General features: G+C 38.0%; 2 protein-coding genes across 3 annotated transcripts in view; one reads left to right on the forward strand and one right to left on the reverse strand.

Annotated features, from left to right (window-relative positions):
- LOC140340469 (BAR/IMD domain-containing adapter protein 2-like) overlaps window positions 1–4,214 on the reverse strand; it is a 73,112-nt gene extending 68,898 nt beyond the window's left edge. Inside the window, exon 1 of the mRNA XM_072425697.1 lies at window positions 4,022–4,214. Coding sequence (XP_072281798.1) covers window positions 4,022–4,069 — 48 coding nt within the window. The 5' untranslated portion in view covers window positions 4,070–4,214. The remainder of the gene's footprint in view (window positions 1–4,021) is intronic.
- Window positions 4,215–41,398: 37,184 nt separating this feature from the next.
- LOC140340876 (uncharacterized) lies at window positions 41,399–57,511 on the forward strand. Of its 2 annotated transcripts, none has more exons than XM_072426309.1 (3): window positions 41,399–41,540; window positions 50,817–53,550; window positions 56,953–57,511. In XM_072426309.1, exons 2-3 carry the CDS (start codon window positions 50,867–50,869, stop codon window positions 57,113–57,115), a joined length of 2,847 nt encoding a protein of 948 aa, XP_072282410.1. In that variant the 5' UTR covers window positions 41,399–41,540; window positions 50,817–50,866; the 3' UTR covers window positions 57,116–57,511. The 2 variants fall into 2 exon arrangements, with proteins under 2 accessions (XP_072282410.1, XP_072282412.1); XM_072426311.1 differs by lacking the exon at window positions 41,399–41,540 and adding an exon at window positions 48,650–48,799.
- The last annotated feature ends 14,578 nt before the right edge of the window (window positions 57,512–72,089 follow it).

Below are 72,089 nucleotides of genomic sequence, written 5' to 3' on the forward strand. Positions count from 1 at the left end.
ATAACTTGCCCATCTCACTCCACATGCGTGAGGTCGTCAATTTTTTTTCCTTTTGACAAAAGGGCTCCTTCTGCGCATGCCTGAGATGTGCCTGACAGGTATAGGTATCCCTGGAGGCTCCCTGGTATCTCGATTCTCGATCGCTTATGGGGCGGTGCTGCAACTGTTTTTTTTTTTTTGTTTTTTTTTTTTAAAAGGATGTTGTTTTTAAAAAAGAAACAAACAGAATTTTTTCTCTACATAAAAGGGTTGTCTATTTCTGAGTTTAGGTATGCTTTAAGGATCCCCTTGCAACCTCCGGAGGAATGTTGGTTGAGAATCCCCGTTCTTGATTCAGATGAAATCTAATGTCTACGGGAATTATCCTTGAACCACTTTCCGAGACTCATAGCAATCAAACAGGTAAAAAGAAAAGGAATAAAAAACATATTCAATACATACGGTCTTTAACAAGTCAGAGGTTTCTGCAGGAGCCCCATATCCTGCCCCCCTCTCGTGTAGCCTAAATAAAGTCAGCTGATGGGACTAATCATGTCCAGGGACGTTGTGACCGTGCTTGCATGTCCCACCACCCTCAAGTGCCTACAGCCAGCTTAACACAGACCGTTCTTTCAGAGGTTTTCACACAAGGCCCAGTTTTCTTTACTCACCTCTTGAAAGCAAACTTTCGAAAGAAATATTTATGGCTTAATCTTAACATAATGTTTGTCTGGTTACCACTGTGAGGAAACTTGAAAGAGAATCATTTGGCTGATATTTATGAAATTATTTGAAGAGAGAGTTAATTTTAAACAGCTCTTTTCACATCTGCTATTTGTGGGAACGTTTTGCTTTGGCTGGCCCAACCATTAAATACAGCAAACACCCAGAGATGAAGTAGCCAAGAAGAGGCCCTGTAAGAAAGAACATTTTCAGACACTTCCCAGACAACAATTAACACTGCTGTGGCTGAATCCATGTGGTCAGAGCCTAAAAACATTGTCAGCAACTTAGTAAGTCACACCATTAATCAGCTGTCACTAATTATAAAATATATAAGGTCTCTATTATAAATAGTCTCTATTATTAATATTATTTACCAGTATTTATAAAGCACCAACATATTACACAGCGCTGCACAATAAATAGGGATAGGCAAATACAGACAGTGACACAGGAGGAGCAGAGGACCCTGCCCAGAAGAGCTTACAATCTATGAGTCTATAAATAGAAAATAAAGCAACTTTATCAAGTAAGTTCACACGTCATAGGTTACTAGTTCATGGTTTAGGTTTTTCAGTCCTAGCCTTCGTGAATGACCCCTTAAACTAACCATGCAAACAGTGATGTCTGTAAAGGATGTGCCCACTTTAGCCCTCCCAACTGCCTTCCGACAGCAAAAAATCTACATAACTTGTTGACCCCCTAGAGTTTACCAGTTACCCTCAGACTATTCTGATTCAATCATAGCTCATAGGATTAATATTATTATTATTACTAATAAACAGGATTTTTATAGCGCCAAAATATTACGCAGTGCTAACATAAATAATTTTGCATTTGCAGGTGTTTCAGGTAGACCTTACCTTTAAAAGGTGTACCCTGCATCCTATAGTGCCTGGGGAATTGGAGACCAGCACATTAATACATAGGTTCCACGGAGCATCAGTGTTCAACCCAGAATTTGTTTAAAGCCAGGTGATAGGGAATTGTAGGTAGGTGACAGCCCCTGTATTGTGACCCAACTCATCAGTAACCACCCAAAAACAGTGGTCAAGTGGTCACCGAGAAGTGCCGAGTGGTGCGCCCAGCTAAAAGGGGCTGGGGAGAAAATAAACAACGTTTTTATTTCTATGATCCATTCCTTTCATACACTTTAGCAGAGAAATGTTAGGAAAAATCGATTGGATTCTTTCATTAAAAATACACAGTGTAACAACATGAGATAAACATATCATTATCATAATTGAATGCAAAAAGTATTTTAACCTAAGCCTACAATCTCCTGCTCCATCTGGATCTAAGAATGTTGATGGCCTTGAGTACTTCCTTTGCAAGTCATATCAGCAAATGCCAAGGCATTGATTGTATGGTCTCAACAGATGAGCAAACTGTGGTTGTGTTTGGAAAGATACAGCAATCAATCAGAAATAATTTACTAAATATTCTAAACAATTTTACTCCAGTTATATCACCATTTATGGCAAACGAAGAAGTGCAAAGACCAGCAACAACATTCAATCACTCAATAGTTATCCTATAATATTGTTAATTGAGAGGACTGCCATATTACTGTCAATTCTGAAAAATGCTTTATTCTTTCAAACATATATTAATCCCACATGATATTGATTGTTTATGTTTAATGACAGACTCAAACCATCAACTAAGCTTTGTAAACTGTAGACACATTGAATTTCTCTTGCAATCAATCATTCAGAATCATACAATGAAGTAGATGAATACACCGATCATCTGATGAACACAAATGCTAATCTCTCTGTTCATGGAAAAAGTAACAACATGTAGCAGCTTCAACGTATAATATGTCATACATGTGATCTATTTGCTAGCAATCAAAAAAGTTTCAACCCATCCAATTCTTCTTCTCCTTTAATCCCACAATTTAGGTCCAATGCAATCAGAAATAGTAATGAAAAGAGAATAAACAACTGGAATATCATCAGTGATCATTTGCTAAACATCGCTAAACATTCAGATCAATAAGTGCCAGCATATAACACTCCGCCCATCAATAAAATATATCAATTAAGTAATTGAACACAAAGCCTCATTCAGGAAAATATGAGCCAAACGTGATACAAATATTTTTGCAAAATAGTTTAAATCGAGACTGTTTTTGTTTTGCTTGTTTGTTGCTGTTGTGTCAACTTTGCTACATCATTTATTCACAATAGACAGACAGAGGATCAGACTCTGAGGTCATCTCACAGTCAGCAGTGGTGAGCGGTGATACATTCACCAATCAGATTTATACATTCACGCTACAAAGTTAAACCAGCAAATGTGTTAAGTGGCTAAAAGAATCCAGCAAAGAAATATTAAGCTGGAATGGTATTTAATTTACTTCCATTAGACAAATAAACATATAAGAGTGAATGCAGAAAAAGGCTCGATATACACTATGGGCTCTATTTATAAAGCTGGGAATCTGACGTTCCTCAAACATTCCCCGGTGGAGAATTTACCATGATTGGCAGTAATTGATTTTCCACCGGGGAATGTTTAAGGAAATGTCAGATTCCCAGCTTTATAAATAGAGCCCTATGAGATATTTTTGGTGTAATAGAAGAAAACATAAATTGAATGAAATGGTTGTATTTTTGTTTCATAGTTGGGCGGAATATCAACTGAAAATTGAATAATTTGGTGATTGATTAACCAACGTTATCTGAATTAAAACCATATTCATTATTACCACAATTAATCGCATAATGATCAATAGGTATACCCCTCTGACTACAGATCTATGTTTGTCCCAAGCCAGAATCTGGCTGTATTGGTGGCTATACATGTATCAATCAAATTGGATGTACATTTACACCACAAAGCTTTACCAGCAATACATGAAATGGTTAAAGAGTGGACAGGCATTTACATACAATGCTGCTCATCTCTTACTCTTAGCCTCCAATAAGGCATTTCCTGGTGTTATTTGTGATCAATCACTAAAGTAAGAATCAGCTACATTGTATCTGTTTGTTGGATCACTTGTTAACCATTACATCTAATTCAAATATCAATCACAAAACACAGAAAATGATTTCAATATGATGGTTATCCAATCACCGGATTCATTTTTGACTGACACTACAGATACGATTGCAATTACAATCATTTTCATTGATTCGCCGCTTTCGCCTATCACAGGGCGTATGGTTAGGACTTAGGCTAGGTACACACGTGCAATAATTGTCATTGGAAAACGAACGACTAACCACAGATCAACGATTATTTTGAACGAGAGCTCACAAGAGCTGTACGGAACATTGAGTGAATGCCATCCAAGTGAAATACTCACTCTGTACACATTCTCTGTCAGTCTGTTCACCTCATCGGACCTGGACATGGCTTGGCTTGTCTGGTGGCTGCTGCTTACATGGAACTGGGATGGCTGGCACTAAGAATCCAGCTCTGGGGGATGGATCTCTCCCTAGAGATGTGCAGGCAGAAGGTGTCCCTCTGATGGTGACCACTGACTGCTGCTCAGACTTGGAGGGGGGGAGAGAGAGAGGTAGCCTGGGGAGGAAACAGGATGGGAGGGAGAACACTCAGACAAAAGTTCTGTGCACAGAGTAAAAAACTTCCAGCCAATCAGATTTGCCTTCTCCTGTCACCCAGCTAACATGCCCTATATAAAGGGAGGATTCTGCTTGACAGTATGGGAGGGGTGTACAGCTAGACATCTGGGAGACACTAAAAAGGCTCTCTTTAACCTTTTTTCTCTTTCATCTTCCCCAATGAGTGACTGGTAGACAGGACCCTGTAAATAGTTTAATCCTGTAACCTGCCTTTTCACCCACAAGCTGCACAGTGCAGGGATGAATGGAGCTGTGTTCCAGGGGATGGCTTCTCATTACTGTGAATGGTCTGATTTACAAGAGATTTCCTGTCCTGTCACATAGGGATTGGGTTGATATGTGTATATAGGGGGCTCTTAACTCTACTTATTTTTTACAAGGACAAGTGATATTTATTCAGTAAACTGTTCCTCTTGGATCGCAGGAAATATTTCACTAATAAGCCCTCAAACCCACTCTTGATCGGGGAAGATCCACTTCCGCTATACAAACAGCCACCATATATTTTGTGCAGTGCAGCCTGGACACTTTTATAATAAGAAGTCATTGATCCCTATGCTTGGCTATAGAAGATCTTCGGGGCAGGGTCCTCTCCTATTCCTGTAACACTGTCTGTATCATTTGTAACACTGTGTCATTTTCTATTATTATCACTATTATCATTAATATTAATAAACAGTATTTATATAGCACCAACGTATTACACAGCACTGTACATTAAATAGGGGTTGCAAATGACAGACAGTGACACAGGAGGAGGAGAAGACCCTGCCCTGAAGAGCTTATTTGGAACCCCTATTTAATGTAAAGCGCTATGTAATATGTTGGCGCTATATAAATATTATATATGAATAATAATGTAAACCCTAGCTGGATGATTGTATTTATACGACTCCAATATATTATGCAGCACTATTCAAAGTCCATTGTCATATCACTAACTGTTCTGCAAGAAGCTCACAATCTAAAGTTCTTTTAGTTTGCTAAAACTTTAAAAGTGCAATGCATACATAAAATACGGTTCTCACTTTTCTTTTAGACCTCAGTGCTGCTCCCCTCCAGCTTCTTTCAGCCACTTTCTGATTGCATGCCCTCACTGCACATTATTGCTAAGCATTGATAACAGTGGCATCACCATGTGCATCTTGGCACAGCTGCCCGTAGCTTTCAACAGGGGTGCCCGTTATGGTGTGACAATGTTTTAATGGAAGTGGTTAGATCTGCACTATACATTATTCAGTGAATGTTAGATTCACCGATAACATTTAAACACAATCACTAAAATCTCAAAAAAAGATTTAGCATGTTAGTGTTAAAAGTTCTTTTTCATACCTAAAATCTGCAGCTTTTAGTAAACTAAATACCTGGTGATCCTGCCACGAAGGTCCTTGATCAAAAACTTCTTGTGACAATTTAGATGACAACTGTCTTTTATTCACATTCCTGCATTGGTACCGTGTTAATTGTACCTAAAGCTGGTCCAATACCTTGTTAAGCTGGTCCAAAGAAATGAAGTGCAGCAAACACTGGAGTGTATGCATCTAGACAGGAAGAATGTGCTGGGAAACAAAAAAATTAATAAAAAAGGGAAAGTCTCCTTTTATTGAAAAATATGGCATCAGTTTTTAAAATCCAATATCATCCAGTTAGAGTTTATATGGCGAGCCATGAATAACATAGTCAATATATTACTGGCATCATATATAAAAAGACCACAGGAGCCATATAGCCAACCAGGTTGGCCAACAGGACCATACAGATCACTGTTTGGAGCAGAACCATAGAGGCTACTGTATACAGAAGGACCAAGGGGGCTACAATCAAACAGCAGGACCACAAGGGCCACCATAGAGAGCAGGTCCATAGTGGCACCATATAAAGAAGGACCACAAGAGGATACCATATACAGCTATACAACAGGACCACAGGGGACACATTATGGGGCAGGGTCATAGAGGCTTCCATATACAGCTAGACAATAGGACCACGGGGCTCACAATATAGAGCAGGACATGGGGGAGACCATACACAGCAGGACCATAGAGGCCACCATATACTGTACAGCTAAAGAACGGGACCATGGGAGCCACCGTATAGAGCAGGACCATGGGGGCATCATATAAAGCAGGACCACAGAGGCTACCATATATAGTTATATAACAGAACTACAGGGGACACATTATGCGGCAGGACCATAGAGGCTTTTATACACAGCTATACAATAGGACCACCGTATACAGCAGGACCCCAGGAGCCACCATATACAGCAGGACCACAGGGGCCACAGTATACAGCAGGACCACAGGGGCCACCCTATACAGCAGGACCACAGGGGCCACCAGTGTGCATAGAGGGCTATTCTATAATGCAATGATAGAGAAAAAATAATGACAGAGGTAGTGGGGTGCAGGCCAATCCTGCATTGTACTTTATGACTGCCAATACAGAAGATTCCGACCCTTTAAATACAGATAACATGTCTTTCTTCTTTGGGCTTGCACAGTTTGCACTATTTTTAGTCAGGCTATGTAATTCAAACATTATGGCAAAAAGGACAGATTGCTCTATTTTGGGTTTTCTTTGAAAATATTATAACAGGAGAGCCCTTTGTACTTCTGAGCATTTCCTTTCTGTAAGTAATAAATCTCCATCCAGTACATATAGTCTTTTAGAAATATGTGTATGTATTTATTTAGAACTGGGACTTTTTTTATATATTCTGAAAATTTTTGGTATACTCCAGGCCGGCATGGATCCTTTATGTTAAATTTCACACTAGAAGAAAATGTCTCATGGTGAAAAAGCAGGAGAAACATTGGGAGACAGAAACAGGGACAGAACATTGTAACAAATATCTGATGATGGAAGAATTTGTGGGGATCAATTTAAGAAAACCTGTAAATTTAAGAAAGTTGAATTATATTTGAGAATTACAATTTAAAATGAAATTAACATATTGAGATTTATATGAGATTCATAAAGCTGCTGTTTTTATTTAAATATATATGCGGTACACTCTTTATAATATATTCTTCCATGCACTATCATTTAGTATACTAGTGTTCTCCACTGCGTGAGAATTTTAATTGACCGTGCATTGAATGATTGCATACTACTTTAATTGTTCTAAGGGAGGTCTTTGTTCATGTAGACATGTGTTTCCTGCCCCCAGCCAGCCACCCAAAATAAGAAATTAGCTCACTGATAATAATTTACACAAAGGTAATTTGTGCAATATTTATATCTAATCAGCCTCATAATTAATACAAAGAATATTTCAGTAAGCAATGAGAGATATTCCATATGGCATCTGACTTCACATGAATTAGTTTTGAAAAAAAAAAAAAAACGATATAATGGAAAACTATGACATTAACTTTAAAGTGAGGTGCTGTTAGGGGACAGTTCTGCTCTTTCTGATTTTTATTCAGATTTTCACGTGAAAGTCATTCACTGAACCACTTACTAAAGTTGTGAACAGCCAAAGAACAAGTTTACTTCAGTTCAAGTAAGGAGCTCAGAAAAAGCCATTTATGTACATGGCAAGCAAGATGTAGAATCTTTATGCAAAATAATAATGTGATTTATGCCTCCACTCGTCGCAATGATCTGTGGGAAGTGTGAATTTTAATAAAAGTTCTGATATTGAAACAGTGGCCTGCATTGTGTGGCTTATTTAGAAACAGGTCATGTTGCTTTGACAGGTCACAAACTCAACTCTCCGACTGACACTTTTATTTATTTAAAAACTACAACTGATGAGAGTGCAAGGCAAATTTTTGAAGAACTCCGCAGCAGAGTTGATTGTTCATTGATTCTTTTTTGGTAAGCAGCACTATGGTTGTGGTACAGCCATACTGCTACTTTTTAAAGTGGACTTATCACCACATTTTTTATCATTAAAGAAACCTGCAGCCTCCAGGAATACTTGATTTACATATCACAGGAGGACCTTTTGCCCGGGAACTGGCAAGCATAATCAATCTTTCTCAATAATATATTATATATATATATATATATATATATATATATATATATATATATAGTCAAAAAAAAAAGGGGAAAAGAAGCTGAGACAGAGTGGGACCGGAGTGTTTGTGGAGTTATTTAAAGTTTTGATTTAAACAGATACTTAAAGGTTGTAAACAAACATATCCTCGCAAATAGAAGCACAGAAAATGTGCATGGCCAGGGCCAAAGACCCTTGTAAAGCGCAGTCCAATAGTTACATATGATTGAAATCAAACATGAAGTCTTGCTGGCAAAGGCACGGTGATTAAAACAAAGGGTGGATTTGTTTACTAAGAAAAAGTACCTAAAAAAACAGCATAGGTGGTCATATGTGTTAGTGCAAAACAGCCACCAGCTGGGTTTGTGCCCAACAAGCATTGAACAGTTTGACACCAGATTGAGATCAAGACTTCGAGACTTTTGTGATCATTTAGAATTTTTGGCAGGTTCTTCCAGGCTGTATCACAATTTAAATATCTGCACTACAAAATCTGGAGACACTAAAAATAGTTCATGACATAATGCAACTTTACCTGCTTAAGAAGTATTTTTGCTTCTGGGGTCCATTTGAACATTATGGACACTTTTTCATAAAATCTGTTATGGGGGTTCTATCTTCTACAGTAAACACTTGGACCTAGGAAGGTTTGCACCTACTTTTTGGTTGGTGGCTGCGATAGTATCGTCCTTATAAACTGGGGTTTATTCATGCCTCTATTAATGATATATACCCCAAATATCAGGCTTCTACTATGCCAATGGCAGATTTTTGGGGGGTTTACAGCCAACCCCGACTTCTGTATAGCATGCCCCAGTGCCTGGACCCTGAGTAGATTACTTTCTCCAGTCGGTACTGAAAATGACTACATCATCCAGGTAGGCAAGCTACAGTTGAGCTCTTTCTAACCTGCAATGGACTTGCTTCAAACTGGTTGTTTATTCTCATTTATTTGTATAGGGAAGCAAAACCAACTTCATAGAGGTATTAAAGCTCATCTGACATCAAGCTCACAAAAAAATATATTTTTTTTGGCTTGGCCAAGAACTCTTTTTTTTGCAAGAGAAGCATAAAAGTGGGCGGGTGGACATTTCGGACCAGGCACTACTTAGTGGGGAACAATAAGAATGGTAAAAATTTTCCAACCTGTCTTGTCTTCTAAACGTGTCAATAAGTGTTGTTATAGTGTATTTTATAGGGAGTTTTCATGCCTACTTTTACTTAACTGTAGTTTAGTTCCATTATAATTGTAACTTTTAGGTAAGTCCCATAAAAAAGCATTTCTCTAAACATGCACAAGATCTAAGCAGCCATGAAATAAAAGATTTATTTATTTGACACAGTTGCTGCATTTCCCAGTTCTGCTTTGCTCTACCAGGTTATTCAAATCTTGTGAAAAATGTGCACTTTATTCAGAGGGCATTAACCGCACATTACTTCTTTCTTTCTTGTAGGGACCGTGTCAAAGTAATTTATCCCACTTGTAAATGCAGCATTAGTTGTTGGAATGAAATTCTCAGACAAAAGGAACACTGTGCAACAGCTAAAGTTTAGAGAAAAAAAATCAAGAAAAGGATGTCTGTGGTTTGTATGAAGCAGGGAACAAGCACTAATAAATGGTTTATGGCAATATCATATCGGTCACTACAAACTGATGTGGTGTTAAAAGGTAAGTGAAGCCGATGTGCACAGTCATGGACATATCTAATGAATATTTATGTGTTATATTACTATATTTAAATCCTATAGTCATCAGAGCAATTCTTCAAGGTCCAAGGACCAAGGTCCCAGCTCCACCTCTGCAGATTATGTGTTGGTGCATTCTAATTACACACACCCCCATTGTTTAAAATGTTGTCCATGTCCCTCCAGTCTATAGGACCTGGTGTGCCAATAAAGATGTTGATCTGAGGGGGTCAGAACTTTAAAGTCATGGCTATTTAGCCACACCCAGAGGATCAGATTGTTTTAATTTTACAGCACATTCAACTCTTGTATGCATTCATTTCAGGCTTATTCCTGACCCTGGTAGGATAGTTTTTTAAATAGACCCTTTTCCTTTGTTTGGCATAGGAGAAGGGAAAAAAAGGAGCAAAGAGGGGAAAACACCTAAAAAACCCATAAACATGCATAAACACCTCCACAGGTGTATCCCATCTCTTTTTCTGCATTTAAAGTGCCCAAACAGCACATAATGCATTGTTTAGCACTTAAAACGCTTCTCCTGTGAACTGGTAAAATACGATAAATGAATATTTCACACAGGTTTTTGTACTGCCATGGATCATAAAAACACTTATTAGGGATTGGGTGACTAGGTGACGGTAGGTGGCGAATGCGTTCTGACAGATTGGTTTACCTAGGCATTAAACATGCCCATTCAGTTCAAATTTTTCGATAGCTATGCAAGTGTGAAATGTATGTGGAAAACGCAGATCAGCTGTTGCCAACCGGTGGTGAGAAAATTTTGGTGGTCGGCGGCTCCGGCTGGTGCGCCACTGAGCAGGGTCAGGAGGAGAACCCCACTGGGGGGCGTACAGACCAGAGCCGCGGACCATGTCCCCCGTACGGTTAGCAGGCTCAGGGCAGTGGGTGGGTTGTGTCTCTGCACCTATGATTGGAGAGTGGAGATTCTGGCATCATGACATCACTCTGGGGGAAGTTTCTTCCCTTTTGAGTGACACCCGACCTAAATAACTTAACACTTTTACAGGGACATGTAGGGGTTTTAGTTGGTACAATGATTCAATAAATCGGGCTCTGATTGTAGGCTGACAAACAGATGAAAAATATTTGAAAAAAGTACCAAATTTAGCACATTTAATCTGCTTAACATTCAGGCCTACCACAGATCTCAGCATTCTTTTTTCAGATTCCATCCACAATTTTATGTTACCCATGTGGTGTTTCTTCTGCATACAGTTAGCTGCTTTGGCTTTAGTTTGGGCTCCTATTCACAGATCTACCAATTGGCTCCTTCTCCTGAGGAAGTAGTGACTTATACTGTAAAATGCGTGGAATTAAATCCCACAACAAAAACTATTGATTATTAGGAATAAATGAAATGGTGACATAATAATCTATTTCGGCCATTTATCATCCTGATCCACTATACTCCCATGGTTTTTTGTTTGGTTTTGGAGGTCCTTTGAACAATGATTATCATGCTGTAAATTTGATACTATTGTTCAGTAAAAACTCTTTGTACTATTTGTTATTTCTTTTATAATACTTTTTTTTTAGTTATATTGCCATTTTTTTCTAAATTATAGTTTTTTTTTTATACATTTTAATTTTGTTTCTACAGGCTCTACCCTTTTTCATTGCCGAACTCACATTTATTAGAGATGTGGCTTTGTGCAACAATACACTTTCTCCTATGCCACTGCTTATACTGTGCATTTCCATTAGCACTTGATTTTAAACCAGTTCCACTGGTTCTTCAACACTTTCAACCAGTCCTCAACTGCCCCACTATTAAAACAGATTGGAGTGATTGAAATCCCCTTTTTTACAGGACTTTGACTGCCGTTTGGTTTTTGGGACACTTCATGCAATATCTAAGAAAAATCTGCCACTCAAACTGCATCCATAAACCTTAAAATGTTTTTCATAGGCAGTTTAAAACAGTTTTCCAACATTTTAAAAGACAGAAAACTGCAACACTCAAAAAATGCATCTTAAAGCATCTACTAAAAGTCTACAAAAACCCTTCCCACACCACCCATGAGGACCTTTGGATGCCAAGCAGTTTAAAATAGACACCTGGGAACGTTTAACCTTAAGAATCACAAACACCTGTCCTAACTAGCATTAGGAAAAATCTTTCCATCACTGTGCATTAGAAATACTCTGTCCGCTGTCACTTGCTTTTACCATATTTACAAACAAAGCCATGTGGCAACCATGCTATCAGTTATGGTGCAGGCACAGAATCTGTTGGATGCATGAGTTGGCCCAGCTCATTCCAATGTATAACATATCTTTATGTTCCCTCTACAAATGTGAGGGGGTTAAAAAGGAACCCGTCAGGAGATATATTTGGGAGCTGCCATTATGAATTAGGATCCAGGTCTGAAATCCCTGACACAGAACAAGGACCTACATTTCAGGGGTCAAAACACCTGATTTATAAATTCTTGATCTGAGTCAATGACTTACCAAGCAGTGAAGCAAGAAAAGACGAGAAACCTAGAACTTGTACCTTTAAAAGCAAGTCAGCAAGGACAATTTATATATTGCCATGGCATTACATTCAATCTAAAATCAAGCAGAATACCAATAATACTGTGAGCTCACTTAACCATTGGTTCTGATTTATAAAGATTGTTAAAATGTAGATACAATCTGAAAGGTTGCTATTGGCCAAACATATTAACCCCATCTGGCATGGTTTGTTATACTTCTAATTATACTTTCCCAGGGATAATTATTGAATCTTATTGCATAGGGCAGAGCATACAGTTTTCATTTCATATGAAATAGGGCCAATTATGCAGACAAGCCCCCCTGCATCTCGTAGGTTAATATTGTGCCTTGCCCCTTCCCTCCTCACACCGGGTTCTCCCAACTTCCCCATCTATCATTATAATCTGCCACGTGGGGTCATTTATTGTAGTAATATAAAATATATAGAGAGAAAAATGGCCAAAGAGTATCAAGAATAAAAAAAAAAAAAAATCTTGCAGAATAAACCACATCATAGCGTCGTAATTCCGGATTCTGTTTTTCCTGTATAAAAAAAATAATAAATATGCAATATTGTATTTCATTCATGCTTCTACAAATACACCTGTCCTGTATTTGATGAATCATATCTAAACACAGAAAATCATGTGTTATTTGGGATTTTACAAAATGTTCCCATGCACTGCACAGATGATTGTGATAAAGCCATGATTTGCTTCATGCACCTATGTTTAGGTTAGCAGTATTTTATGAGCGTGTGTTTCCGTATGATAAGGAATGAATGGATTACTTACCTCTGTACAGGGTATCCCTCTAGAAGCCTGCAGGCCTGGGCTAAGCTTCCTTTGTAAGGGTCTGATTCAGTATAGTCTCTGGCAGCTCACAACAGTACTGCAGTGTGATCATCTGAACTGAAGTATATTAATTCAGGACAGTATTATGTGTGAATGCATGTGTGCACATGTTTTACTGAGCCAAAAAGGTCCAGTTTACATGTTTTCTTACATCTGATGCTGTGCTTGTTTATAATGCTGATGCCGTATCATTGCCAATGGCAGGAGTTCTACTCATGAGGTTATATAGCCATCTTAAAGGGTCTGTCCACCTACAGTTGCTATTCAGATTCTAGAAGAAGCTGGTGTACTAGAATTCCCAGGTTTCCACACCTGCGTGAGTCTCATTCTTCCTTTTACTTATAATATATATTTAAATTTATTTATTACACAGACAGGGTGTTCAAATGACACTGCAGCAATTTGTTTGCTACTGTAGGATAAAGAGGGGGAAACAATAGAATGCATGTCAGTTTAATATTGCTTCATTTTGGGTATACCACAAATGAAGGTGTGCTGAAACAAAAACAAACATGTTTCATCAAAAGCACAAAACTTTACAGTTAATTCAAAATATATATCTATCCTAACCTAGGGGTCCACAAACCGTGCCATCTGGGCTGGATGCTTTGGCCATTTTGGTAATGGGCTGCAAAGAAAATGCACCCTACATTGTTTAGATAGCATTACAACTCCCTGAAACACCTGCAAATGCTTAAAGACGCATGTAAAAGCCTACAAATACTTAAAATGCCCAAAATGAAATTAAATGAAGGGGGCATTTTTAAGCGTTTATGGGCATCTGTGGGTTTTTTTCGTGTTTATGAGCATTGACTCCTATTCTCCCCCTTTTCTTGGTCACATAACTTGGTTAGGAATGCCTTTATAAATGATTATAACTTTATACAAAAGTGTATGGGTATTTAGAGGTGTTTTAAAATAACCTCAGTTTAGACCTAAAGTATCAAAATTCATGGTTGTTAATCTTATGTACATATGTAGGATACATTTTTACCTTGATATGCTTTGCTTTACCCCGATGCCTTTGGCTACAAAACATGCTCTGTTCAGAATGTCTTCATCTGTAGCCCCATTGTACTAAAAAGACCTCAGATTACAGGGGTACATAGCAATCAAGATACAAAATGTGGGGATACATGGGACACAGTTTTCTTTAATACTTCCCCACCTCTTAGATTGTAAGCTCTTCTGGGCAGGGTCATCTGCTCCTCCTGTGTCACTGCCTGTATCTGTCCGTCATTTGCAACCCCTATTTAATATACAGCTCTGCGTAATATGTTGGTGCTATATAAATACTGAATAATAATAATGGTAGTGGCCCATGTCTTCTGCACCTTGTTCTGGGGACCACCAGTATAGATTTTGCCACATACTTTTGAACTGTTTTATTTATTTATTTTTATGATTAGCAAATGTATATAATTTTGACTAGTACCTTAATACATTTTGGTTAAGGGAGCAATATTTGGTTTCTTGTTTGATAAGGTTTGTATTGATGTGTTGCAATTCTACACCTCACTACCTACCATAATGACTGTGGTGCTTTAAAAAGAAGGTGAGAAAAGATCCACAATGTCCTAGAGTTTGCTAGTGGTAAATCTCCCCAAAAGGAACAAATGTTGTGGCTCATGGTCAAGAAGTAAGGGACAATCCCTTTAACAGGGACATAGGCAAAAGCCCGCAGTCCCTTTGATGGGGTGCTTACAATCTTCTTCATGCAGCAATCAGAAAATTTTTCAATCAGCTACAAGGAAAGAAGTCCTAAAAGGAATATTTTAACAAAATTGGCTTTAATAGATTTTAAACCAAGTGGAAATGCCACCGAATTGAGTAGTAACTGTAGTTCAAAATGATGAACACTGGAGAATGGAGAAGATATAGGAAAACATAAAAAACAGGAGGAAGGCTTCTACTTTAAAGCATATGTAGACCCGAGAACACAGATCTAATTACTGTGTAATAGAAAAAATGAGAGGATATGATGGAGGAGAGCAGTAAGTGGCAATATATAAAATTCATTTTGAAACAAACATGAATTACAAAGCAATTGCCAGCCTATAGTTGCAACTCTAGATTCAGGTTCCCCCACCCTTGGCCATTTTTACAAGAAAAAAAATTACATACCTTTTTAGCTGTCTTCTGGAAGTCATGAAGCAAGTTTACCCTTTTTTCCCCTCTGGTGATGGGCTAATGCTGCAGACGGCAACATGGGCTAACAACATAGCACAGTCTCAAGGTATACTGGAGTAGGTCTTTAACTTTCCTTCCATTCCTTTTTTCACTTGAATACCCCCTGCAACAGGCAGAGTAAGTTAAAGCCCTGGAGGGTTATTTACTACACATAAAAATTTGAGAGTTTCCCATTGTTTAATGAATGTTAGTATATTTGATATAATTTAGTGTATAATTCAGGCAGTTCAGAACCACCCTATAACTGTAGCAGAACCACAACCTTCCTGGATATGGTGGTAATATTGGTTTATAGCACAATCTCAGAGATGCAGGTCATGTCTAGGAGCAAAGGTTTGGAACACTATTTCCCGTACACTATACGACTTTAATCCTTTGCACAAACCATTGAGCAGAATTATTTCTTGCCTAGAAGTAAGTGCATATTCCTAGTGGTAAGAAGAAGAAGAGTTAAAGCATCATAAAACACAACCAAAGTCATCAGGTTTCTTCTCCTACTCCATGCCTCCACCCTCTGGGCCTACATTAACCATGAATCCTCCTCCCACGCACAATGATCACCAATGTTTCCATCCACCCACAAAGACCACTAATGCCTGCCTGCCTGCCTTCTAATCCTAATGACACCATGCTTTTTTTTACCCCACTGACACTACGGCTCGGTCCACACTGTTGCATACATTGAACAATACACCTTAGTTTTGAACTATAAAGACTCCTTATGGTTAAACCAATAAATACAAATCTGCCATTATGTTTGACAAATGAAATCATTTGATAAGGTTATTTTTTCAACTTGTTCTACATTCTCCTAATCCAAACATAGCAGAAAACCAAAAAACAGTCCACATTTAAAGATCGGAATCCATTTATCTACTTGTAAAGCTATAATGTAGTAAAAAGCTACAGCGCCAAGTGCTGTGTGGGTAGCATGGTGGCTCAGAGGTTAGTGCCCTGGCCTTTACAGCGCTGGGTCCCAGGTTCAAATCTTGGCACTATCTGCATGGAGTTTGCAGGTTCCCCCTGTGCTTGTGTGGGTTTCCTCTGGGTTCATCTGTTTCCTTCCACATCACAAGAACATGGTTAGATTAATTGGCTTCTCCCCAAAAATTGACCTTAGACTGTAATAAAGACATATGACTGAGGTAGGGACATGAGATTGTGAGCTCTTTGAGGGACAGTTAGTGATATAACTATGGACTTTGTACAGTGCTGCATAATATGATGGCACTATATAAATACTGTGTAATATTAAAGTGTCAGTTATCTGAATATTATGTTAATGGTAATCTCCTGGCAATTTAAAGAGCAGTGCCACCCAAGATAGATTTCCTTTCTTTGACAGTAAGCAGAAACTTTGTTAGTTCACCACCAGCACATCTGTGACAAGCCAAGACCTTTTACCCCATTTCCTAAATGACAAACTCAGTTTGGTCTTATTTGTATAATATAATGAGATTAAAATCAGCCCTCAATTGTAATTCTTCTGAGGATCTATATTCAGCTTTTAGGTAACCCCCTAAAACCAAATAAATTGGGGGTCAGTAGGAAAAAGCCTTTTACATTGGTAGGAAGTAGAAAAAAATGCACCCCTGCAGTTGTAGCTAGAATGCCTTAAAAATCATTAGTGTCATGCAGCTGGGTCTTCCATATGCTGCATCCCTAGAACTTGGCATCTTGGTGGTTTAGAGATTAGCACTCTGGCTTTTGCAGTGTTAGGTCCTAGGGTACAATCTCAGCCAGGACACTATCTGCATGGAGTTTGCACATTCTCCCTGTGTTAGGTTATTTGGCTTACCACCTTGGACTCCTTAATTGACCTTGGACTGTATTAAAGCCCCTTTGAGGGACCTTGTAAAGCGCTGCATAATATGTTGGCACGGTATAATAAATATGCAAGCATCACCAAATGTGGGCAGTCAGTCACAGTCCAAGGAACCTCTGTTAGTTGAGAATAACCAGATTAAAGTATTGTCATCCTGAATACCAGACAAGGCTTGTGGCTATGTACAATAAATATATATATATATATATATATATATATATATATATATATATATATATATATATATATATATATATATAAAAAAACACACATCTTGCCCAATGATGTATCCTACTCTAAAAAGGGAAAAGAAACTGAAACCTACAATTGCCATGTAGCGGATCCATTGCTCATTCTTATTTCATAAACCAAGCATTAATTAAATAATTGTGCCGAAGCTTTAAACCAAGAAAGCAAACAATTACTCAAATGTGTTTTGTCACTATCTTGGTACCATCATGCTACACTAAACAAGGAATTTTTCAACCTATGACCTTGTCTGGAAGCAGATCGTCTTGTGTCACTGGTCTGCGATTTGTCTTTGGGGTCTCTTTATAATGTAGTGAATCTGACATTCACCAGACACTCTGTTGGAGAATCAAACACTGCTAATAAAGACACATGGATCTGGAAGATTCTTCACCAGAGAAAATATGTTTAATAAATGTCAAAACCATTGCTTTATAAATAGGTCCTACTATCTTTCTATGGACAATCCAATAAAGGCCACAACTAACAATATTGCTCATGAATTTCTGAACAAAAAAAAAAAAAAAAAAAAAAAAAAATTGTATGGAATCAATGACAGGGATAACACAGTCTGTTGTGTGTCTATGCCAACAGACAAGGAAAAAAACACCAAGGATTTATTTGTTAAATCTGTTTTTGTTTTTTAATTAAAAGATAGGGACTTACATTTGTGAGAAAGAAATCTTTGAATCACACCACATCCCTATTTATATACTAAATTTGAGGCTTTTTTGGAATGGGACTTTTTAGGTGTGTAGACAGTAATATACCAAAATTTATAAAAAAAAAATTTTTGTTGTGCTAATACAAACGTTTTTAAAAAATTCAAAACATTGGTAAGTATCATTATTTCCTTGCAGGAGTACATTCATACATAGACACTATTTGTTTTTGATTTTTTTAAATATTTTATTGTATGCTTTTTTTTTCCAAAAAGTGTTTATGACCTGTTCTCATTGGTAACAGAATTGGTAATTGATTTTATGATTTCTGCATTGTTTAGAATCTTTCAATGTAAGTACTGTGGGAAAATTGGGAGAAAGTGCAAGGAAGTGCTGGATGGCAGCAACCTTCTTTTTTTTTTTTTTTTTTTTAATTTACAGCTTTGTAGGGTCCCTTAAATTTTATTCACAACAGTGACACCATGTGGTTGTGACAACAAGTAACACTATAGTATGATAGTAGGATATAATGTGCAGATAGATCCCCAGCAGATGTCCTGCTCAGTGCTTGCTATGGTATATGCTACACTTACAAGTAATAAAGTGCTTTAAATCCAAGTGACAGCAGAAATCAAAGAGGATGATGATGATTGCCTTACAACACACCTCTCCACACACTAGCAGTAAAGTCCCTGCCTGGCATTGACTCCTCCAAACATCCTACAAATACAATACAAACCCCCCCTCCAAATGTTTTATCCTTTACTGTCTGGGCAGCAGAATTTTTATTTAATATTAACTTTCCATGTTTATACCACCATCCCAAATGACTGATATTCTTATAAAATTTGCATGTAACGGATTAGTTGTCATCTCACATTAAGCTTTATTTGAAAATGAAAAACAAAATAAACCTGATTTTTCACCTCATTCATGCCTGTTGTTAGCCCCTGCAAATGTCTTATGCAGGTACAGGGTCAGTGTTTGGTCTCTGCCTGGTATACCATATATATATATATATATATATATATATATATATATTTGCAGTGATCATATAGGCAATGGGACAAGGAGTACTGCAACATGGGAGCTCTGGGTGCACATTTACCCCTTACCATTATACTACTGATGTTGGGCTGATTCAAGAATAATGGTGGAGAAGATCAGTTAAAGGCATGAAGTGGTGACTTGTACACAGCCGGAGATTTAAAAACAAAACTGCTGCAGGTATGAAATTGAAAAGCCTAGAGCTGCCTGCACATATCCACATCAGCTACCCAAATTCCACAATAATGACTGGCTATGAAAGGCAAAGTTTTACCACTTCCCATATTGTTAGAACTTGCCAGTTGCCATTTAAAGCAGTGGTCACCAATCTTTCCTGCGGACCACTAAAATCACCAGCTCCCGACAGCGCATGCCCGGGGAGCCGGGTGTGACTCAAGGGGAGAAAACTCCCCCGGAATGATGTCATTATGACATAACCCCGCCCACTCTCCTATCAAAGATCTGAGCCTGCCATGGGAGAGTGGGCAGGTTGTGTCCAGGGACAGAGTCCTGGTTGGTGTTCTGATCCCATTTACTAGCTTTTGAATATACAGTGGTAAAACAAAGCTGAATCACCTATATCTAGACAGAGATCATATATTTAACTCTCAATAAATTAGAGGGTCTCAAGGTGTGTACTATACAGAGTACAACTGACTTGATCTTAAAGGTTGTTACAATATACTGGCTGAAGTGGATCCCGAGTCCTGACGCGTTTCGCCAGTTTAGGCTTCTTCAGGGGATTAGTGGGAAACCAGTGACAATACCATTTAGTTGTAAGGAATGACTTGCCGATGATGAGGGAGTTGAAAGAAGAAAGAAACAGTGTGTACTTGCAGTGAAGAGCCTGGCAGATGAGTATTTGTTTCCCCCAGGAAGGAGAAAAAGAGATTGCTGACCAACAGCTACCAATTCAGTTATCATAGGTGACCGAGTTAGTCCTTTTACATCATGAGCCAGAAGGCGGTCTGGCAGAACAGTTTTTGTTTACCCCAGGTAGGAGTTAAAAAGTTTGCTGACCAACAGCTACCGATTCAGGTCTCATAGGTAAGTGAGTTAGTCTGTCTGTGGCTAAGACAGTCAAAAAAAAAAACTCTAGCATGGAGTTATAGGATCAGGCAACCATACCAAAAGAATCTGGGTGAGATGTAAACTCCTTCATGGACCTGACCTTAATTTTCATATATCCATTTTTCACCCATTACTATTTGGCTAGCTTAAATACATAAGGGGCAAGCTTGGACACTTAGAAAAGTGACAAAATGTTTTTTTTTAAGCAATATTAGAATGCTATGAATTTAAGTAAGCCACCAGGCACTAATGAGTTATGTTAAGGGAGCACCCCAGTTGGCAGAATTCTGGGGCACACTGGTATTCCCTGCTACCATCTGTGCCTTAGAATTAATAAAAGGAATAAGGCAAACAGGAGGAGGTACAGCCAGGCTTTTGTCTGCAAGGTAATATATGCATTCTACATCACCCCAGGATTCAAACCTCCTGGGACACTCAAAAAACACACAGACACAGATGCTTGCCATATTGTTAAGGATTTACTTATGTTTCCCAATTTGCATGAAATGTTTCTACCTATATGACAATGAAATACAATAGTTTGTATTGTGCTGACATCTAGTGGGCAACTAAAATTATTCATCGAATTGGATGTTTGTGCAAGAAATTCTTAGATGTATGTTCTTACAAGAAAATTGTTATTTTAGGAATTTACGTATTTGGTGATACTGTGATGACATGTAGAGCTTTATTTATAAAAACAGAGATCAGACATCCCCTCAAACATTCCTTGGTGGGAATTATTGACTTTGAATGTACAGCGTTGTGTAATATGTTGGCGCTATAAATCCTGTTTATTAATAATAGTATTCTGTTTATCAGAGGTGCATCTTCTGGCTAAATGTGAGGTTTTTACTTTTTTTAAATTCTGTATTGTTTTTTATTTACAAGAGAAAACAGAGAAGTCTTGCAGAATATTAACAACATGCAAAGTTACACAATTCATAGAAAAATGACCTATTGTCCTGCCCTGCATGCTTATCACATAATATTATCTTGTTTGATTTATCAGTCGTTTACAGAATTGTGGAAGAGGAGGAAGGGTTGGAAAGGTAAGGTAGACAGACACCATCACTGCACCCTCTTTGGGCAAGGGGACAATAACTAACAACATCAAATAATTTTATACTGCAGCATCACAATTTATACCAGAGCAGCTTATCTACTTATTCTCTAGGTGCAGAGCCTTTCTTACATTTACATCATCAGTTCTCAATGTATTGTCCCATGTACAGTCCCCTATTTATTCACCACAAGCTGTCTCTAATGTACAGTACAACCCAACATAATATTAAGATATGACTAAGTCACAAATGTTAACCTTTATCAGTTCATTCATCTCAAAAATTCAGCCCCTCTTTAACATGTTTGCCCATTTTGATTGGCCAACATAACTTTTGTTAACTGGATTTAATTTATCCCACCACCATAACACACAAGCATAGCCTATTGTTTTCTTTTTTCAAACGAAACATTGCTGACAGACATAAAAGAAGCTTTTGTTACAGAAGAAACACACAGCCTCTTGTGCAATAAACTATTTCCCGCTAGCAATGTTTAATTATAGTCCACAGTTCCTCTTTATAATACCTACATGTTAACTTCCCTTTTCTCATGTTTTTTTTCCATTTTTTCTTTTGCACCGCGTCAAACACTTTATAAGCAGTTTTGTTACTTACACATGAGATGAAATGCCAGAGCCTCAAAAAAAAAAAAAAACCTCACAATTAGAATTAAACTCACATATACCAACCATGGGGTAACCAATGTTATTTCTTTTTAAATAAAGCATAACATGTACATGAAACTAAACCCAGCCATAGAACTCAATCTAAACTAATTTAACAATCTCAAAACATTAAAAAATCAGGATAAACCATTCAACAAATAAATCCATACAGCTTTCTGCTACAGGACTATCTCCTCCAATAAGCTTCTGACAATCTTCACTATCCCAGGGTAAAATGTTGCTTGTCTGGAGTTTTTTTCTTTGCAGATTGCAGGGAGCTTAGATAGTGGTCTAGAATATAAAAGGAAATTGAAAGGCATATGATCAGACCTGAAAGAACTAAAGCAGCCACAGCTTTGGATTGATTAGTATTAATTTAGTAGCATTGGATATACAAGTAGTCCCTGAGTTAAGAACATTTAACTTATGGACAACTCCTAGATACAAACAGGGCTTCCCTGCTTGTTCACATGTAGGACAGAGGCTTGTTGTGGGGAGTTGGGAGCAGTTCTCATGACTTGCAAAAGAAGTCTTTTGCTTTCTGCAAGTTCTTCTAAAGCTGCGTACACACTTCCAATTTTTGTCGTTGTCTTTCACGATCCTTTCCAACGACAAGGGAGTGCACGATGCATGAACGGTGCTGTACATACAGCACCGTTCATGCTCTATGGAGCGGGGAGGGGGAGAGCGACGGAGCGGCACCCTGCTGCACGCTCTCCCCTTCCCTTTCATTAGGATCGGCTGTCGTCCATCGTCCGTGGATCCGGCAGGTCGGTCGTCCGGAGACAGTTACACCTGATCATACCCAGGCCTCTTTAGCTCCCCCACCTGGCCAAGAAGCTCATTGTCATTCAGCCTGGTACTTCAACCCCACCTTCAAGTAAAAAGGAAAGCTGTTTGACTAAACAGAAAAATTCTCTGCATATAACCTGTATCTGGGCAAACCCTGCGATTTCTTTGGCCATCTGTTACAAACCCACCTCTTGTTTCAACCTTAGGGTTGGGACACAGGCTGCCAAGTAGGTATGAACTCGAGATCAGACCAGATTGGGAGCATTCAGACTGATGTGGCCGTAGACTGCTATTGAAGACCTGTGTCTCTTTTCTAGGTCAAAATACAACAAACAAATCAAAATATGTTCTTTTTAGAGACCCGGTGCTCTGGACCAATTTATCTCTGGCATCGTTAAGCGTCTTTGGCAACACTGCTCACTGTACTCCTAAACATCATCCTTCAGCTCCAGCAGTTCTTCCTTCTCCTTTGTTAGTAACTTCTTCTGCTCTTTGAGCTTAGTGCAGGTATCACTCGGAATGTCAATTTCCAATTTCCTTAACTCTTCACCCATTTCTTGCTTTATCTTTACTACTTGGTTGAACCTTTTTGCTTGGACTGCACTTTCTGCTTTCGTCCAGGTTTTTCCCTTTTTGTTGTAGTGCCCCTCCTGTGCATCATGTGTTTTCTGATCGGCATCATTCATGTTCTTCCTGGCATATTCAATCAGGTCAACTATAGACTGTGGCTGAGCAATGGCCTCCTGACTTTAGCATCCCAATGGCCTCCTGACATTATTGGCATGACACCATTAACACCCACTGTGGCCACTTTTCTCTGCCCCACCCCAATCACATTTAAATCGCTTTTCATTGTTGGGAGACTTCTAATGTTGAATAAGGCCATTAGGGTCATGGAAGACTATCACAGTGGGGACATTGAACTTTGGCTACATTCTCAGCAGGCTTTTGCAGTACGTGCATTTTCCTGGTTTCACCCTGCGTAAACTGTACATGACAAACGTAGCATTCATATAGCTTTTCCCCAGAACCAGTTCTTATGTGCCTCTGCATGGGAGGGTCAAGATTTGAGCGTCTGGGACAAGTATAACTGCACAGCTTATATTGGAAAGTTTTCTTTACACATTTCTTTTTAGTTTTTGTTGGTTTTGGAAACCATGTTTCCAAGCACTTTTTCAGCCTTCACTTCATCTGATGTAGCAACACCTTCCGCAACATGCTCCTGAGCATCCTGTTCATCGGGTACAACAGGAACAGTTCCTTCCCTCTTTACTTCACCTATTTTACTAAACTCCTTTCGCACCTTTTTGGAAACGGAGATACGTTAATGGGTTTCTTTGTAATCTTCAATCTTTTCTTCCTGAAGTTTCTCATTGGATTTATTTGCAGCTTTTTCCAACTGTTCTGAAAGTAGAGCCACTCCCTCTTCTCTATGATATTAGTAGTCTGTGTGAAGAGAGGTATGGCACTGTTGTGCTTGCTACTGTACTGGTAGGCCAAGCCCAGTTGCAGATTGCCAACTTCTTCTTTCTCTTCAGATTCAACATCTCCTTCTTCAGCCACCAATGGCTCAGCCTCTTCTTCCTGCCCTTCAGGCTGTTCTTTTGTCATAGCTGAAACGGAATCCCATCCTTTAGCTTGGACTTCAAACAGAGGAAACTTTCCCCCAGCCAACAAAGGAACACTTGTGAGCTTTAATCTCAATCAGCACAGAAGTATCCTTGTCAGTCAATACAGGAACAATTTCTTTAGCTTCAATCTCAGGTAATACATGAACATCTTCCACAGGGATTCTTTCTTTAGTTGGCGCGGGAGCAGTTTCTTCAGCCACTTTTACAGCATTTTGTAAATCTTCACCTGATTTATAAAAAGCTGCACATGAAACAAGATTGGCATTTGGCTCTTCAGCTGAAGGTTTTGCAGTTTCAGTTTCTGTTTCTTCAGACATTGATTACCTGGACTCTTGTGATGGGGGTTCAGAAACAGTTGGGGTTGCAGAAGAGTCTTCTCAGAAGCTCCCCAGTCTTCTCAGAAGCTTCCATATCCTCATCTGCGGCTTCAGTCTCTTTAGCCTTTACTTCACCTTTTGCTTCTTCAGCCTTTGACTCACCAGCATCTTTCGCCTTCTTGTCCTTAGATTCACCTTTTTTGGCAGAAGTAGCTGTTTTTCCTTTAGCGACAGGGAAGTTTATTTCCATTGCTTCTTCTTTTTTGGAGTCTTCCTCATTAGACCCCTCCTTTACCTTTTCCTTGTCTGCAGGCTTTTTGACAGGAGTTTTCTTTTTTCAAAAAGTTTTTTCTCTGCTTCAAACCCATCAGATTACATGTTCACGTATTTCTGCCAATCCTTTTACCCCTTGAGTTTTGAACTGGGGTTCAGCATGATGTATTCGATGGAACTCTGAATATTTTCTGTCCAGGAAGCCAGCCAGGTGACTGTGTTATCACAGCCTACTTCCTTCCACTGACATCTTCCGGTTTTATTCTCATTTTGGGGTGGTCACCTTGGCCACAGAAAAGACCTGGTGGTTCAACTTTGAAGTTTCCAATTTTTTTTCTAATGCCCATCCAGTATGTGATATCTGTACTCTTCCTTAAGCTTATTGGCCTCCTCCTTTAATTTATGTTTCTCCTCTTTAGGCAATGCTTTCCTCTTCTCATTTCTATCAAAGAAATACTTGTCACATTTATCCAATGGCTTTATGGTCTTCTTTTCTCCTTTAGTCTTTTGAGCTCTCCAGTTAGCAAAGAAATTCTTCTGCATTGCCCTGGGTAACGACCTTTTCTGGAGGTCCGCATGTGTCTGGTACGTCCATTTGTGCACTCGTTGGGCCCCGCAGGGGTCACTCCCAGCTTCACTAACACTTGGCGTCATCTGGAGCCAGGTAACCATACACCTTCTGCGACTCCCCTGTCAGAAATGGTGCCACTTTACCCGCCCACTGCTCTTGGGGCCATCCATCTCTCTCCGCAGTTCTTTCAAATGTGGTCAAAAACCCCTCAGGATCATCGCCCACAGTCATTTTTCACAACAACTGGCTTACCCGAAAAACTGGCAAACGCCCAGCACCACTCTCGGCAGCAGCCTGCTCTCGTAAAGATATCTGCTGTTTTAGTGCATCTAATTGTTAATTGGTAGCTCTGTGCTTGTATTTCCAACAATTCCTTGTGGCGGGCCTCCGCTTTTTCTAGACCTAGCAGCAATGGCTGGTTAATACGCTTTTGCCCTGCATTGACCTGCTGTTGGTTGGCATTTGCCAAAACAAGCTGTTTTAGTATCTCCTCTATGCTGACCTGTCAAACTCCCGCCTCTAAAGCTGCCCACATCTCTACTATATGTGAGATCACCCGTAGCAACAGGGGTTGTTTCAAACAGGAAACATGGCCAGCAGGTTAAAAGTGCATCAAGGGTTTTATTCACTAATACTATTTCCACACAAAAACAGGCAAAATAAAACAAACAGCAAAAATAAAGCCTGGCCACTAACTCAGTGTTAGATTTCTTTACTAACAATCCAGCCCAACCTAGTGCTATGCAGGACTCTAAGGCCCTAACCATACAGCTTTCCCAACAAAGTCTGTGTCTTTGTTTACAGTTCGCCCTGGACCTCCTCCCAGCTCACCATCCAAGACAGAGCCGCAGGAATAAGCAGGCTGGGAGTTTATATCACCGCCCTAATTTCTAAGATGCATTTCAGGTGAGACAGTTACACCTGATCATACCCAGGCCTCTTTAGCTCCCCCACCTGGCCAAGAAGCTCATTGTCATTCAGCCTGGTACTTCAACCCCACCTTCAGGTAAAAAGGAAAGCTGTCTGACTAAACAGAAAAATTCTCTGCATATAACCTGTATCTGGGAAAACCCTGTTACAATACAATATAGTATATATATATATATATATATATATATATATATATATACACACAAGTACACACCCACATACCAAACAATATGTAGGTACCAAAAATATTTTCCTTACTTCAAATCTGTTTACTCTGCAAGTCACATGTATATGATATATGACATGATTTATCAGTGTTCACTGGATCATTCAAAGCGTGCCTGATCCAATACAGCACCCCGCTGGCCATATCTTGTTATTCATGAGCCTCCTTAAATGTTTAAATGAATACAGTAATACAAAGTGTAGGTTATAAATACTAACAGTATGTTACAATATAACAGTGATAACAGGTTATACATGATAATATAATATACATTGTAGCAACAATACAGGATACAGTAATATATAAACATCATGTTAAGTAGTATCAAATGTCAGCAATAATAATATTTTAATTCAATCATACAATGTAAAAAGTACAATGTTATAATCTTACAGAGCAACACATAAAAGCAATGATAATTTACGCCCAGCATGTTTTTTTTTTAAATCCTCATAACTGTTATTATTAATATTTATTTTTATATTAACTAAGGTTTAATTATTTTACATCCTCATATGAGAATATTGAAAAAGGAAACATTTATTTTCAAAAAGTAACTGAGAACTGGTACAATTTTTGGCCTTCAAAAAAGACTGTAGCCCGTTTTGAGAAAATCCTGAATCCTTGGATGAGTGTTCAGGGCTGTGGACCTATTTGTGTCAGTTACAAGGAGAATTGTAACAAAATTTTATTCGGCTGGTATCATACTTCAATAGCACTTCGTGGGTCCTTCCCTACAGTTGATCCATCATGCTGGCAGTGTGGGGCTGGCGGGCACACTGGAGCATATTTTCTGGGAATGTCCTCTGATACATGGTTTTTGGCTACAGGCCAAGCGGCTTATCTCAGGGATCCCTTTCCTAGATTTTCCGTTAGATTTGTTAATGCACTTTTTGGGTTTGCCCATAACTTAGTCTCCCTCTGGCCCACGCAAACTGATATAATAAAACCTATTGGAAAAGTGCTGTACCTCCCTTTCGAGATACATTGTATGGCAGGAATTACTAACAGCCATATTACAATACAGATTGGCTACGTTTCATAAAATTTAGGATGATTGGGATGCACAATAATATCTTGATCGTCACAAGTGTAGCCTTTTCCTGTAGACATGTTTCGCCATATGGCTTCCTCAGAGTAAGGTAGAGACTGAAACTGGTACATAACTGGTACATTTGCAATTAAATATGAGGTTCTTACATTTGAACTTAATACAACATATGAACAATCTTGACTATCCAAAACAATTGATCAAGATAATTATTAAACTAGATCAAATTCATAAGGGGTACACGTACATAATGAAGACTATCAGCATAGTTGTACAGGTGAGAATTACAAGTTAATTGGAGTGGGGTGACAAAACATAAATAATTGTACATCACAATGTGTAGAAATCTGCTAATTCTAATGTATAGGATGTAAATCTTTTCTATGTGAAAATTTTCATAAACAATTATAATTTAATAAATTAATAAATAAAAGATTGTAGCCCCTTTGTCTTAAATTTATTTGCAGTTTCTTAGCTGCTTTTTTGAATTCAGTGTCAGATGAGCGGTTTCGTCTTAATCTCAGATAATGCCAAAAAATAGATACTTTATTCAACAGGATGGCCACTATTTGCATGAAGAATTAGGTTTCAAGCACTCAGTTTCCGATAAAGGGTTGTGCTCAGATTACCATCTTTTTGAACTAAAATCTAAAAATGCTATAGAATGTTTGTGATATGTCATTGTAAAATATAAATTGTAATTGTTTTTCTGAGTCAACAAATGATTGAACTCATATTCAGTACCAGTCCGGATCATGCATATATTATGAAAGTGTCTCTATATCAAAATATGACAAGTGTATATTGCTAGATCTTCATTAGCAAAAAGATTTTTTTCTTCACTTCCATTGCAGTCATTTGTCTTTTGCTGTCCTTGGATCCCCCAGGATGAATCTGTGAATGATGTCAGATGGCTGATGTACACATGTCAGATTCTCATCCAATAATAGCCCTGAGGCAAGAATCAGCTGATGTGTGTACATAGCCTTAGACCTAAATGTATTCAAAACATTAACATTCATTGTATTAATATTGTCAGAAACAGCAAAACTACTTTGTTTCTGTGTATAAGAGGATAGAACTTAATTTTGCTCCAATAATTGGGTGAGGTCTCCCAACATAGAATTCAAATCATGTCTAGTTGGACTGGAGTCTTCATCTTTGCATCTGTCCCAATCATAAATGACTTTAAAAAATAAAAGCCGTGTGGATGAACAAATGTCTTTAATCAGATTAAACCTAGTAACATTTCTAAAAGGACAGAAGCTCAGGCCAAGCTTCAATGCATTGATTTCTTCTTCTGATAGACTATGTTGAGACATATTAGGAATACTTAATTCATCTTTTCCACTGTGGGTTTGATTAGTTATTGTTTTTTCCCTAAATTCTTTCAACAAGGAGTCATGATCAGTGGTGTTCCACTGAAAAAGAGGAAAGTTGGGACGAATTGGTGGTGTTAGTCATAGCCATGGAAAATTTTGGAATAGGGCCCCAATCAGCAACATTGGGTAAAGAAGTAAGAAAAAGTTGGGAAGGTGTAAAAAAAAAAAAAGACCAGGGTTTAGAGTCATTGTCTAGTGCATTGGTATGTGTGGTAGTGTGATGAGAAGTAGTGGACACTGTTGCAGGTATATTGGAAACTGAAGTGGCAAAAGTATCAAGGTATTTGTGTTTAACATCATAGGGACATCATAAGGACATTATTGCCTTTTTTGCCCTGTTTAGTGTTTTTCATTGACCTAATAAATGTTTTGGCCAGTACAACTGGTCTTTCACTTTTAGATTCATCCTTGGCTTCTGTTGAGTTGTAACCTCCTGACAAAAGGCCTGGATTTATTTTTGAAAGTTTGATTCCTCGAAGTGCCACTTGTATGCTATGTCATTTATAAATGCCTGTCTATTGCGGTCCTTTTCTTATTCAGTAATATTTTCCAGTTAAAACTGTCAATATTTGAATCAGGATTTCTGATAACTTACCAATGCAAGGACATGTAATTATTTGTCAATATCAGTCATGTCAATTTCATATTAATTTATCTGAATCTGCATTAACCTAGAAAAGCCATCCTTAAAAATTTGTTCCGAGAGCGCAGATTAGATCTATATTTCCTTATTTAAGGAATATTTAGGCTCTTAGACCAATTGGGTTCAAGTCGTCCATGATATATTTCTCAAGATACCTTTTTATTTTCCAAAAGATGCTTCAATTTATTATATAAATAATCAATTGTATAGTCAACTGAACTTGTAGAAAACAATCTTAATATGTACAAGCTTTAGGGCCCTCCCAACCAGAGCCAAAGTAGTCAATTACATAAAGTTGTGCACCAATTTGTTAGTGGGTCATAAAAACATGAAAACATTTAAGCAATTAGGTTCAAATCTCGGCCTAAGCACTATCTGCATGGAATTAGATTTTCTCCCCATGTTTGTGTGGGTTCCCCCTGGGTACTTTGGTTTCCTTCTACATTCCAAAACATGCAGTTTGGTTCATTGGAATCTCCCCAAATTTACATTAGACTGTGTTGATGACATATATGTCAAGACTATATAAATAGCGGTTAAAAATAATAATAGAATTAATAATATTATTAAAGTATAACAAACATAAGTAAAAGCCTGTAAAATGCTGGCAGCTCCCACAGGAAAGGAGTATGATCAGAAGGAAAGACCTAAAGCTTTAGATAAATTAGTATTATTATATAATAGCTTTGCATATATTAGTAGAAGCTGTTAAAATTTTGAGTGATCATAAGTATAAAGGCAAATAGTTTCTAAAACTGCTACTAATCTGGTGAGAAGGGCAGAAACGATCCATCTTGTGTTATCTACTGAAAGAAGGAGAAAAGGGAAGTGGAATTCATAAACTTAGGTACCTAGTAAACTCCCACTAAATGTTCAGAATGTAAGATACACTAAAGAAGCCATCTTCAGTTCCTTGGAACTCTAGGGTTAATCCCCAAGTTGATAATGCTTGCTAACCTGATATTACCTGGCAAAACTCCCAATATTCCTAAAAGCCTCTTAGGTGTTAAAACATAATCAATTGTTGGGACCCCCCCCCCCCCCCCAAAATGAGAAAATTACTTTTTCTACCATACTTAGCTTTTTATTTTGTTTTTGTATCAGATTCATAAAGATACTCTTTGGAGGAAGGAAGAAAAGAAACTATGTCAATAAATTCCCCTCTCTATAATAAATCTTTATTTGCAGAAGCTAAATGGAAACTAAGAAGAGAAAGTTCACAGGAGAGAACTTCCTTTAAATTTTGTTTTTCAACTCCTGGTACATTATATGGAACATACAAGAGAAGTGATGTAGTATCACTATCAGAGAGCAGGGTAAGGTTTGCTAGATGGAAAAGAATTGTGTCTAATATGCAACTCTCTAACTTTAAACCAAAATAGAGCTCTAACACCCTCAGAACTTGCCAACTGGATTGGCTTTTTCAGAAAAGACAGACAGTGCATTGGCTCGTGAGCCAGTTACTGCAGCAGAAGTTGGAGGTGCAGGTACAACACTGTTTTTAGGATTATCAGATGCAGAGAGAGCTGAATCCAAGAGAAAAACGTCTACAATCACGTCTGACACTTCTATATTCTTGAGCAAGCTGAGGCTGTGTTCCTGCTAAATTATCTGCTTGAATAGCATCCAAAGTCATCATCGGTATTTGTGAAAAGTAAATTTGGGATGCAGGAACAGGAAACAAGTCACAAGAAACAAGAAACTACTCAACTAAACCTCACTTCCGTTACTTTCCACCCTCTCAGTTAATTGTATAAGCAGGTCTTCCATTGTCAGGAAGTGTGTAATCAACCAAGAAAGCAACTGAGTAGGCCACAGATACTGAGCTCCTGGCAAAGTTGTTACAACAGCCAAAGAAGCAAATATTGGCTACAAGACCACATGCTCTTATCAATAGATACTAGTCTGATCAGTCACCCCATAATTGTTAACTAATTCATATTCGATATCACAAAGCAGCACCTGTTGGTCGAGTAATCCCAACATTAGGCCAGGTCCAGAGCCTAACAATCCAGGCACAGAAGTATACAGTCAAGCACTGAAGCAGGACAAGAAAGTGTTCTCCAGCCATAGACCAGCCATGATTTAAAAGCCCTCTCCACAGCCATGTGACTCAAGGGTGCTAATCGATGGTCAGAGGCCCAATAGACTGAGCAGTGAGACCAGGGATGTAATTATATGGCACTGCCAAGGAGACATCTAGCACCCTGCCAAGAATTAGCAGAGAAGCAAGTACCCCATTGACAGCAATCAAAGAAAAAGGGAGGAAGGAGAGAGAAGACTGAATGTGCCTAATTTATTAAAGCTCTCCAAGAATGGAGAAGATACACTTTCATCGGTGAAGCTGGGTGATCCATCAAACCTGGAATGGATCTGATGAAAACATTTGCAAACAAATAGCAAATGACTTTTAGGGTTTACTGGATCACCAACAAATTTCTAAAATTGGTGCCTATGACATCACACTAATTTCTAAAATTAGTGTGATGTCATAGGCATTTAGAAGAAGACTTTGGAGTAAAAGGGACTATAGTATTGCTGTTTGAAGTGTTCACACTCTACTATTACAAGTTGCTCTGTCTCTGTAGGAAAACCAAAAACGTCTGACAGGTGCAAGCCTTTACACACATGTACTGGCCTCGAGCACCTTGACATCACTGGAAATTCTTCCAAGCTAATCTTTGGCTGTGCTGAAGACCTGCCTGTAGCTTACAGCTTACTACACACCTATGTTTGCCAGTGGGGGAAACCCAAATATAGTGATGGGCCAGTAGGAATGTAGAGAAAATACCCAGACAAGCTTCAACACTTTCTTTTAAATCTGCATGGCATTCAAGTGAAGCACTAGGTACTGAAAGTTTCACTTTAAGCAGTTTTTATATCAGCAGAATTCTTATAAAGAATCTCTTTAAGAGCTTTCAAGGGGAGGTGTGCTATAAAGAATTTCCAGTTATCTCTTGGTTTTTTGTCAAAACACTTCTGTGCACGACTCCTGTTTGCGTGGACGATCAGCTGAATGCTTGAGAGAAGTTAAAAAACACCTTGGAACCTTGCCCAAAAGCTGTGGGTTTGCTAGCAAATTGCTGAGAACCAGTGTATGGGAACTACTTAAGATAGATACCTAGGAAGTTGCCTGTGAAGTTTGTCCTCTACTGTGTTAGATATGGACTGGTACGTTAGAAGAAACACAATTTGTTTCAGGGCAAAAATTGCTTTTAAATTTTATATGGTTTTGGAGTGCTTTATAAAAGTTTTACAATTTTTATAAAATTATACATTTCCACCATAAATGAGTAACTACAGGGTGCACCTAATATCAGTGTGGGCTGAAAAGGCTCACTATTCGATTCGCCAGCTATTCGCTCGAATAGACCAAAATTATTTGGGTGAACAAATGTCAAATTCAAACCCCATTAAAGTCATTGGGGGAAAATTTTGGGTTGTTTATCGGGACTGTGTAAAGCTTCTACAGCCTATAAATACATTTAAAAAGACATGTAAAGATTCCCCAGCTCTGCACAACCCTGTACAAGTAAAAAAAAAATAAGGAAGGCTTTTTTATGTTGCTGGCAAGGCCATTTTATGTGACGGTCAAGGGAACATGCCAGATTTTACACAGGCCTCCGAGTAGAGGCAGAGAGGGCCCCGAAGGGGGCTCTTCCGGTCCAAAAATGAGCCACCAGGTCTCACTGCTCCGTTACTAACTATACACAGGCTTCAGAGAAAAGGCAGAGGGCCTTAGGTGGGTACTCTTTCAGTCCAAAATATAGCCAGTTACACAACTGTTACAAGTTATATAGGAGCGGGGACCGCATTGGTAACTGGAATCTCGAGCTGGGTGGAGTGCATTGTCAATGCCGCCTAGATGTCTGTAATACCATTTTTAAGAATGGAGTACTGACAGGCAGCAGCAGCAACAGCAGGAGGGGGAGGTGGTTGGCCCTGAGACAGAGCGTGGACCGCATTGGTAACTGGCATCTAGAGCTGGGTATTGGGCAGACAGCAGCAGTAACAGCAGGAGGGGGAGGCGGTAGGCCCTGAGGCGGAGCAAGGACAGCATTAGAGGTTGAGCCCATCACCTTTATGGACATTGTAGAAGCTGTAGCTATTGGAGACATGAATGGATGAATGAGATTCCCACTGTCCCTATAGTGGCGGTGGGCCTGAGACGGAGTGTGGATGACATTGTTACTCCTCCTGTCCTTACTGCTGCCTGCCCAATGCCCAGTACCCAGCTCTAGATGCCAGACTAGACTCAAGCTCAACAGGGTCATTTTTTCCCGCTGATTTCGCCAAGCCCATTCCCTTTTATGTGGTTTCGCTAGATAGTAGGTAGGGACAGATTGAAATCTTGTTCATCCATGTCTCCAATAGCTACAGCTTCTACACTGTCCATAAAGGTGAGGGCCTCAACCTCTAATGCCGTCCTTGCTCCATCTCAAGGCCAAACGCCTCTTCCTCCTGCTGTTGCTGCTGCCACCTGCCCAGTACCCAGCTCTAGATGCCAGTTACCAAAGCCGTCCACATTCCGTCTCAGAGCCCACCGCCTCCTCTTTCCGTTGTTCCTGCTACAAGCCCCAGGCTTGAGCAATATGAGCCATCAGGATGCAGGTATACTTCCAATTGGCCAGCTGATTTGAGTGGGTGGCATCTTCAACCCTGAAGCGCAGCTCGAAGTGGAAGTGGAATTGGGTACTCTAGCACTCCACCAGCTTTGAAGCCAACAGGCATGGCCATGTTCCATATCACCAGACATTCGAGGCTCAGCACCTCGGTGAGCCCAATAAACAGTTGGTCCAGGTTGGTTTTGTACATTTCCAGTGATTAGTCATGATACCTGATAACATAACATCCCAGATACACGAACTGATGATGACAACATCGGGCTGAGGTCCATGTTCAAAGTCAGCCAGCACGCACCGCACAAGGTGGTGGTCAGTTCTAAACTGACTCATTTCGCGGTAAGTTATGCCATTGTGCATTTCACCCAGAGATCCCCCAACAAATCGTTTGCAAATGACATCTCACCCTTCCTTTTAAGCTGGTTCTCAGTCAGAAACTCATCATTCTGCAGTATCTTCACAAAATCTTTGTAGACGGATCTTTGAATGAAGTCTCCCAGGATGGCCACATACTTGTTATGGAGAAGTCTACGGACGTCTGCAGAGCTGAATAATTTCATGGCTCAATGTGGTCATCCAGGACCTCTCGGTTCCCATGACACATACCAGTGTCTCTCATTTCATCCCCCCGACATATACAGAGGGTCTGTTGTCCCACTTCTACGTTCCGGGGTAACATGCACAGAAATTCAGTCCGATAAAGCGTGGTGCCGATGGATGAAGCAGAAGGCGTGGCCTTCTACATTCAATCACAAATTTCAGATTACACACTTGCATTACACACTTCGGGGTGCCATTAAAAATGCACTACACCCAGCTCTTGATTCCAGTTACTAATGCCGTCCACACTCCGTCTCAGGGCCTAGTTTCTAGCAAAACTACATGAAAGAGAACGGGCTTGGCAGAATCAGCAGGGAAAGAAAACCCTGTTGAGCTTGAGTCTAGTCTGGCATTTAGAGCTGGGTACTGGGCAGTGGGCAGACGGCAGCAGAAAGAGCAGGAGGAGTAGGCGGTGGGCTTTCAGAAGTGTGGATGGCATTGTTAACTGGCATCTAGAGCTGGGTACTGGGCAGGCAGCAGCAGTATCAGCATTAGCAGGAGGAGTTAGGCCCTGAGACGGAGTGTGGATGGCATGAGTAACTGGCATCTAGAGTTGGGTACTGGGCAGGAAGCAGTAACAGCAGGAGGAGTAGGCGGTGGGCCCTGAGACGGAGTGTGGACGACATTAGTAACTGGCACCTAGAGTTGGGTACTGGGCAGGCAACAGCAGTAACAGCATGAGTAGCAGGCGGTGGGCCCTGAGATGGAGTGTGGATGACATTAGTAACTGGCATCTAGAGTTGAGTACTGGGCAGGCTGCAGCAGTAACAGCATGAGTAGGAGGAGTTAGGCCCTGGGAGGTAGTGTCCATGGCATTAGTAACTGGCATCTAGAGTTGGGTACTTGGCAGGCAGCAGCAGTACCAGCAGGAGGAGTAGGCGGTGGGCCCTGAGACGGAGTGTGGATGGCATTTGTAACTGGCATCTAGAGTAGGGTACTTGGCAGGCAGCAGCAGGAGGAGTAGGCAGTGGGCCCTGAGACGGAATGTGGACAGCATTAGTAACTGGCATCTAGAGCTGGGTACTAGGCAGGCAGCAGCAGTAACAGATTGAGGCGGAGGAGGTAAGCCCTGTGATGGATCAAGGACGGCATTAAATGTTGAGGCCATCATCTACATGGACAGTGCAGAAGCTGTAGCTCCTGGAGACATTGCTGTGTTTTCCTATCTGCTAGCTGTAACTTTGTAAAATGCGGCATGGACCGCATTGGTAACTTGTATCTACAGCTGGGTACTGGGCAGGCAGCAGCAGTAACAGCATGAGTAGGAGGAGTTAGGCCCTGAGACGTAGCGTGGACGACATTAGTAACTGGCATCTAGAGCTGGGTACTGGGAAGGCAGCAGCAGTAACAGCATGAGTAGCAGGCAGTGGGCCCTGAGACCGAGTGTGGACGACATTAGTAAGTATGCCAATTAGTGGCATCTAGAGTTGGGTACTGAGCAGGTAGCATCATTATTAGCAGGAGGAGGAGGTGATGGGTTCTGAGACAAAGTGAAGATGGCATTAGTAACTGGCATCTAGAGTTGGGTACTGGGCAAGCAGCAGTAGTAACAGCATGAGGAGGAGGAGGAGTTAGGCCCTGATACGAAGTGTGGACGGCATTATTACCTGGCATCTAGAGCTGGGTACTGGGCAGGCGGCAGCAGTAACAGCAGGAGGAGGAGGCGGTGGGCCCTGAGACAGAGCAAGGACGGCATTAGAAGTTGAGGCCATCACCTCTATGGACAGTATAGAAGCTGTAGCTATTGGAGACATGAATAGATGAACAAGATTCACACTGTCCATACCTACTATCTATTGAAACCCTATAAAAGGGAACTGGCTTTGCAGGATTGGGGGGGAAATACAGACATTTTTCTGGATTTGTGGATATATAGCAAGTGCTATCACAGTTTAATATCCATATTTTTTTGGGGGAAATACAGAAATATTTTTCTGTTTTAGAATAGATACCAAAGTAGGATCAGAATAAAATATCTCTATTTTTTGGAGAGAAATACAGAAATTTTTTATGGCCTTTTGGATAGATAGCAAATGCTATCAGAATTAAATATATGTATTTTTGGAGATAAATACAGATATTTTTATGGGTTTTAAGATAGATACCAAGTGCTATCAGAATTAAATATGTGTATTTTTAGACAGAAATACAGACATTTTTATGGGTTTTTGGATAGCTACCAAGTGCTATTAGAATTAAATATCTGTATTTTTTAGAGAGAAATGCAGACATTTTTATGGCCTTTTGGATAGATACCAAGTGCTATCAGAATTAAATATCTGTATTTTTCAGAGAGAAATGCAGACATTTTTATCGGTTTTATGATAGATACCAAGTGCTATCAGAATTAAATATCTGTATTTTTTGTAGAGAAATAGGGAATTTTTTATGGCCTTTTGGATAGATACCAAGTGCTATCAGAATTAAATATCTGTATTTTTTGGAGAGGAATAAAGAAATTTATATGGGTTTTAGGATAGATACCAAGTGCTATCATAATTAAATATCTGTATTTTTTATCAATAAATACAGACATTTTTGTGCCTTTTGTGATAGATTGCAAGAGGTATCATAAATTATTACCTGTGTGGCATGCAGTGACAGATAGCCAATCAGCTGCCTGCCACAACAAACATGGAGGAGAGCATCCCTGCTCCCATTAGAGGGCCCTAGGCATTGTGGGAGGCCAAATTAGCGGCTTCGAATCCAGCAAAATTCAGGCGGGTAGACTCGAAATCAAACAGCCATACTGGAGTCAAACAATAGGAATTCGAACAACAACACTACCAAATAAACTAATTTCCTGCCAATAACAAGTTGTCTCAAGAAAGTTGTATTTTTGTAATTTGTATATTTGGTCCTGACCATAATTTGATTAGGAAATACACACAAACACTTCATACTTTAACTTAATAAAATAAACTCTGATTACCAGTATTTTTTATTGTATTAAGATACACATACCTCACACCTTTTAGGAATGGGGAAGCAAAACATCTTTTAGCTGAAAGCATGTGGGAAAATGGCACACCCCTACCATGCTCCCATTTTGAAGACTATAAAAACAAATACAAAAACATGGATGGGTGAACCTACAAGTGCTTTTTTTCTACAACTATGTTTCCATTCGAATCAGGGACAGTTTGGAGGTGTGTTTTACAATATTTTTTTTTCATCTGGCTTACATATTGCATATTTTTGGAATATTTTTGTGTCATCTTGCTTGCTTTTTATCTGTGGTAAATAATCGTATTTTTGTATTTTGTGGCCTCACAAAAATAACTTGTGGTTAGATCTTTTACATTTCAATATAGCATTCTTAAGTGTGATGTAGTACGTAATGAAGGTAAATAATAGAAAAAAAAAGTAATACATACCGAGAAAAACAAAGATGTTGTAATTGATGACTTCCATTAAATATTTAGTTGGCTTTCACTGGCTTCAATATTCAATACCCAATACTTCAATAAATCTATGAACTTATACATACAAATGTGAAAGTAACAATGAAGTCAGTTCTCCTGATCCTGAGTTCAGAGTATTAAAGCCATTAAATCAGTAACCAGTATTTTCAAGTAAGTTCTACCAGTGTAAATACTTAAATATAACCTGATTATAGTCTCTAATAATTCTAGGTCCAAATACACTAGAACCATAACAAATTCTTATGCATTAGAACTTTGTATAGTTAACTCAGGAATGTTCTGCAGTACACAGAGGCTGACAATTAACATACTGACAGAAGAAATGATCTTCTAGGTCTGTTACTTGGACTTAACTGTCCAGTCACAGACTAGAAGAGGGCAGGAGACCCAGATGTGTTTGTTAACCACAGCAGTCAGACAACCATGCTGGCTGTGTTATATGTAGAGATAAGATTAAAATTAAACCTCAACCCTACCTATCAGGGACATGAAAATGTTAGGACTGGATCAAACTAAAATACATATCTCCCTGTCAAATGGGTAAAGTAAAAAAGTAAAATGTTTATATATATGTATTTCATCTGTGTAGCTATTTGCCTGGAGTCTAAAAACATAGGGGCCAAAACTCATCTGATTATATGGATAAAGTTCTGTAGGATTAACAAACATAAAATACTTTATCTTGACCTCAGCAAGGAGGTCAACCAAAATGTATGGAATAATTAATATACAAAAAATCTGGTAGGTGAAATAATTTCTCCTCTGCTTCCCAACAATCATCGGGCAGTCAATATTGATAATAAAGGGAAAACAATGCCACTGCTAAGTATACTACAGTTTAAAATACTTGGCCTCTCTAAGTGCAGGTGATGAGCTACCCAATGCTGTCTGCCTTGAGACCACCTACAGTCTTCAACCAGCAATGATTAGGAATAACCAAAACTTCCCAGGTTTGGGTCGGGTTTGGTACATCAAACATGCAGTAATGTTTAATGAACCAGGACTTGAAACTTCATTTAAGTTTGTGTAAACCAAATTTTACTGTTGATATTCACCTATGGAAATAAAAGTACAATGAGGAGTAATATAATTTATAAATATGTTATAAAGTAATAATCCCAACACTGAACTCTGAGGTACACCACCAATAACCTTAGACCATTCACAGAATGAATCATTATTCACTTCACTCTAGATGAGGTTTTTAAACCAGTTCTATATCGATTTACTGATTGAATTTTCTAAACCGTAGTCCCTAATTTGCACATTAGCCATGTGTGGGGTACTATGTCAAATGCTTTTGCAACGTCCAAGTACACTATATCAACTGCTATTACACTGTCTACCCGTTTACTTACTTCCTCATAAAAAGAGAGAAGATTTCTTTGACAATTTCTGTCTTTCATCAAATTTATGCAGACTAACACTTTTACTATTATTTGCTTGCAAAACTCTTCTAAGTGGTTTCCTATCACATTTTTTAGGATCTTCCAACTATAAAAATTACCAGTCTGTAGTTACTTTATAATGACTTTGCTTTTTTTAAAGATAGGTACCATTTGGCCTTATGCCAGTCCATTGGTACCATGTCAGTGAATATAGAGTCTCTAAAAATTAGAACCAATGGCTTTGAAATAACTGAGCTCAGCTCTTTGCGGGCACATGGGTGTAATCCATCAGGTCCTGGTGCTTTATCAACCTTAAATGTGTCCAGCTCTTGCTCATTCATACCAGATTTGACCCACAGTGGTTAATTTGTTTGTGGCAATTATCCTTCATTTTTAAATTTTTGGAACATCCTACACTTTATGACTTTTTTTACCATTAGCAGTGAGTCAGATAAGATTCTAAGTGCAGTGAAGTTAGAACTTTGCATCAACAAGCCAAACTGGATAAGAAAGACCCTGGAGTGCACCATGGTATTGTCTTCCAATCATCAATGATCAATCATAAATTATCAAATTCAATGATCAGAACTGCCCCTTGCCAAGCAAATGTGCAAAGTGGTCAAGGTGTTTTGCCTAATTAGTAAATATAAGTAGAGGGATAGGTACAATTTTGACAATATGGTGTGTATGCTGAGGAGGACATGTCTGAAAAGCCCATGTTTGTTCTTACTGTAAGACAGAGACTTTCATATTGTTTTAAATGGGCTTTTGATTAATTTTTTTAATCAAACTTTTTATTAGCTTTTTTTTTATTTTACCAGATTATAAATTTCATTGCAATGTTCTTTTATCCGTAGAGAATGCAAAAATGTTCCATTATCTCCTTATTTGCAGGGATGTCAAGGCAATACATTTTACTATCAGCATCTATAGCCTCAAAACACATTTGCTGGACACACATAAGTACAGTTTTGGAAATAAAACTGAGATTTAAACATACATCAAATATAGCTTTACTATGGGGTTTAGGTATGACTATAAGTTTATGCAAAACTTTTCTGCAGCATATTCTTACTTGCTCATACTTTCCTATTAGAGAGTGATTTTGGCAGCATCATCAGTCCAAATATGAATAACCTACTTGCAGGCCCTTTTACTCTTTTTTATCTGTATTGTAGAAGGTATCAAACCCTGTTTTTCATTGTGTTCATAAAAAATGTTTGATACATGTTTATATATAATACCTATAGATCTTAGAAATTTAATTTATCCTGAGTGTGTTGCAGAATTTATGTGGTGAATGCCTAAAATTATAAGAACGTGAGATGGCCAATTTGCATCACATCACTTCAGTGAAGAGGGAGTGACTACTATTCTCATTTTCATGAACGCTGCCTCTTTTCTTTCTCCAGCTGATGGATTTCTACATCATGACTACATGGTCAAAGTTCTTTTGGGAAATGCGACCACAAGGAAGTGAAAGCTACAAATAATGGTGTCTGTGTCCTAAAATATAAATCACACCCTGGAGCAGAAGAAATAGAAGACATCTCTAGTTTGTATGGTGAGTAAACTAATTTGATTTCTTTACAGTAGTGGAAAGTAACCTGTGGTCTTCTTTTTTTTTTTACCCCACAAAGGATGCTACAAGACTAGCATACTCATACCATATAGCACACATACAATGTCACACATACATTATGTCATGGCTTATCTCAAGCAAAATTTCATCAAGACAATTAATATTTTTATGTTCAGTATTTTTATGTTTTTCAGTATAGTTTTTTCAGTATTTCAATATTGAGTTGTTTGGAAAAAAAATATGCACAATTAATACTGGCAATGTTTGCACACATGGGCAGGTATATTTGAGATCAGATGTTCCACAACAGAGGGTACATAGGTAGACAGTGGTTACCTATAAAAAAGGTGCAGACATAAAGCTAGAAATTATGGGTATAAAGTTTGCCTTTCCAGTAAGGCATGCTCAGGAATGCAACAGTAGCTGTCTATCCCAAAATTCTTGGATAACAGAATTATAGAAAGCAAAGGAATGAGTTGGTTTATATAAAACAAAAAGCTTTAGATAACATCTTTGGATCAATATGTAAAACTTTAAGAATTCCAGACGTTTTTGATAAGCTTGAGCCCTGAAGGTTTTTTCCAAGATGTAAAATTTGAATTCATCCGTCAAATGTTAAATCTAACAGCTTAAAACAAGAGCTGTATGATCAAGAAGAGAAGTTCGAAAAAGCTAAATAATGTGGAAATGAAATCTTCCTTATGTTTCAAACGTTCTTTTGCAATTTATTTAGAGCCATTTAGTAATCTAAGCAGACTTATTGGATGATGTCAAGAGGGAACCTGAGAGTAATATGTTTCCAGCTTTAATATGGGGATTTGACATATTGATAGGAAAAAATATACATTAGAAGGAGAGGAGATTTCTTTGATTTTTGTTGCAATTTATTTGTTCTAATATTTTATGTCTTTTAGTCTGAGTTCCCAAGTTTGCAGATAATTGGCCTTTAATAGAAATTATGATGTATGTGTCCCATTCTAGTAAGTTCTAGTAAAGATCTGCACTTCCAATCCAAAGATCGGCACTGCCATAGTGGAAAGGCAAATTCTACTATATAGAGTAAATAAAGACCTATTCGGGTCAAAAACTGACATTTTTCTAATAGGATTGTGAGTAAGAGTCCATATAATACTTTTGGATTTGAATTGATTTGACCAATACTGATCTTTGCTGGACTTAGAAGAAACGTGCAAGAGCACATGGATCATGCACCTTGTTCCCAAATTAAGAAGTTTATAAGGCTTGTACTGCTTTCTTTCTGTGCAATGCAAGTGTCCTATTCCCCCTGTTTATTTTTTAGCCCCATATCATGAAGATTGCTGCTAGAATTAGAACACTAAGGATCACATCCAACAAATTAATCAACATTACGTTTTGAATTGGTAATAAAGGAAGCTGTATTTTATTTAGGTATTTTTATGTCTGCTTCTTATTTGAAATATTGTTTTTCACTTCATTTATTTAATTATTTCATTATTTTATTTATTCGTGACAAGTAACAACATCTTTCTTATTGAAGTTAAACTCTACTGGGAAAAGGATGAGGAAGACGTGCGTAGGATGTGGGAGAGCAAACAAGTGGTACAACTATATCTGATCTCTAATATGCATAACATGTGGGGGCATGTACAGTAACTTAGCCAGGTCGTAATTATTGGTGCTTTCCTGGGGATCACAACACTTATATTCAGGGAAAGGAAGCCAGGGGAAGCAGGCCCTCCAGTCTGAATTGGTCAGGGGAGTGTCGGGGATGGATGGACCCACGTAGGTGGCCTGTCTGCTCAGGAACCATTAGACCCACGTAGGTACCTGCTTGCGGGTTGTTGAGATGGCCAGGGTGGGGAAGGGTTTGAAGGACAGCTTTGGCAACCATTCATGGTCAGGTTCTCCAGGTATCCTTGCCAACCATGTGGACTTAGCTCTAATGGGGCTGTATGAGGCCCAGGTGGCTTCTGCAGTCCTGAGTGTAGGAGAATTGAAATCAGTAGAACCAGGTGTTAATAAATTGGCTACTTGCCCTTGATGGGGGAAGGGTTTGTAGTGTATTTTCCTTACATTGGGATATGCATCCACATAATATAGTTGTGTCAGGATCCAAACCCAGAGATGCTTCAGTGTCTGGCTGCAGCTCTGTCTACTGCACTACTTGAGGGTTTGCCTTTTGCACTCTTTTGAATTCCTTGAACAAAGATTATTTTTATTATACAGTATTTATTTAGCGCCATCATTTGATGCAGCGCTGTACAAAGTCCATAGTCATGTCACTAACTGTCCCTCAAGGAGGTCACAATCTAATGTCCCTACTCTTATGTCATTAATGTAGTCTAAGGTCAAATTAGGGGGAAGCCAAATAACCTAACTTTTGGGATGTGGGAGGAAACCAGAGTACCCGGAGGAAATCCACGCAGACACAGGGAGAACCTAGGACCTATTGCCAGAACATCTTGCAAAGGCCGGAATGCTAACCCCTGAGCCACCATGCTGCCACATAAAGATACCTTGATACTTTGTATCTTGCTAAACCTTGAACTCCTGGCCCCTCCCATGAACTTCCTATTTAAGCCATGTCTCTGAACTCCCTATTGCCAGAACATTGTGTTTGCCAATATCTTGCTTCCCATTGGTGACATGTTTTTTTCACTTTCCCTCCTGCAGACACAGCAGGAAGTGAAAGTCATCAAAAGTAAGAGAAATGCCTGATTAGACAGCTGTTACAGGAACAAGTGTTTCCATGGGAAAAGTTTCCCTCTATTCCTGACACAATTCAAAATTTTACAATAGACAACAGAAAAATAAAGACACAAAAAAAAAAACTTGACAGGGATATTACATCTTTGTTCAAAACAAAAAAAAAAGTTTTGGCTCTAGATACACTTTAAGTATGCATGATGGCCATTGTCATTGTCATGACCAATAATACTGGGATAACAGCACTGTTTTATTTTGCCTGCTTTTGGTCTGTATTTTTTTATGCTATAGAATTATTGTAGAGGTGGGGGACCCTTGTGTCACCAGCCTGCTTGGCAGAAATGTGTACAGGGTGCAGAGTCTACGACACCAGCCTCTGGATTCACCAGTGCACCCCTCAAGTGGTGATGGACTTTAGGAGGCAGTGCCCAGGTTTGGGCCTCTGTACACCCAGGGACTGGTAACTGCTGACTGGATAGGACCAAATCATGGTACATGAACGAAAAACAGAAGAGTAGTCAGGGGAACCAATGGTCAGGGCAGGTGGCAATCAGTAGTGGTCAGACAAAGATCCAGGGTCGTTGTGCCAAAGAGTCAGGATCAGAAACTGAAGTCTATGACAATAAATCATCCTTTGGAGGACATGAGACCAGAAAACAGTGGAGAGGATAAATTGCAAGATTTGCGAGAAGTGCTTATTTTATTAGGTGAAGTTTGGTTTCCAGTCCATGATAAAAATGCAGAAAAACAAATATTTAGAATTGTCTCTTGGTTGCCCTGAAGAAGCAGACTATTAGGTCTGCGAAACACGTCAACATATATTATGCTTGGAGGCATTTTATGAGATTTTTTATTATGTGGCTGTAAAACAGTTAATACTACTGGTAAATGTAAATGTGTTTATAATAATGACTGCTGGCATGATTTTAAAATTGTGCTGTGTATATGAGATGCCTAAAAAGTCCCTATAAATATATGCTAAAGAAGTTATTCTGTGTTTGAATATAAACAGGTTAAGTCACATTTTGTGCCCTAGGTTTATACTCAAGTCATAGCAGGTTTTCCATATTATAGGGTGAAGATCAGTATTTTTATTGGGCTTCCTATTATTGGGATTGGGACATGATCATTAGAAGTCCCTGTCTTCTTATGTTGTAATGAGTAGTGTTGATGTTCGAATTCGAGTTGTCCCTATATTCGACCTGAATATGGCTGTTTGAATTCGGGTAGACCCGAACCGAATTTTGCTGCATTCGACAGCAAAAATTCGGGAGGAAAAAAAAAATTTTTTTTTTCTAAATTTTTTTTTGTATGTGTTTTTTATTTTAAACTTGTTCTTTCTTTTATGAATCATAATATCATTGTGGGATTCCTGGACCGTGGGAACTTTATCTGGGAGTCTCCTTATTAAAGGGGGCTTCCAGATTCCAAAGTCCTGCTAAAAATGTTTATAAAAGCCCCCGTTGTTTTAAATGGAAGCTTTCATAAAAGCTTAAAAACGCTTGAAAAAGCCTTCATTGAGTTCAATGGAAGCGTTTTCCCGCATTTATCCAGCGCTATAATTTTTAAGTTAAATTACACAAACACACACATTAATAAAATAATTTTAAATGAAAGCCTTGTCCTATTTTTTACTTATATTTTAACCCTTTCAGGGAATAAGTAAGGGGATTTATGTACCCCTGTACTCATTCCCCAGGGTGGGACGGTGGAGATCTGGGAGTCTCCTTATTAAAGGGGGATTCCAAAGTCCTGCTAAAAATGTTTATAAAAGCCCCCATTGTTTTCAATGAAAGCTTTCATAAAAGCTTAAAAACGCTTGAAAAAGCCTCCATTGAGTTCAATGGAAGCGATTTCCCGCGTTTATCCAGAGCTAATTTATTAAATGTTGCTAGTAATGTTTAAAATAACGCTCAAAAACGTGCCTGAAGGAAACGTCCTGGTGTAGATTAGCCCATGGGAATGCAGTCCGTGTAGACTAAAGCTGCATACACACGTCCAATACACACGTCCAATAATTATCGTTAGAAACGACCGATGAACAACCGATTGGCCAAAAAAAAAGTGACCAAGGACGCTGACAAACGAGGATTGTCGCTGGAAATGAACGACCGCCACGATGGATCTGATTGGCCGACGATCTTTCACTATCTATTGTGTGTACAGTATCGTGACGTTCAGTGATCGTGCATGTTTCTGCGGTACACTTTCTCCTTTACATGTCCCTCCCTGCATCGTTCAAACGATTGTATCTAGTGTGTGGACACTGTTGGTGGATTATATATGAACGATCATATTGTTACAGCATGTACAGAATTGTGCACAATATGATTGTTCAAGTATAATCGTGCATAATCGTTGATCGGTCACAATCGTTCATTTTCTAACAATAATTATTGGAAGTGTGTACCTAGCTTTAGCCTAATATAGATTTGACAGGTGCTCTTTAATATTCATGTGAAGTACAGGGGTATGGAATAGTGTTATGTATCTTTTTACAATGTATCTTTTCATGTATCCTTTTATAATGTATCTTTTTACACCTGTTTGGAGGCTGTAGAAGCTCTACACAGTGCTGAAACAAACCCGAATTTTTCTCCTATTGACTTTAATGGTGTTCGAATTCGATGTTCGACCACACAAATTTTTTTGCTATATTCGAGCGAATAGCTGCCGAATCGAATAGTGAGCTATTCGACCAACACTAGTAAGGAGTATTCGTGTTCAATGGCAATCATAATTATTCTTATCAAGATTCAGCAAAATGTAGCTGAAATCTCACATTTTGAGTCCATGTTATTTCTACAGAAAAATAGCAAAACATTGTGGGTTTTATTTCAACAACAGAATAATTCACTAACTTAGAAGGCTGCCTTTAGTCTTTTTGTAACCTGCAGTTCTGTTTTTTTTTTTATATGCACAAAAGAAAAATGTTTACTCAGCTTACAAAAAGGAAATTAATTTGGGTACTAAATTCCATAAACAGAAATTTTGCAATTTGGGGATTTAGTCTCGTTTACAGTATAGCTGTAAAAGTCTTTACTGTAATGACAGCCCAATGAAAAATGTTTTACAATCTGAGAAACATCTTCCCTTTCATCTAGGCAGACCATTTGCATACCTGTAAATAACCTACGAATGCATGTTTTATATGTGAACTAATTCAAATATTCAATCCTACACTGAAACAGCAATCTTGGTCAATAACCTAAACAAAATGTGACTTACTATTGGCATGTGTTCATTGCATCTATTCATACATTATTTTATTTTATTTGCACTTCTAAAAATATGAAGTGTTTCTATTAGAATGTACCCAAGCATTCTCGACAATATGATCATTAGTATCCAAAACAGCTTAATCATATCAACCTGGATGTACATGGATATTTTAATTAGAAGAACATATTATAACTGATTGGGAAATATTGGGTGGCCTGGAATGATATGGCCATTACATACAAGGGCTTTAAGACGGACATTAGGTTTCTCATGCCTGTTGAGTACTGTCCATGTGCCAGAATGAAAACAGTGCAGTGAGTTGTTTGGGCCATGGGGTCCCAGGTCAGTTTGGTAGGGAGAGGGCCTTTTTGCACAGGGAGAAGTCTTTTTTGCACAGGGGCCCACTATGGCTACATCCACTACTGTGCACAGTAAGCAGTGGTGCTTATCATGGAGGCCTATCCCACCAAGAACAAATTGATGGGCCATAACATTGACTGGTGGATATGCAAGATTTGGCTGTCAATGCCTCCAAACTCTTCTGATTTGAACATTCAGGCTTGATGAAAGCTCTTTGCATAGGGCACACATTGGGTGCTGAGTGCTGTGGTCCCTATCACTAACCTGTATTGTACTACTGTGTCTTACATTGATAGATGTAGATTGGTGGAAGATGATGGCAGACATTACATAGCACACCACGGGGCATCAGTATTCAATGCTGAATTTACTTGTGTACTTTTTAGGTGGGGTGGAAATAATCAAACAGGCTTGGACCTTTTTTGGTCTAGGGGTATTTATTGTTCAACTTACAACTCAAACAGTAGGAAAGGGGGTTAAGGGATGCAGAGTTTCAGGCAAACAGCAGCTCCCAATCTAAAGGCCACTAAATCATAGTGTTACAGAACAACAATGACCTTTTTCACCAATTGTTTTAGGTATATATTATATACTATATTTACTGTCCTTATGTATTTTTACAATGCATGGAGGTGTGGGTGTTTTTTATTTATTTATTTATAGACATAAAATGGAGCAAAAAATTACCTAAACCTAAATTGTTACCTTACATAAAAGGATAGACTGCCTTCTTATTTTTTTTTTTTTTTGGGGGGGGGGTTAAAAACCTCCAAATAGGAGGTACCCACATCACGCATCCCATGAGGCTTCTGGCTGCTTCTTCTGTGCATGCCTGCCGGATGGCCAGGAGGAGCATTCTCTTTAATAAGGAAAGAAAAGGCGATTTCACGTATGCGCACTTTGTGATGATGTGGGATGAAGAAGGATTGCAGGACATCTCCAGAGGCATCGACAGATCTGTGAAAGTAAAGGTAAGTAAGGTTTTTTTTTTTTCCGTTTACTTCCGCTTTAAGTAAGTTAAGTAGTTTTCTAATCAGAGATTTAGAGAATGAGCCTGGAGTACTATTAAACATCATAACATGCAGCTGTACCATATTCCTGAATGTATTTGATTTTGTCATGTATATGTCTGTGTTGTTATTGTGTTATTATGTCGTATTGTAGTTGAAGGGTTTAGGTACTAACAACCTTCTTTTCTTTTTATGTATTACTTGTTGATTTGAGTTCCTAAATATATATCTAACAATGTTGCCATATATTTTATGTTTCTAATTTGTTTCCTAATCATCATATTTATATAGATATCTTTTCTGTCAACAATAGTACAAAGCTCAGACATAGGGTTCCTGTCATCCATATGCTGAAATGGTAATGTTCAAAGTGTGCCATCTGTAAATTACCCTCTCTAAAGAAATGGGTTACCCTCATTATGACAATTCCAATATCAAGCACAAGCAGGCTCCTGTCAAATAGCAATCTCCATGGGGCCCCATCTCTGACACTCTAGGCTTGATTTATTAAAGATCTCTAAGGCTGGAGAGGATACACTTTCATCAGTGAACCTGGGTGATTCAGCAAACCTGGGATGAATTTCTTAAAAGGTATTTGCCATTTGTTGGCAAATGTTTGGAAATCTGGACCATTCACTGTTCTAAAATCTTAGTCCAAAGTTCCTACGTTTGTTAATTCTGTATTGCTCCTTTTACCACAGGTAGTCCCCGTGTTACATAAGAGATAGGAACTGTAGGTTTGTTCCTAGGTTTAATCTGTATGTAAGTCGGAACATGTATATTATTTTAATAAATGCAATTAGGACAGATGTTTGTCTCAACATATTACTAGGCAGTGTGGTGTCAGTTACTGTATAAAGTCCTCACCGTGAGTTAATCACAAACAAAGCAAAAACAAAAAGACTTTATGAAGCCTAGACATTTATTAACTTCTAGAGCAAGCTGTGCTTTGAAATGCAAAAATAAACAACTGCATAGTTTGTCTTGGTCATTAAAGAGTTACAAGATATTGCAGAAGAGTTCAGTGACAGCCTTGTTTAGCAAAAGACTTCTTCTGCAAGTTATGCAAACCGCCCCAATCCAAGCCTCCATCCTGTACATAAGCGAGCAGGGAGGCCCAATTCGAATTTAGAAGTGGTCCGTATGTCAGATGTCCTTAACCCAGGGAATATATATATATATATATATATATATATACTTATGTATTATTATATTATATCTGCATCAACATGTTATTATATAAAAAAGTTCACTGATGAACAGGATTGCTGACAATCAAATTTAGGTTATGGAATAATTTTTTTTTGTAAGCTAGGTGTCTAATAAATATTTCATATGAATATGATATTTACCACTTTGTGCACAAAGCACAGCAGCAAAATACTAAATGTTGAATACCTCAATAAAAATCAATCTACAACAGATCTACAACTGACATGAAGCTGAATGAGAGATTGCACACATCATTGCTGTACTGAATATACAAAAAATAGCTTATATATATACCTTAACATATGTGTTAACATTACAATAATAAAATACATTTAATTAAATTTTGTTAGGTTTTATGTTTTACCCAAAAAATGCCGAACTGATTGTTCAACTTGTGATGTGATGTGATACATGTGATTACATTTATTTGTACTAGAAAACTCTTTGCTCTGCCTATCTACAAAGTGTCTACCTAACAGCTAACTCTTATTGCCCCCTTTTGGTCTGCTGAATATACAATTCAAAGTATTTTGCTATATCTTTTGATTACCCAGGATCACCCATGATAGTCTATCTTCTCTAGTTTTGAAGAGCTTTAATAAAATAAGGCCCCATGTGTTTAGGAACTCAGAGCCATTTTGGGGGGATAATTCTTTCAAGTGTGTTTGAAAGAATTAAACATAGATGGATGCATATAAAATTGAAGAATTGTTTTATTATGTGCCTTAAAATATATCTTAATATTGTTACATTTATTTTTCTTTAGATCACAATACTGCTTCTGTCTTGTTTCAAGAAACCATAAACTCTTCTGACATGAGCTATTCAATCAAGCATATTATTGTCTTGCTGACCACTACCATGATCCTTGTACCACCAATAACAGCCTTTGGATATGCCAAGTGCTTTCTGGTCTATGAGAACAGAGAGTATGCTAACTGCATAGGACAAGGAGTTGAGACTTTACAAGAATCTATCCAACATCTTCCAAATCAAACCTTGTGGTTAAATGTGTCATATAATAGTATTACTGTAGTGGAACACAAAGCTTTTTCTCACTTACCCAGGCTTCTGGAGCTTCGGCTAAACAGAAATAAAATTAATGCAATTCATTCTGGAGCTTTTGACAATTTAAACAATCTTTACCATCTGGACCTCAGCCATAATTTGATACAGTCATTGGAAAATGTGGATATGAAGGACTTGACAAGCCTACAAATTCTTAACCTTAGCAAAAATAGACTAAGAACAATGGAAAGTGTCCGTTTTATTTCCTTAAAGGCTTTGCAAGAACTTGATCTGTCTTTCAATCAGATTTCAGATTTCAGCTCTGTGGTTAATGCAGTAACAAACCTGAACACGCTGTACATTCTGAATATGAGCTCCAACTCTATAGCAGATTTGCGGAGTAACCAAACTCTGTTGGTCCTATCATCTCTGAACATTTTGGACCTAAAAAATAACTCCATTTCTGTATTGGATTTTAGCCAACTGTATATGCCTAATCTGACAACCCTCAATGTGAGAAGAAATAATATGACTTCAATAAATAAAAGTGCCTTTATTAATGTACCCAATCTATCAGATATTACTTTTAATGAAAACCCTTTAAATATATCAATACTTCTTCATCTTACAATTCCCAAACTTACTGAGCTTCACTGGTCAAGCATGAGACCTGCACTTGAATATGACCCATCTGTTACTTGCCAAGTTTTTCAGTCTTTCCCCAAGTTACAGGTATTGGACATCCAACATTCAAAAATCAATATCTCAAAACTACACATCATTGGTGGGTGCACTAACCTAACTTCACTTATTCTTTCGACAAGTTCGCTTAGAAACTTAACAGGAAAAGAACTTCAGGCTTTCAAGAATCTTGAGGTTTTGTATCTTGACAAGTGTAAAATTGAAAATATTCAAAAATCTACATGGCTTGGATTGGAATCACTTCGTACCTTAACCCTTGAAAGAAACAAACTATCATACCTACAAGACTTTCTGTTCAGTCCTTTAAAAAATCTACAGTATTTGGACCTATCAAAAAACCATTTTATTGTCATCAAACAAAACCTATTTGTAGGTTTAAAGCATTTAACCCACCTTATTCTGAGAGGAGGCAATATTGTTGCTATCTCTGCCTCCAGTTTTTTGAATGTACGGAATCTCAAGTACTTGGATATACAGGAAAATAATATATTTTTAATGAAGATGAGGTCTTTTCATACACTGAAAAAGCTTGAGACACTTTTATTATCAGGGAACAAAATTCACTCAATAAACCTGTGGGTATTTCAAGGGCTTAACTCATTGCGAACTCTTTCATTATCTAATAATTTTATTTACAAAATAAGTGATGATAAATTTACAAGTTTGAAATCTCTGGAATATTTAAATATAAGCAGAAACATGTTGTCGTTTTTCAACGAAAAGGATGCTAAAAGACCATTTGAGAAGCTTAAGCTCTTGAAAACCTTGGATATAAGTTATCAATCTCGTCGTTATGAAGACATTGCTCCAGAAACACTGTTTGAAGGCCTGAGTTCCCTTAAAAACCTGAACATGAAAGGTATTTCAGTCTCTGGTTTTATGTATGTTTCATTCTCTCCTTTAACAAATTTGACTAATTTGGATTTGTCAGAATCCTTTCAAGGGTCAGATCAAGATTCCACAGTTGAGTTTATTTACAAATTCCCCCAAGTAAGACATCTTACACTTGACAACAACAAAATCAAAGACCTACCAGGATATACTTTTGCTAATTTGAAATTTTTAGAGAATTTATCAATCAGGAACAACAAACTTAGAAACATCAGCAAAACATTTCTGACACATTTGCCTAACTTAAGTTATTTTGATGCATATATGAATCCTCTTTCCTGTTCCTGTGATAATTATTGGTTCCAGGAATGGTCACAATGGTATCCAAAGGTTCAAGTTCCTCTTATACAATCATATAATTGTTTTGGCCAAGTAGCACATGACTTGAATTTTGTAAACCAGGACCTCAGCTTTTGTGGAACTGATATCTCTGTGTTCTTTTTCATTGGAAGTTTTATTCTAACTTTGCTCTTTATGGTGACAAGCCTTGTGATGATGAAGCTGAAGTGGTCCATTCACTACTTTTACTACATGGCCAGAGTATGGTTTGAATGGAAGCTACAAAAGGAGGACAGGATTTACAAATATGATGCTTATATTTCATACTGCTCTGATGATGAAGAGTGGGTCATGAAGGAATTATTATTCCATTTGGAATGCCAAGGCAAAAGGAAATATAAAATATGCTTTAAACCTAGAGATTTTATTCCAGGAGTCTACCATATTGACAACATTCAGGACGCCATAAATAACAGTCGTAAAACCTTATGTGTAATCAGCAGAAACTACCTTGAAAGCCAGTGGTGCAGAATGGAGATTGAAATGGCTTGTTCTAAAGTTTTCTACCAAAGACAGGATGTATTGCTTGTGATATTTTTGGAAAATATTCCAGATTACAGGTAAAGTACATTTAAATAATACATGTAAGACCAGACTTTGTACTTTTACAGGGGTATTAAAAAGCTCTGGATAAGTCAAACCTTAATCATCATTATGCTAAAGAGTGGTGGTACTTTGCCTTGTATTTCGGTAGCAAGGTATCTAACTGTTCTCTAAGCACTTCCAAAAACATGGCTGTTTGGCTGTGTAAAACAATTGACTAAAAATAATGTTTTGCATGATCAGGGAAACATAAGGGATAAATAAAGAGTAAATTTTTTTTTGTGCTCATATATGGAGAAGGACCTGTAGACCTACATGAAGTCAGTCTCAACCAGAAAATAGAGGGTCGTTTATAAAAAAAGTGAATCTGAGATTTACAAAAACATTTCCTGGTGGAGAAACAATTACTGTCATTTAAACATATGGACCAGAGTGAATGTCGGATTACCTGATTTATAACTAGATCCTAAGTAAATAAACCTGTTTTGAAACATGCCACAGATAACACAGGGAATGGAGTAACTCGCCATTGTTTTGCTTCTCCTTATTGGAGAAATACTAGAGCTGGACCAGTTCAATATTTGTCAGCCCCCCTTGTGACAGCAACAAATTGTAATAAAAAATAATTATAACAATTAAAAGAGGCATAAAAATATTACACATTGCATTGTACTTGCACACCTGGAATGCATTATTTTGAAGGTAGAAAGTGAATAGATAACATTTATTAGTTTATCACCATGCACACAGTAATCAGAGGGAATTTTCCCAAATCAAATTTAAAGTATATTGTGTTTGTGTACATTAAAATACATTTGCGTTTTTTTGAACATCGTAAAATTTGTACCTGGCATTTTTTACAGGTGTAAATATATAATGTGTGGGGGTAATGTTTGGCTTAAAATGCACTTTAAAACATTAAAAATAATAAAAAAAACAACAGTTTTATACAGCCTCTAGGTGGAGGTCACTATCTGAGAAATTCCTTTTTTCATAAGCTAAAATTAAAATCACAATCCAAAGCAGGGGAAACTATAGTTACACAAAAGCTGCAGATCAAGAAATAAGAGTTCAAGTAATAGAAAACACTATTATCATAATGCAGAAGAAGGACAATCAAAAAGGCTGCATGACGTTCATATTGTCAGCATTTCTGCTCCAACTGCTCTCATAGAACTTTTCTGAGCTGGTGGTCCATGTGGAGGAGCCATTCAAATTCAATGCACCATTAATGTCTTTCTTTCCTGCTGTGACAGGTTAACCCCATTTAGTAATAAAATCTGGGCAATAGTCACCACCTGTGTTATTTGCCATTTTACATGTACATTCTAAAGATGGTATGTCAGTAAGGCCACAAACATACGTGCAATAATAGTTATTGGAAAGGATCTTTCACCATCCTTTCCAATGACTAGGACCGCACTGTTCTGCTCCATGGAGAGGGGAGGCGGAGAACAACAGAGCGGTACCCCACTGTGCGCTCTCCCCCTTCCCTTGCATTAGGATGGGTGGTCGTCCATCGTTTGTTGATCCGCCAGGATGGTTGTTGGGACGATGGACGACTGGTGCTGTACACAAATTCTCACCTGATATAGGCCCTGAGCGATATCACGTTGGACATGTGTACGTAGCTTAAGTCACTGAAAACAAAGGTTTATAACAGTAAGAGATTAAGAGAGAGATAAAACTTACCATATCATAAGACCACAATAAAGCATGTCAAACCCTTCTGTCACCTAATATGACTTAAAACTTGTACAATTCAATTGAGGGGGTTAAGTTTATGTACCAGGAAAGGGTGGTTAGATTAAGCATCAAGAAAGAGAGTAGAGGTTAAGACTAGGCAGTAATATGGAATTTTAGCACTAGAGTTGGTGTATCCTATTCCATACCCATCCATATCCATGAGTGCTATAAAGCCTTTGTTCATGGTTGACTGATTCCAGATGAATTTTGATTGGTTGCACTGGGTCACTGCACTTACACTATGGCTAAAATAAATTCTGATAGCTATAAATATCAATAGTATAGTAAATCCCTTTTAATGATTCACAGAGATATATATATTTTCCCCCACATTTCCCTTCACATCAAACTGTCCTCAAGCAGCAGATAGATATTGGTGATAGAAGGATCTCTGTATGTCTTTAAAGTCTATACCATGTCTATGAGCAGATTTTTATGTAGTTTACATTGACAGTTATTGTTGGGCGGTCCCTAAACGAGTGTTGGGATAGGTAAACCCCAGTTCACCTCCCATGTTGGCCTAGCCAAGCAGGAAGTCAGAAATACAGTCAGTTGCAAGTGGAGAGTCAGGTTCCCATTGCATCTGGCTACCTTGTTCACTAGCCATACCCTCTGCATGTACTTGGCTCCCAAGCTGGCTAGTCTGGCCTGTCTTTTGCACACAGCTTCATTGCTGTTTAGCCCAAACACAACACATACAGCACACGTCTCCCTTGCTGATTTAGCATAGGTCTGCCAGCAGAAACCCGCAGGGTTAGCCAGCAAGGGAGCCAGGTAAAGATGAAGCCTGGCCGTTTATTTGCAAGTGTCTCCCTAAACTTTCCACTTGCTCTGGGCTCTTTTGCTTGCTATCGCAAACTCAACAATTGCATCTGACATCTTTGCTGGTTTGCTCAGACCCTTTGACTTGGCATTGCAATGATGGAACTAGAAGTGCTGAAAATTTTAATGCAAATCTGGCTAGAAAAATCAAGAAATTCAACTGGATTTTGCAACCAAATCGACTGAGCTATACTTTATCTGGCAGTCAGGTATTGTAATTTCAGATCAGCTAAAACTCAGATCCAAGGTCAGATTACCTTAGATCCATGTCAAAACTGATCGGAACTATATGAACACCATTAGCTAGAATTTTTAGATGGACATGGAGGGGCCCAGAAATTTCTGATAGTGGCTCTGAACACAGCTATGTCATTAAATATTTACATGGTGACCACATGACTTTAATGGGCAAAGGGTTAGCGTATCATTAGGGCTATAGCTAAAGTTAGGCAAAGATTTACTGTTAGGTTTATCATAAAAATCGGCTTTTTTTGACCCCAGAACCATTTGATGATATTAAAATTAGCTTATCTAATCACCATAAGGCCTGTAAAGCCTATTTCAGTCTTACAAGCACCTTCATTGTGTCTTACCAAAAAATTTAAGTATTAGTGTTCTAAAAAGATCTAATTTGAATCCAACCCATGTTTTTAAATAACAGATCTAATGTGTTTTTTTTTTATTTGAAATCCTTTTACAATAATTCTGGTTTACAATGTCCTTTTTCATATCTGCCTGCTTTTTGGAAATTCTGTTAGCTATACCATCGGTTAAATTTTTGTATGATAAACATTCTTATTGTTTTAAGAAAAAGACAGATATCCTCAATATGTTCTTCAATTTCTCCTTAGACTTTCTGCATACCACAAGCTAAGAAAGCTGATTAAGCAGAATACATACATTACCTTTCCTGAAGATCCTCAGGGCCATGAATTGTTCTGGTTCAAGCTGCGGAAAGCATTAGACAAGGGAGTATATGAAGAGGACACTATGCAGCTCTCTGTGGATAACTGATCATGTTCATGATATAAAATTGTATTATAAAATTTTATACACAACAGTTACACAAATGCTGTAAATATGCTGGTAAAGTTTCTTTTTTTTACACATGCAAGTGATATATTAATAGTGATATAATAATAAGAGTAAAATAAATGGGAAAGATGAATATATCTTCCAAATGTATAGTAGGACCTAGCGCTCTGGATACATGCAACAGGCCGGAAGGCAGCCAAGGTCTTTACTGTTTTGTTTCTGCCATCCCAGTTAACACAAATGTACTTACAATAGACCTGAACATAAATATTTTCAATGTTAAAGGGAACATTATCAACATAATTTGTGTCTAAGCTATCCAAAAAACCCTAACTTTTAGCTTGGAATTTACCTTAAATAAAAGCATTGAAATATCTGGTTTGTCAAAGTTTCTGGGCTGCAGCAAAATTATTTCTAAAACTTCATAGCTGTATATATTAAGTGCAGGACCCAAGGAATGCCTGCGACTGCCTGAGGAATTTGGAGTGATTTGGTGATGTCCTTAATGTACTGATCTCCATGTTGGAAAATCTGATATTAAGAAGCAAAGCATGGTTTCTACCAAAAGCGTGGCTCCTAGCTGTTGGTAAGTAATGGCAAAGTATCAGCTCAAGAGAGACCACAGCCAATAGTGGTGGCTAGTCCGTTGCCCACTAAATGCATTTTTAACCAAAAAAGTTTGGTGTTTGGTGTCTTTAAGTATTTGATCCTAGAAGTTTGCCGTGGAGCCAGTGATGTAGATGGTGCACAGGGTAAGTATGTGATATAATGGGAAAGTTTACTGTGCATACTTGCTGATTATGGCAAAGGCTCTCTACTAGTGTTGGTTGAATATTTCACTATTCAATTCCACAGCTATTGAATTGAATAGTGAGATATTGTTCAAGTGATCGAATACTGAATTCGAACACCATTGAAGTCAATGGTGGGAGAATTCAGGTATTTTTAGGGACTATTAAGTCTATTATCGACTATTATCAGATTGCTCTTGCAGCCCTTCACTAGTTGTATGTGTTCTTGAATAGAATTTCTCTATCCAAGAACACAAGGAGTCCTGAGTTCTTGGATAGAGAAACTCTATTCAGGAACACATACTACAGGACTACAAAAGCGATCCTGATTGCTTTTGCTAGTAGTATGTGTTCTTGGATAGAGTTTCTCTATCCAAGAACACAGGGCACTAGATGTGATGAATGGGGAAACTTGTCCCCATTCATCTTCTAGTGCTCGGGTATCGCCTGCAATCACAGCTGTGAACTCTGCAGTTGCACTTCCATTCACAGGGCACTATAGGTTAATACACCTGTAGTGCCCTGGGAATTCATACTCTTCTCAATGATTGCAGACTCTGTAACATGCACAGTAATATGATACATTTGATACAATTTTCACACAGTGGATAAAAGAAAAATGTAACAAATGTATCATAATATTACTATGCTGGAAAGTGTGTTACAGAGTAAAGCTGCGTACACACGTCAGATTTTTCTCGCCCGATAATCAGCATCGGCCAGATATCGGGCAAGAATCTGGCTTGTGTACAGTCGGGGTCGCTCATCGTCCGTGGATCCGTCCTGGCGGATCCACGAATGATGAACGACGAGTGATCCTAATGCAAGGGAAGGGGGAGAGCGTGCAGCAGGGTGCCGCTCCGTCGTTCTCCCCCTCCTCTCTCCATAGAGCAGAACGGTGCTGTATGTACAATACTCAATCATGCATCGTGCAGTCCTTTGTCGTTGGAAAGAATCGTGAAAGATCCTTTCCAACGACAAGAATTGCACATATGTGTACGCAGCTTAAGAGATATCATGTCATTATAGGATAACCTATAAAAAAAGAAAAAAAAATAGTTAAATAAACACAAATACTCAATGAATTCATTTAACATTAATTTTTATTTTTTTAAAACTTTTTTTATCCAAATTGTTACCATCAAATCTCGTTTTTTTCTGGTCGGGTCTACCCGAATTTGAACACCAACACTGCTCACTACCCACCAATGAGTTTATTTCAGCTTAAACACTTGGGTTCTTACCAATTTACAATTGCACATTGTCAATGGACTGTCCAGTATGCCTCATATTTAAAGAGTCTAAATAGAAAACACAACATTTAAGAAGTAAAGGCTGCATTTGATCTTCTTTGCTTGCACCTCAGAAGGACGTGATGCATTTTGAAAAATGCAGCACAATGTAAAGTTGGTCAAAAGCAGCCTCTGAATTTGTGTGATTACTGCTCAATGAATATGAATAGAATCTGTGATTGTGGTGTGTCCAAGTATACAACAGCCATGGACATTTAATTGTTTCTCCACTTTGATTTTACTTTGTCTACTATTACACTATCTGCCCTGGCACCGTTCAGTAGAAAATACTTTGGCCCTGATTTATCCAAGGCTGGGAAGTATACACTTTCATCAGTAAATCTTGGTGATCCAGCAAGCCTGGACTGGATCTGGTCCAGGATTCAAAACGTTTGCTAGCAAATAATTTTTAGAAATCCATTCTATGTTGTCTGGATCACCCAGTTTCCCTTCTAAAAGTGTATTCTCTCCAGCCTTGAAGAGCTTTCATGAATCAGGCCCATAGTCCTAAAATTATACAAAAATTAAAGGAGAAACAGATACAGCTTAGTTAAACAGCGAACCGTATATATTTTACAAAGTGATGGGAGAGCAATTTATATGATTACGATTTGTACGAGCGGACAGGAGATCGGTGGAGCGCACAACTAAACAGCTTACCTAATAAGTTATACACAAAACATATATACATACACACAAAAAAACATACACACAGCAGAAGCACTATGGGGAGGTCACCCCTTTACAGTTTTTAATAGAAGGGCAAAAAACAAAAATAAAATTAGAGATCAAGGGAAGAGAGGAGGTGACAGTTTACAGCAGCTAAACTCAACCAGGCTTCTGTGAAAACCAAGGATTCTTCAAGAGGTTGGTAGAGGTTCCTCAAATAGTGGCTGATTGATTTCCAATCTGATGATGCCTGCATAGGTCTGGGGACAACATCACTTGGTGGAGCCATCTTTATGATTCTAATGGCATTTTTAGTTACCTATAAAAGTGTAATTTTAGCCACCACTGTATGAGCGGCATTTTCTTCACTGGCCACAAATTTAGGAGGCTTTTTTCCCACTAACGCCAATTAATTGGTTTAGGAAGGAGTTCCCTGAGACAAGATAATTATTTAAGGGGTTTCTCAGGGGTAAAAATTTTGCGAAAATCTTGGTTAGAGTGGATTTGTTTATATGCTTGCCCAAAGAAATTAGTTTTTAGGTTGTGTTTAAAGATAGAAAAGGTGGGTAAGTTCCCACTGTGAATGAGGAAAGAGGTTTACAAAAGTGAGATAAATTCTGTATGCAAGAATGAGAAGAGGTGACTATAAAGGATGAGTGGAGGATATCATTATTACAGGATGCATTTGGGATGTCATCTGAAGAAAAATCCAGTTATATAGGAGAAAGCCAGACTCTACCCAGTTATATCCCTTATGTAAATAATATTCATTTGATTGTGAGCCCCTTTGAGGCACAGTTAGTGTCACGACTATGGACTTTGTACAGTGCTTTGTAATATGATGGCACTATATAAATATTGTGTAATATTATATAACAAAAAGCAAAAGAAAAAAGTCTTGATCAATCTGATTAATGAATAGATAGTGGTCTTTTGCTTTTAAATAACTTCATTGCACTTGGCCTAAGTACATTTTTAACCATATACATAAATACATTACTAAGCCCCCCCCCCCACCTCTACTCCTCCAATAATGTTGACGTGACTTCCTTTCTGATAATCTGTCCCCACGCACAGTCTATAACTTTTCTAGGGCTGCCCCCACACTCTGGAACTTCCTTCCTCGTGTGATTAGACATTTATTATCATAATTAAATAAACACCTAAATACCATCTTTTCAAACACACCCATCTTCCTTGCATTCTTAACCAGCCCTAGTTTCATTTCCCCTACTTACTGTTTACTAGGACCCTCCAGCTCTTTGACTGTAAGACTGGCTTGTGATTTTCTCCTGTGACATTGATTTTACTTGGTAAATATGCAGTTTTTGTATTTGTAGGTGCTATTTATTGTAAAGTTCTGAATAATATGGTAGGCTTTATATATAAAGGATAATAATATGATTAAGGATGCTTCTGGTTATGAACCCCTGACTTAGTTTGCCCTCCAATTAACAATTAGATTATACACAATATACATTTCAAACATATTGGAGTTTGCTTTTGTGTAATATATACATACTTTGTGTAATTACTTTTGATTTGATCATTTTATCGTAGTATTTTAACAATGCTCCACTTGATGTATAATTTCACTAATGTAATGTTTTACATGAACATCTCCATTTCACAGCAAGGCTACCATTTATTTATCTCGTCTGTACATTGTCTCAACTGGACACTGTTTTTTGCCTATATATTGTCAAATTGTTGTTGTCTAGAGCTGTGGTTGCCAACCTTTCGGACCTCAAAGACCACTAAATTCACTGAATCCAGACTGAACATGTGCGGGGAGCCATGTGTCACTCAAAGGGGAAGAAAATTACCCCAGAGTGACTTTGGGATGCCAGAACCTGCCCACTCCAGAGAAACTGAAGCCTGGCCGTGTTGAGTCCATATGGGGGAAAAAAATGTTGTGGTGGGTGACCACTGATCTAGAGTGCTTGCTAGGGCTATGTCCCCCTGGCAAGTGACACAGGATTACCTAGGGTGCAAGTTCTCCTGTCCTTTTACAGAGCACCCTGCAAAGGGCGATGGGCAATTAACCCTAATGGCCACTGGACAACTTTGCTGCAGGGAGAACACCGGGTTGCAGCTTTCAGGCTGTAAGTTGAGAAGGTCCAGGGTCAGGGAAGATTGAAGACAAAGAAGCATGGTCGAAGCCAAGCTGAAGACCAGAAGGGGTCTCAGGCAGATTATTGCTGGGTAAATTTACAGGTAACCAGATTTTGGAACTCGAGTTGTGCTAGGTGGACTTGAGTCTGACTTAAGATGACCTTAAACGACCTGCGACGTGACCTGGGGATTTTGTCCAGTGACTTGCAACTTGACTTGCAGTTAGTCTTCTATAACACCGCCTTCCTCCCCGTCTTCCTTGCATTCTATGTTAATGGCTTTCTCCTCTAACAGTTGAAGGGGGACGGGAGGAAGGCGGTGTTACAGAAGCCTCACTGCCTTCCTCCCTGTCCCCTTTCAGCTGTCAGTAGAGAAAGCCAAATATAGTGGACTTATAATGCAAGGATTAAGGGAAGAAGGCAGAGTTACAGAAGCTTCACTGCCTTCCTCCCGACATTGTTAGACAATCTGGTCCTTTACTGATTACATTCAGGAAGCTTCCCACAGCAGTTTGTGAGCATACTTTTACTTGTGGTTCACAAAATATAATACAATAAAACAAAAATGTGGAGTAAGGAGGAAGAGAAGAAAAACAATAGAAACACACCAGCATAACAACAGAACACAGTAACAATAATTCTATGCAGTGCCATCCTGTGGCCATTATAGGCTCATACAGGTAAAGCATAAATGCTGTTGCATCTATTCCAACACGCCTTTCATGCATTTTAACTCCATGGCTTTTCCTCTGACATCTGAAGGGGACGGGAATGAAGGCAGTGTTGCGGAAGCCTCACTTCCTTCCTCCCGGTCCCCTTCAGCTGTCAGCGGAGAAAACTGAACTTAGTGAACATGCAGTAGATGCAGAAATTGACAGACTAAGTATGACTAAAGGGATGCTGGGCATGCTGCAAACTGCTAAACAAGGATCTGTGGGTGGAGGGGTAACAGGGCCATATTGCTAGAAATTAGGCTCCTGTAGGTCTGTTTATGTCAAAGCACACCATTAACATCCCCAATTTTAGTTGTAAAGTTGGAACCACCGGAAGAATCCATTCAGCCAGTATCACTAGTCTTGCTGAAAACAGACATATTTTAATCAATTCTTTATATTTCAAAGATACATCAGGAGAAAGCACATTTTCCCATTCTCCCATGATCCAAACAAACACAACATAGGAGACAAAAATATATGTTGTTCAGTTGTACCATTAATGAAAATCATTAAACTCTTACACCAAAATTCTAACACCTTAGGACAGTTCCATAAACAGTGCATTAGTGTGATAACTTCAGACTTGCATTTCAAACAATAAGACCTAGATAAAGCATGACAATTCAGTACTATTATTTTGGTGAATTTAAATGCTAGATGCATCAATTTGAACTGAGTTTCTCTCCATACTTCATTCACCACATATTTCTGTACCGATAGATAACCCTGCAAAATATGATCTACCAAATCTGGAACCGGAAATTCTTTTTGCCAATGACAAACATTTGTCGAGAAGAGCATTTTTAAAAACACTCCTTGGCAGAACAGATAATACAGAGATATTGATGGAGGAGACATACTGAGAAATGTATCAAAAGGATTTTTACGTAGAGGATGCAATTGTGAATGTACTACAATCAGTGATTTACATTCCCCAAAAACTCAATACCCTTTTCTTTCCATTTATGAAACACCTTACTTATGTGTCCCGAAAAAAACTGGGATTACTCACAAATGTCATATCTAGGAACATTTGTTGGGTCATTCAACTTTCAAATCAGTCAAATTTCTTGCAATGTTAATATTGTGTCCCTGATCATGACATTATTTTTCATTTTCTTCAGGAGTTCACAAATTTATGATGCAAAAGAGCTCTTAAGTCTCATGGATCTGCAAAGTTTTGTTCTAAACTTTGAATGTCTGGAGGTGCCTTTTAACAAGTCTACAACATGCTGTGTTTCCCCTTCCACATAAAAGCACTGAATTCAGCATTTAACAATTGCACATCTTTATGCTGAAGTAAAAAAGGTATAGTCTGCATAGGGTACAGAAGTCTTGCACAAGATGTCATTTTAATCAGTTAGCATCTACCAAAGAGAGACAACGGTAGCCAAAGAGAGACAATTTCGGTCCCCAAAATTCTGTTCCGGCATTATCTTTTGAATCAATGGTGGGTAGTTCAAGTGATACAGAGTGGTCGGTGATTTACCTATTTTGATCCCCAAATAAGTTAAGAACGAGTTGGCAATCATAAATGGAGTGATCCATCTATACCCTTTCTATAGATTGTGTTAAAGGGAGTATTACACTTTTTATAAAATGTATTTTCAAACCTGAGATGGTACGAAAGCTGGAGAATATATCCTGAATAGAAATTATATCCACTGAAGGCTTTGCGGTGAACAATAAAAAATTGTCGGCAAAGTAAGCAGCCCTAAGTTTTTGTTTACCCACATTCACTCCTTAAAAACCATCATATAAATCCATAGTCCTTATCAGAGGTTCCAAAGCAAGGTTGAACAGTAAGGGTGACAATGGGGACCCTTGTCTTGTTTCCTTCTGCAGCACAAAAGAATCCAAGATATACCCAGTGGTATGAACTCTGGCTAAAGGTGACTCATGGTGACTCACATACATATTGTCCTGGAACAAATCCCACTTGGGAAGGGGATATTAACTTTGGAAGTAACTGAGTAAGTCTATCAGCTAAGATTTTTGATAGAATTTTAGCAATCACATTAATAAGAGATATCGGTCAGTATGACTCTGGATATCTAAGATACTTTTCTTTTTTGGTATTACTTTTATATAGAATTCTTTGCCCAAAGGGAAATATATCCCTGTGTCCAATAAATGGTTATATAAGGTATGAAGGATAGGAACCAACTCATCTCTCATTGTTTAATAAAATTCAATGAAGTAGCCATCTGGCCCTGCTGCTTTCCTATGGGCCATATTTGAGACAGTGGATTGAATTTCCAATAATGTCACAGGAGTAGTCAACATTTCCAGTTGAGCATTAGAAATGGTCGTCATAGCACTCATGAAGATATTCTTCTGCTTTATTCTCTAATATAGGTTGTTTTATATAGATTGCGATAATAAGTACCAAATATTGAATTAATTTCTCCTGGGTGATAGGTTACTTGACCGCCCGAATCTATGATTATATAAGACATCACAGTATTGGATTGAAGAAAGAGACGTACTAAGTTCGCCAGCATTTTCCCCGTCTTATTTCCGTATCTATGAAATTTCACTGTAACGTAATTCTGTTTGAGTTGTTCGAATTTTTTTAACCATTCATCAAATTCTTTTTTGCCTCATTCCATTTATTTTTGGCCACAATTGTGGGGCTGGTGTTTAAGTCTAGAGTTAGAGTTTTTAAAGCCTGGAGATAAGTGTCTCTTGTTAAGTTTTTATGTTTAGCCATAGGCCATTATTAAGCCCCTAAGATAAGCTTTTCCCGCTTCCCAGTACAGTATGGGATCATTTTTGTGTACATCAATATGAGTTTTATGCTCAGTCCAGGCTGATTGCACTACTGTCCACAGCTCTGGGTTCTGGTACAAATGGTATGGGAAGCACCAAATGAATTCATTTAACACATTTAACATTATTGAGGGGCGGTCCGATATTACCATTGTACCAAACTCTGGAGAATCAACTAGAAGACTAAGTGTAGATGAACAAAATAGATAATCTATTTGAGAATCTGATAGGTGTACTTGTAAATAGAATGTAAATTGTCTTTCTAATGGATAACATTCCCTCCAGACCATGTAGTTGCAAAGATTCTACAAAATCTGTTAAATGGGTTGTCATTTTCTTTGGGGGGTTGCAAGATGCAGGAGCATTGTCTCTTTTCCTAATTCCTTGTCTTCCAAATGATTCATTACCATAATAAAATCCCCCCCCCCCCCATCTGATAAGTATCGGCGTCCTGCAACAAATTACTAGGTAAAGCTTGGAAAAAAGTTGGGGAATTTGGAGCATAGACATTATAACTGTATATTCACCTAAATCCTACCCATAGTTTTTGCATTCTGCAGAATTCTGATCTATCTAAATGGGTTTCCTGTGGCAATGCTATGTCAGTTTTTAATTTTTTAAATGTCTCAGTACTGCCATTTTCGTATAGGGCAATCATAAGCCCTTATTCCAAGATACTATTTTTATTGACATTGTTTTTCCAGCCTCTTTTCTAACTTGTCATTTTTAAGCCAGTTTGCTCTATCAGTGAAAATAGTACAGAGTTGATAATTGACTTTTAGCATAGTAATCAAGGTATGTGGTTTTCTCACAACATTAGAGAATAGAAACTCAAACAGCCTCGTTTGCGTAGTTATGTTGTAGCACCTGGGACAGTTACATCCGCTTTTTCGCCTATACTGTGGCAACACATTGGGCATACACAAAAAAAAACATAAAACAACAGTTTAACCTAATATCGTACCTTAGGCTAGGATTAGTACAACAAACAATATAGTTATATGTAGAACTTCCTTTTTTCCTCACGGAAACATTAAACATCCTCAAATATGATCGTTTGAAGGCTTATCCCTTACAGGGAATACAAATGCAATATCAAAAAATAATATGGCTTGACAAGCTAAGCTATCCTGAACCTCATTACTTTTGGCAACAGCATGTTACCCAGAGAAAAGAAAAAAACTTTACCAAATGACATTCCAACGGGGTACATTTACCCTCCAACGCTCATGTCCAAACAATAAGGAAAATTTCCTTCTCCCAGCATTTATGGCAATCTTGAAGAATATATAAAAGTTCAATGAGAAAAGAAAGGAATAGAAATTTAATTTCTTTTGTGATATAATTTATTTTGTGATTTTTCAGCCTTATTCCCTGTTGTTTTGCAGGTTGTCTGCTTGTGCATCGTTTTCTGTTTATTTACTTGTGTTTGGGGCCTCTTCTCTTGTAAATCCTGTGCTGAAGACCCTGGTTGCTACTGAAATAATTCCTTAAGAAAAGTCATTGCTTGCTCTGCTGAAGTAAAAGTTTGACTATCACCACTGGGGCCTTTAACATGTAACACGGCTGGACACGCTAAAGTAAATCGGATTTTACTGCAAAATAATTCCGAGCAAACAGCATTAAAATTTTTGCATTTATGTGATACAGCTACAGAGTAGTCGTCAAATAATAATAAAGCATGATCATCCATCATCAATTTGCATTGCGTGCGATATGCCTGTAATATTTCTATTCTCTCTGCAAAGTTTAAGTATTTAGCTATCACTTGCTCTGTGATTGTCAGATCTTGAAGGGCCCATCCGGTATGACCATTCCAGACATGGGGGATATTTAAGAGATCAGGAACAATGTTAACGCAAAGTTCCAGCATTTGATTTGGCCTTATAGTTTCCGGAATCCCTATAATCCTTAGGGTATTCCACCTTGCTTTGTTGTCTAGGTCGTTCAGCTTAATAAATTATAAATGGATTCTAACTTTACTAACCTTGCTCATCTTCTATTGAAGAGATACATGACTCTGTAGCAGTTATTCTGGATGACTATCCCTTTAACTCCTGTCTCAATGATTGTATTCCCTTCCCTACTGTCAATTGAATCTTGTAGAGTAGGAGGTAATATAGCGGCTACCGCATCCGCTATTTTTGAGCAGTCCACATAGCCATCTTGGAATCTTGGAATCCGTTATCTTGGAATCTGTCAGCTTTTTATGTTGCTAGTAGTTTTGTGGCATGCAGACTCACTGGGGTTGCGATTTTCCCAGGAATTGATCCATCAAGACAGGTAGGCTCCACATTGTGAGGAAAAGAGATGCGAGGTTCAGGTAAGTTGCCAATTATTTTAGCTGGTACTGGAGAGCCTCCGTTACTCGTGACTTTCCATAAGGTGCCGGAACCAGAAGTCCAATGGAAGTCTTTTAATACTGGCAAATGTCCAAAGATAAAAAAAAAACACATAAGGCAAAAATATTTGCTTTCCTCATGTGTCTCCTGTACCCTCTAATTACAGACCTCTAATCAACCAGTGACCTCCTCCACTTTGTTAGCTTTGATGGTTCTGTAGTCGATTTCCTGAAAATTGTTTTACAGTATGCAAGTCAAGAAGATGACTTCAGATCCTCTGGACCTGATGGAGGCAGCCTTTAAATTTCTAATGTACAGAGTACAGCAAATAAACGAGCAATAAAGGAGAAAAATATTTTGATGCATAGGGAGTCAAGTTGGCTAGGTACTTCTTGTTACAACTACTTATTGGTATTAATCCAGCCTCATGCACACTCCATATACTGCAATATTCTTATATGAAGAACATATCAGATTAAGAGCTTTTTAAAATAACATTCCTGATGTCTGATTAATGTGTTACTTGCTTTTCAACAGCCTTTTTCTTGAAGAGCCTATTCAAGCAGCTCCCGTCAGTTGGAATCCTTGAGTTGACATGGTCTCCAGCCTTTGTTCCCCCAACAATTATTCGAAGGTCCACCTTTGAAAGGCTTTTTAGAATGACCCCTATTTTCTTTAACCAGTAAAAACCAATGTCCTTTTTTCTGAAACCACCTGTTTTTTTAGTGGGGAAGTAGGTAGAAGAATATCTTTTTACATACATTTACTATGGTATAGAAAAGACATCTATTGAAAAATATTCATATTGTCTCAATGTCTTATATGCTATGACATACCCTGTATATGTACACATTTGTTTTAGATTTCTCAAAAAGTGTATAGGAAATATTTTCAATTGACAAGCTCATTAACAGGTTAGTATTTGATAGTAATAAAAGAAGGCATAGTAATCTTGGATCATGAAATATGAAGCACAATGAATCAGCGGTCATAAAAGCTGTTTTCTAGGAAATATACGCTTTAAGGCATTGGGAAATCTTACAGTTTAAAATAAGGCAATATCCTGTTGTTGGCCAGGAATGTCAGTATTGACTGACTTAAAGATTAAAGGGTTTTAGAGTTGTGTTTTTATCTTGTTTCATTTATTAAAGGTGCAAAAAGGATATTTCTGACAGGTGCACATTGAGAAAGGACACAGCAAAACCTACTTAGGGGGTAAATTTGTAACAATTTGCTGTGCAAATGTTGCAGTGTTTACACAATAGGTATGAACACCACGGGAAACATATTTTTCCTGTGTAAAGTGGTATTATTCATTATTTAATCTTTGGTCAAATGGAGGTTAAACATGTAATTTGTGTCACCTAATCCTATTAGTAAATATTAGAACTGGACATTTTAAGAAACCAATTGCACTAATTACTCACCAGACCTAACATGAGTTAATTTTCCAGCATTACAGTGGTCATATTACCTGGCAAAGAATATACCACCACATACCCCCATTGTCAATCAATAGCAGTTTTACAATCATACCTTTATAAATTCCCACAAAGTCTGTATAACCTCAACACATATCATTTTCAAAAATGGGCCTAAATAAAGAAACAATCCAAAGAACAGAAAATATAAAAAATTACATTCAGCAGTCAACAGACACATGTCAGTATTAAACTAACAGTCTGAACATTCATTATGGAAATTCATATTTACTAACCCACAGGAGTCACAAACAACAAGCAACAAGCAACAACATAACCATATTTCCCTTCACTGGCTGTAGTCCCACAATCGAATTAGGCAGCAAAAAATGTAAAAGACGATACAATAAAGACATATCCATTGAAACAAACATAACACATTGGGTCCGGAGAAGGGTCAGAAGACAGGAGAAGGTTGACTATCATGAGAGAACCTGGGTGATGCATCTGGTCAGGAATGAAAACATTTGCCAACTAATAGAAAATGATTTTTTAGAAATACATTTGAGATTTGCTGCATCACCTAGGTTCTCCCGTGATAGCCCATGTTGCCCAGTTTTGGAAAACTTTAATGAATCAGGCCCATTGTGTGTAATTTTCAGGAATATCTCACTGTAGCCAAAAGCCTTTCATTCACCCTTCTTTAATCCACATTATGGTGAGGTGAAGGAAAATCTTTGAATCAGCTTGGCTTTGAATGAATAATATTAGGTCCATGTTCTACCAAAACCCCTGCATCCTTCTTCATTTTCATGCACCAAATGTATTCCCCCTAGACAGTATGAAGCCCCCAAGTGCATAACTTTACATTTATCTATAATAAATGTAATTTGCCACTTGGCTGCCCAATTAAACAATACATCCAGGTCTGCTTGTAGATTATAGACATCCTGTATGGACTTATTCAATTACATAGTTTGGTGTCATCTGCAAACACAGAAATGGTGCTTTTAATCCCAAACTCTATATAATTTATAAAGAGGTTAAACAGTAAAGGTCCCAACACTGAACCCTGGGGTACACCACTAATAACCTTGGACCTTGGAACCTTGGTCTTTAAGTCAGTTCTCTATCCATTTACAGATTTAATTTTCTAAAACTATAGACCTTAGCTTACTCATTAACCATCTGTGGATATTGCATCCAAGTACACAATATCAACAGCTACTCCATTGTTTAAGTGTTTACTTACTTCCTCAGTTTAGTTTAACAACATTTTTTTCTCATTCTTGAATCTATGCTCTCACCTACTATTATTTCTGTCAAATACTCTTCTATGTGGTTCTTTGCTAAATGCTGTTATCTTTCCAACTACAGAAGTTAAACTAGATTTGTATTTGTAGATTTGTACTTCCCTGATAAAGGCTTTGTTCCTGTTTAAAGTGAGGTACCTCACTGGCCTTATGTCAATCCACTGGTACCATGCCAGTGATTCAAGTGTCTCTGTATATTAAATATTAATATATATCTAATATGCATCTAATCAAATGGGAATATCAATATGAAGTGCTGTATTTGTTATATATGTTTATATGCTAATTTTCTATGATGAATGAATATTGGTGGATATTTTTTATGACTTTGTTATGATATTGGATAATAGTATACTAAGAGTTGCACACTGAATTATATATTCCTGTGGGGAATATTTACTGTTTGCACAAGACATTCATAAAGCAAAAATATAATTATAATAGTTGTGATTTGCAGGATAAAAGTGGTTGCCGAGTGGTCAGCAGTGAAAAATGAGAGAGCTAGAGGAGCATTTTCATTCATTTTGGAGTACCATGAAATACATGTAAAAATTATCGTTTTCCACTTTTTTATGTCAGACACATTGGTGCATTAAATTTCCATTGAAAATCAAGTGACAGTTCAAGCAATTTGGTAATATTGTATTCAAGTGCACAATGTGGTGACCTTCACTTTGTGAGATTACACTGCTAATTGTCTAGGTTTTGGTTGTCAACAATGGATTTAATATGATTTTACAAAAATATTGAATAATTCACTTTGACTCATATGAGTGTCTGGAATTTTATACAATGATTTTCTGGTAAATATACTAGGATTTACACCTTTTTTCTGATTGGATTTATCATTTTTTTCTCTTTAATGTATACGGTATATCAAATTTTGGAACAGGCATATATAAATGTTGAGTCTTCTGATGAAACCAAAAGGTAAAACACCTCAAGGACATAAACTTTAAAAACTACAATTTTAAAAGCAAAAAATTGTCTGAGGAAAGTGTCCCTCAAAAAAAAAGTCTCTATATATTAGAAACAATGGCTTTGTAATACCCGAACTCAGCACTTTGAGGACATGTGGGTGTAATAGATCTGGTTCTGGTGCTTTAATAACCTTATTTTTTTTTCCAAATGATGCTCAGTATTATCAGTTTTGACCCATTGTGGCTCATGTAAGGTTGTGGCAGTTATACTCATAAATATAGGTGTATGTCTTCATCCACCAATACCAATTCATTTTGTAAGGTGCCTAAATGTTCTTTTTTTCCAAATAATATATATATATATATATATATATATATATAAATATATATTTTTTTTTATTTTTTTTTTAATTGGGGTTTGTCCTATTCTTCTTTGTAATTTGTTTTTCAGAGAAAATTTTTGCACATTTGATTTCCTTTTAACATTTTTTATTATATTCTTTGCTGTTGATTAGGGCAATCCTATACTTTTATATTTTCAAAATGCCTTTTTCTTATTCTTTAAATGTGAATGTTATCTTTGCTGTCGGTGCCTCCCATTTT

The sequence above is a fragment of the Pyxicephalus adspersus genome, chromosome 11, assembly GCF_032062135.1.
Source record: "Pyxicephalus adspersus chromosome 11, UCB_Pads_2.0, whole genome shotgun sequence".
In the NCBI taxonomy this organism is placed as follows: domain Eukaryota; kingdom Metazoa; phylum Chordata; class Amphibia; order Anura; family Pyxicephalidae; genus Pyxicephalus; species Pyxicephalus adspersus.

Coding starts and splice junctions, on each gene's coding strand:
- LOC140340876 (XM_072426309.1), top strand. CDS start 50,867: ATGAGCTATTCAATCAAGCATATTATTGTCTTGCTGACCACTACCATG. Junction 53,551..56,952: donor GAAAATATTCCAGATTACAG/GTAAAGTACATT, acceptor ATTTCTCCTTAG/ACTTTCTGCATACCACAAGC.